General features: G+C 34.7%; 2 protein-coding genes, 1 long non-coding RNA gene and 1 other non-coding gene across 5 annotated transcripts; 1 reads left to right on the top strand and 3 right to left on the bottom strand.

Moving 5' to 3' along the window:
* Positions 1-480: 480 nt before the first annotated feature.
* Positions 481-636, bottom strand: LOC120070467 (5.8S ribosomal RNA). Its single transcript, XR_005479962.1, has one exon. It is a non-coding gene; the product is annotated as a 5.8S ribosomal RNA (ribosomal RNA).
* A 12,777-nt stretch (positions 637-13,413) lies between these two features.
* On the bottom strand, positions 13,414-13,966 carry LOC120077046 (uncharacterized). Its single transcript, XM_039030887.1, has 2 exons — positions 13,769-13,966; positions 13,414-13,689 (listed from the first exon to the last, which is right to left on the bottom strand). Exons 1-2 carry the CDS (start codon positions 13,964-13,966, stop codon positions 13,414-13,416), a joined length of 474 nt encoding a protein of 157 aa, XP_038886815.1.
* Positions 13,967-33,805: 19,839 nt separating this feature from the next.
* On the top strand, positions 33,806-34,255 carry LOC150038419 (nigrin b-like). The gene has a single exon (XM_090313096.1). It carries the CDS (start codon positions 33,806-33,808, stop codon positions 34,253-34,255), a length of 450 nt encoding a protein of 149 aa, XP_090169222.1.
* Positions 34,256-37,262: 3,007 nt separating this feature from the next.
* On the bottom strand, positions 37,263-42,842 carry LOC120090049 (uncharacterized). 2 transcript variants are annotated; one of them, XR_016525306.1, is made up of 3 exons: positions 42,397-42,745; positions 37,507-42,153; positions 37,263-37,403 (listed from the first exon to the last, which is right to left on the bottom strand). It is a non-coding gene; the product is annotated as an uncharacterized LOC120090049 (long non-coding RNA). The 2 variants fall into 2 exon arrangements; XR_005485387.2 differs by lacking the exon at positions 37,263-37,403 and having other exon boundaries at positions 41,339-42,153; positions 42,397-42,842.
* Positions 42,843-72,089: the final 29,247 nt, after the last annotated feature.

The following is a 72,089-nucleotide window of genomic DNA, read 5'->3' as shown; positions in this document are numbered from 1 at the left end:
CCCAAACAACCCGACTCGTTGACAACGTCTCGTGGTGCGACAGGGTCTGACCACAGTGGGGATCTCACGCTTTCTGGTGCTCCCTTCCAAGGGACTTGTGCCCAATCCGCTATTGAGGACGCTTCTCCAGAGTACAATTCGGATGTGGAAGACGCACGATTCTCAAGCTGGGCTCTTCCCATTTCGCTCGTCGTTACTATGGGAATCCTTGTAAGTTTCTTTTCCTCCGCTTACTAATATGCTTAAACTCACCGGGTTGTCCCACCTGACCTGGGGTCGTGTCAGAGTGCCATCCTTTAGGGAACAACGCTCGAAGGGTCGATGCAAGAGTCCGTTGAGGTGGGATCGAAGCCGCAACGTAGTACCAAGGATGGATCAACCACCGTAGTGTCGCGACGACGTGCCGAGGACTCGAATTTAAGCCATTCGCACGACGGTGCGCACAGGAGTCCAACGTGTGTGGAGGGGGTGAGCGATGCGTGATGCCCAGGCAGACGTGCCCTCGGCCAGAAGGCTCTAGGCACAACTTACGTTCAAAGACTCGATGGTTCGTGGGATCCTACAATTCACACCATGTATCACATTTTGCTACGTTCTTCATCGATGCGAGAGCCGAGATATCCATTGTTGAGAATCGTTATGAGTAATACGACAAGAATGCTCTACCCTCCACACACCGAGGCCGGGGCAGGAGGCAGGCAAATTCATTTCAAGTTCCTTGGCATGACCTGCGCTGGGGTTTAGTTTAGGTGTACCGAGGGGGGAGGGGCGGGCAAGCAAAATAACTGATCAAACTCTTTAACCTAGTTAATTAATATTCATTAACTAACAAGACTATCTACTATGGTCTGTAGTTGCACTCCCTTCACTGTAGATATATTATGTGTCCATTTGATATAACTGTCATCAATAAGTTGATCCTTCACAGGTTGTTCGTAACCTCAACTAGGTCAAATACCGAAATACTCCTGAGTTACATCTTTTCTACTTAAGTACCACTATCCCTCTAATGAACAATTGATTTAGGATCATAATCGCTAAATCCATTCCCTCTATGGCCAAGAGAGGATGGTCCCCTTGTTCAAGACCCGAGATCAGCCTTTAAGAGAACAACCTTTCTACTATCCCTAAAATGGGTAAGAGTTAATTCCATCTTGAAAATTCTATGTCCCCGGCCATCTACCCGGTTTTATCCCTGAAATGGGAGGCATATTGAGCAACGGTGCTGGGATTACCCTCACCTATGCAGATCAATGGACAATCGTGAATAAACAGGAGGTCATAGACAACTCAGGATTCAGATCAAGTTATCTAGGTCATCGAGAAGTGAAATTAATCAGTGTTACTAGTAAACGGTATTAATATGTAACAGTTATTATTTTGTGGTCTATCTTACACAATCTTACCGTGTAGAACACCCCCTCACATGTCTGTACGTGAACGAACTGATCACATCGTTTATGACACTTTACAACATTTGTAACAATCATAAAGTGGATCGTATTCAATAATATCTCCATAAATAGGTACCCAACCAAATCCAAGTATTATAAATAATTTAGGCTATTTTACTCGAACTTGATCAAGTTTATGTCTCCACATAAAGTCCAAGTATTCATGACAATAGCCAAGAGTTCGTAATTTATTGGATTTAGAGTTTTTAAACAATCAATAACACTTGTCTAAATAAATTTCATATATGTTTACTGTTTACAAAACTATGAGTTTTAGGACATACAACCCAACAAACTCCCATTTGGACTAAAACGCCTAGTGGGTTACAACAAAGTTGAGTGTTGTGAGAGAAAACTAAATACAATAAACTAGGGCATCCCATACATACAACTTCTCCCACTTGTCTTATTTATTCTACCCATAGTCCTAAACTCTACAGGTGACCCTCGAAAATCTTAGCCGGGAGGGCCTTAGTAAACGGATAAAAAATATTGTCCTCGGATGCTATTTGTTTCATAATAATGTCTCCTCTTAGCGCAATCTCTCTGATGAGATGATATTTGTGCTCAATATGTTTTCCGCGCTGATGGCTTCTAGGTTCTTTGGAGTTCGCTACTGTCCTACTGTTATCGCAATACAAAGTGATTAGCAGTCGCATGTCTGGAAATACTTCAAGATCATTTAGGAATTTCCTAAGCCATACTGCTTCCTTGGCTGCTTCACAAGCAGAAACATATTCTGCTTCCATTGTGGAGTCTGCAATGCAGCTCTGCTTAATACTTCTCCATTTAGAGTGAACACTGATCCCAAAGTAGATTTCCTAGAGTCTATATTGGTCTAAAAATCGGAGTCAATATATCTTGTCATGATCAAATCCTTATTTCCATATACGAGAAGGTAGTTCCTCGTTCTCTTAAGATACTTAAGGATATTCTTAACAGCAGTCCAATGTTCATAACCAGGATTGGACTGATACCTACTGACAATCCCTATTGAAAAGCATATGTCTGGGCGAGTACATAGCATTGCATACATCATACTTCTGACTACTGATGCATATGGAACCCATCTCATATCCTCAACTTCTTGAGGTATCTTGGGACATTATTCCTTTAACAAATGTATTCCATTCCTAATAGGTAAAAGACCTCTTTTGGAATCCTGCATCTTAAACCTAGACAACATCTTGTTTATATAAGATGTTTGAGACATGGTTAGCATTCTATTCTTTCGGTTTCGGACTATTTGCATCCCAAGAACATACTGCGCCTCTCTCAGATCTTTCATCTGAAATTGGTTTGCTAGTCAATTTTTATGCCAGTTAGGTATCCTATATTATTGCCAATAAGTAGGATATCATCTATATATAAAACTAGCAATGCTACAGTGGAGTTGATGATGTTTTTGTATACACATAGTTTATCAATATTTTGTTCAAAATCATAAGATTTGACCACAGTATCAAATCTTATATTCCAAGATCTGGATACTTGTTTAAATCCATAAATAGATCTTTTCAGTTTGCAAACCTTTTGCTCCTGACCTTATTCAATGAATCTTTATGGTTGGACCATATAAATACTCTCTTCAAGATCTCCATTTAGAAAGGCAGTCTTGACATTCATTTGCAAAATTTCATAATTATAAAAAGTGGCAATGGACAAGAGTATCTTGATTGATTTGATCATAGCAACAGGTGAGAAGATTTCTTCATAGTCCACCCCCTCAACTTGGGTATAACCCTTTGCTACTAATCAGGTTTTATAGGTCTGTATCTTCCCCGTATGGTTTATTTTACGCTTGTAGATGAAGGAACTCAATTTACAGAAAACCTTTGAGTAAAAGTGGATCATCCAAATTTCATTATGATTGAAAACAAAGATTTACAAAAAAACATTCAGATTATGCATTCTTGATGTAAATTACAACATGCTTATAAACAGTAAATAGAGTTCAAGTGATTATACCTTTGAAGAACTCTTCTTCACGTAAATCCCTCGAACTAACTCGAACTCTTCGAATAGCAACGAACTTTCCTCAAACAAACAGCAACCAGAACACTCGAACCAGAAGATCATCAACTTACTAATCATAGTTATATCGAGTTGTCACAATATATCTACAGTGAAAGAAATGCAACTCTGAACTTTAGTGGAATGACCCAGTAGTTAGCAAATGGGGGTTAATTTAGTGTAAAGAGTTTAGCTGATTAATCTCGGATCGTTGGAGCCCATGATCTGTAGGTCCTTTAGGTCCCTCTATTAACTCACAAACGGATTTGGCTTAGAGTAGATTGATAAGTTAATTTGAAATGTTCAAATTAGAATTAATGGAATTAATAATTATATGTGATATAATTGCACATTTAATTTTGGAATTAAATGAAACTTGAGAATCAATTAATATTTAAATATGATTTAAATATTAAATTCCTGAATAAGGATTCATGGTAATCAATTGGTGACAAATTAATTTAATATTTGATATAAAATTAATAAAATTAATAAGATTATTTAATTAATTCATTAATTTTATTAGAAAATTAATTTTAGAATTAATTTTGTAAAATTAATAAAATTTCAATTTTAAATTAAGGAATTAAAAATTGAAATGGATTTTGATTTTGGAAATAAAAATTCAAATAAAAGAAAATTTGAAAAAAAAGAAGTGGAAAATCCCAACTTTTGGGATTTTTCCACTTTCTTTGAAGTAGGTTAGTCGCATTCCATAAACATTTCCAACCCAATTTCTCAAGCATAAGCTGTAATTCATGTAGGAAGTCCATTTGCATGAAACTCATGCAATAAATAAACGAAATTGGCGTGGAAGTCGGGCATGCATTAGAGGTTTTTTAGCTGCAAATTTCAAGAGTTGAAAACTGGGTTTGAACTAAAAAATGAGAACCTCCTCTCTTTTATTCCCTAATTCAAGCTTATTTTGAGTCCCACAACTCAATCTAAGGCACCAAGAGGATAGTGGGGAAGACCATGTGGTTGTTCACATCCATAGGAAGGGAGAATTGCAGTTAGAATTTGTGATTCAAAGGTATCTTTAAGGGTTAGTGTTGAAACCCTCTTTTTAGTTTAGTATCTTCAAAGATTAGTGTTGAAACCCTTTTTGGTTTATGAGCATGCTAATTTTGGAGCCAAAATTAATGAATTAAAATGCCTATGATTCTGTATTCTTCCGCTGCATGCTTCCTTATTCCAACAGAAGGATCATTGGTAGTTTGTTGTATCTCACTTCTAGTAGACCAAACATTGCTTTTTGCAGTTGGGGTATGTGCTTGATGTCAATCTTACCCAAAATCTAATCATCTACTCAGTGCCAAGAGAATAATCAAGTATATCAATGGAACAAGTGACTATGGTTTATACTATACCTTTGACACAAGTAGCTCTCTTGTAGGCTATTGTGATGCTGATTGGGTCGGGAGTTCTGAGAACAGAAAGAGCACTTCGGGAGTTTATTTTTTAAAGAACCCTATGTTGGGGTTGATGCCGTAAATCTCGTATAGTTCTGTAGTTTGTAAACACATGTATGAACAAATAGTTTTGTGATTTATAATATGAGATATTTTATTCACTTTAGTTTATGAAATATGAGATATTTTAGTTGCATTAACCACAAACATATAAACTAAGATCCCTGGTTATCGTTGTAACTTAAGCATGTATGTGGAGACATAAAAATGAATCGTTCTTTAAGTGATAACCTACATGGTCTATACCTTATCCTTGTGACACTACGAGTATGGTCCGCTTTGTAGGCGTTACAAATATTGTAAAGTGCTACAACTGGTCTAATCCTGATCATTCGTGTATTAGACATGTGAGCGGGATATACTTTACAAAAGAGTTTGTATAAGACTGGACCACGAAATTTTTAGTCTCGTTATATAATATTCTTCATGACAGAGACTTTCATTTCACTAGGATGACCATAGGTAACATGACCTTAATCCTAAGTGAGTTATGAACTCCTGTCTATGAGGGTGGGCTTTTGATTTGTATAGGTGCAAGTGGCCAGATCGCCGACTCAAACCTACCACTTTGAGGATTCGTCTGATTGGGGAGCTGGGAACTCAGCTACACAAGATAGAATTCACTCCTTCCCCAAAGCAGGGACAAGTAGATAAATTTCTCTCTTAAGAGATGAATTCAGGGCTTGAACGATGTGGCACCACACCTTCTCTTGGCCCAAGAAAAGTTTAGTCATAGTGGGACTATGATGTATTGTTCATTAGAGGAATCAGTGGTACTTAAGGAGTTAGATGTAACTACATGGGCAAAACGAAAAATTGGCCCAACTCTACTTACGAGCGATTTGTGAAGGGTCATCGTATTGTTGATTGGTTATATTCGATGGACATGAAAATATATCTATAGTGCGAAGAGTACAGCTGTCGGTTTTTAGTGAAGTGCTCGACAGTTAACAGATGGTGGATATTATGATTAAATAGTTTAGTCAGTTATTCACGTACTGTTAGAACTTCAAGCTATAGGTCCATAAGGCCCCCTTGGTAGCTAAAAAGATTCGTGTTGGAAATCAGGTTTTGGGTTAGTTTGAAGTGTTCAAACTAACAAGAGGGAATCTAATTATTTATGAAATAATTAAATTAATTAAATTATATATAATATTATTGATTTGATGTATTTGATACATTATTTGATTAGAGAAATTAATATAAATATGATTCATATTAAATCCCATAAAGGAGAAAAAGAATTATGGTGCATATGGTGCATATGATGTGATATTAAAACTATAAGTTATGAGTATAATATGATATATCGCTTATTATATTTATTTATAATAAATTAATTATGGGATAATTGATTTTCGGTTTCTCTAATAACTGACTTAGTGGTTGGATATACACGGTTTATGGCAACTAATGGATAAAGATGAAATTTTTTTTCATTTTTCATTCCACGCGCAAAAAGGATCAAGTTATTAGATAGCTTGTCAAGAGAGTAAACGATCATATTGAGTTCACTATATGATAGTGCCATTTTACTACACGATTGAGGAACGAGTCTATGCGATAGACTGATAACTTCTACACGATTCCTTTGTGTATTACTCGATCGTCTATTCGATCATTCTTTCTCCTTCATTCTTCCTTCACTCTACAAAATCCATATAGAGCCCACACTTCCTGGATTCTCAGACGAAGAATACCAAGGCAGCCTCGTGGTAATGTCGAGTTTCGTTCGAGGGTCGAGGATCAGATTTTGCTCGATTATGATCGAGGATTTTCTGGTTCATGCTGTTTGCTGAATTTGCTCGTTATGTTCATGTTAATCAATGCGTTCGAGTTTGATCGAGGAAATACTAGAAGAAATGGTTCTTCAAAGATATGTTTACTTGATCATTTTATTTTAACTTAGAAGCATGCTGTAATTTTATCCTTGATGCATAACTGTTCTGTTTGATTGTAAATGTTCTTGTTCTTTCACAATGAGGTTTGGAATGATTTGCTTTCGCTCATTGGTTCTCTAGATTTAGAGTTCCTTCAATTGGTATCAGAGCCAGATTGTTCTGATATTCCAAATTCCATTGATATATTGAATTACATTCGTAGCCTTGGTGGGTTTTATGAATTCTGCAATGCATTTAAGTGTTAGATGTAGTTGTGGATGTTGAATTGATGTATGTTTATAGGATAATTGCTTTTGCTTAAGCTTTCTTTTACATTTCGAAGGTTAATTTGTAAGGGACCCTGCGTTTTTAGGCATAATTAACCTGCTATCGAGACTGTATTCAAGTTTTTATTTTTGGTTGAGTCGTTCGTGATGAAGCTTCAGATGCATGGAGATGTTGTTCATTTCGAGGAAAAAGACCAAAGGTTGGTTCCATCGTGTATTCTACGCCAAATGATTGTTTATATTTCACTATGCGATCGTGTAGAAAAGTTCTACTTGATCATGTAGTATTTGCTAAACGATTGCATGATTGATTCTACGTGATCGAGTAAAGAGTTTACTTGATCGTTTTGCGATAGATACTCGATTGCATCACGATAGCTACTCGATCGTGTCGATGCTCGAGGTTAAACGATCACTGAGTATGTGATACTCGACGCATGGTAGGCATACGCACTAAATGATCGAGTAGACCAGCATGCTTATAGCATAGTCATTGGCTACTCGATCAATGGGTATAAGATACTTGACACTTGCTCCTCGATCATTTAGACGATCATGCTTCATCGCATAGTTTTCGTCTACCCGATTGTTTAGGCATACGTTGCACGATGTGCGTGAAGGAACTCTTATTCAAGAGTACCTACGAGCGAAAGCGGATCTTTCCAATTCATTGTGACAGAATTACCGCATATACATTCAAAACATTCTAATATGCATTCATAATGCTAAAGAGATCAAGAGATCATACTAAATGAAGATTTCTTCTTCAAAACGAGTCTAAAACCCAAGCATCTACCTCGAACAATCAGCAATCAGACAGAAGGAAATAGAGAAGACAACACCACTCAGAGCCCTCAGTGTACTTAGAGTGAGAATCCAAAGTGTGGGTTTGTTCGGATTTTGTAGAGGGAAGGAGGAAGAGAGACCGTGCACAACGATCAAACAAGTGGGAGATGAAGTCATCTATCACATAGACAAGGTGCTTGATCGTTTAGGAGAAGTATACGATTGTGTAGAAAAAAGTAAGCAATCGTCTAAACGATCGTGTATGAAAGGGTAAGCGATCGTGTAGGAAAAGGGTGAGCAATCGTCCAAACGATTGCGTAGGAAAAAATAAGTGATCATTTATACGATTGTTTAGTAAATATCGAGAGCTAAACGATCGCTTAAGAAAAGGTAAACGGTCATTTAGTTAATAGCGCACGAAGATATAATCGATGAGCGATCGCTTAGCAATATCGTATATGTAAGCGATCATGCAGTCACTATCGTATAGGCAATGATTTTCTAAACAATAACACTCTCTTTAACACAATGTCCACACCTATGACTTTTGCACACCGTCAGCTATTTATAATACACTCATCCGTTATTTAGAATAGAAGAGACGTCATCTCATTTCCTTTATAACCGTCCAATGAATGTGATCTTATCATATTCATAACATATAAAGTAATATCATATATTAATTATAATATTTTTCTTTACTAGATATAAATCATATTTATATCCAATTTTCTCCAAATTAATGTATCTCATACATAAAGTTAATTATATCATATTTAATTAACTTATTCAATTATATCATATACAATCGAACAACCTCTTGTCAATTTGAATATTTCAAACTGACCCAAAAACTGATTCTCAACCTGTATTCAAGCTACCAAGGGGACCTTATGAACCTATGGCTTGAAACTCTAATGGTGCGTGAAAAGCTGACTAAACTCTTTAGTCACGATATCCACCATCCGTTAACTGCCAGACATTCTACTAAAGACCGACTGCTGAACTCTTGTTTCCATAGATATATTTCTATGTCCATTGGATATAACCAATCATCAGTACGATGACCATTCACAGATGCTCGTAATTACAGCAGACCAATTTATCATTTTGCCCCTGTAATTACATCTTCCTTTTTAAGTACCACTAATCCCTCTAATGAACAATATTATATAGTTCTACTATGTGTGAACACCTCTCAGGCCATGAGAAGGTACATGGCGCCACATCGTTCAAGCCCTGAGATCAGTTCTTAAGAGAACAATCTATCTACTTACCCCTACTTTGGGGAAAGAGTGAACTCCATCTTCTAAAGATGAGTTCCCAGCTCCCAAATCAGAGGAACCCCAAAATGGTAGGTTTGAGTCGGTGCTCTGGCCACTCGTACCATGCAAATCAAAGGACTACCCTCAATGGCAGGAGTTCCCAACTCACTCAAGATTGAGGTCATGTTACCTATGGTCATCTTAGTGAAGTGAAGTCTCAGTCATGAACGAAGTTATATGACAAGACATTAACACTTCGAGGTCGAGTCTTATTCAAACTCTTTGTTTAGGATGCCCCCGCTTACATGTCCACTAAATGAATGATCAGGATTAGACCATCTGTGACAAGTCACAACATTTGTAACAATTCCATAAAGCGGGCCGTGTCAGTAATGTTACCAGGATAAGGTTTTCCTGTTATATCCATATAATACAGACTATTTTTGTTGTCACTTAAGACATGATCCATTTGTATGTCACTACATACATGCTTAAGTTACATAAAGACAACTGGGGATATTAAGTTTATTGATTTGTGGTAAAATAAAAAAGATCTAAATGTGCAAAGTCAATTAGTGAAGTAAATATCATTTATATTATATATTATAAGTTGTTTGCTCGTGTCTGACGCTCGCACGTCGCTCGAGTATTTCGAGTAACGTCCTGAGGTGGAATAGGAGGACATACCTTCGTAAGGACAAACTTCAGATCCTCGATGATGAATATCATCGTGAACATATATTTCTAACTTAAATAGTTTTGGTCATTCAATTTTTCGCCACTAAGTAAATTGATAGTGGCTGATGCCATTAAATACCGTTGCTGAAAAAAAAACGAATAACCTTTTATAAGACATTGCAAAAACCACATTTTTTAATTAACCAATTAATTTTAGCAAAAAATATTCCAAGTACCCTAAGTGAAAAGACTTCTATTTTGCAATGATACCCCAGTGAGGCAGGACAAACGTCACCGGTGGGGTGAACGGATGTCCCTTCACTGAGATGAGACATTTTCAACCATTAGGCAGAACCAACTCTTGGAACTAAACCTAATAGCCACCATTTGTTCGGTCCATGATAATTAACCCTTAACAATCCTGCGTAAGTGTAACCCCTCGTTTTCGGCCTCAGAGTCCCTCCCTAATGCGCTCACCAAAGGAAAAAAAAAGCAGATTAGAAAAAGAGACTAAGTAACTTTATCCTCTTATAGGAGATCAAATAAAGAAACGTGCAAAACAACCATCCTATAGGGGGACACACCCAGGGTGCCACGAGGCGATGCACATAAACTTTATTCAATCCACGAGGGAGACTGAGGGATATGTTGTCGCAATTCCTACTCCCACTTACTATGAACACTCTCCCCATCCACCTTGATATTGACCTACCTAAACACCATCTGTTAGGCGGACACGCCAAAGGTGCCACAAGGCCGAGGGTAGATCTCATGGTGTAGACTATGAGAGAGAAACACGAGAGGTGAAAATGAAGCATCAAATCCCCCAAGAACTTCCCACAAATCCCCCGATCGTCTACAAATGCGATCATCAGCGATCGCCTACCCCATCGTCTGCACGATATGATCAACAACGATCGCTACCCCATCGTCTGCATGATGCGATCAACCCTTGATTGCCTCATTTCTCGAAGAACTGCAACGTTTGCTCTAATCTTCAACACGAAATATAGACTTGATAACGATTATTAATGCCCAAAAACGGAGGGACCTTTACAATCAACCGCAAATGTAAAAGAATTAAAACAAACCAAGGCTAACATCCACGAAAACATCCATAAATCCGCACATCCACAGCAATTTAACGATTAAACAATGTAGAAATGCACCCACCAAGAACGTATTTGCAATTCTTTTGCAATAATGAATTGGAATATCAGAAAACCGAGTGCTCTAATACCAATTGAAGGAACTCTTATTCAAAAGTACCTACGAGCGAAAGCTGATCTTTCCAATTCATTGTGACAGAATTACCGCATATACATTCAAAACATTCTAATATGCATTCATAATGCTAAAGAGATCAAGAGATCATACCAGATGAAGATTTCTTCTTCAAAGCGAGTGTAAAACCCAACCGTCTGTCTCGAACAATCAGTACTTGGACAGAAGGAAATAGAGAAGACAACATCACTCAGAGCCCTCAGTATACTTGGAGTGAGAATCCAAAGTGTGGGATTTGTTCGGATTTGGTAGAGGGAAGGAGAAAGAGAGACCGTACACAACGATCAAGCAAGTGAGAGATGAGGTCATCTATCGCATAGACAAAATGCTTGATCGTTTAGGTGAATTATATGATCGTGTAGGTAAAAGTAAGGGATCATCTAAACGATCGTGTAAGGAAAGGTAAGCAATCGTATAGGAAAAGGGTGAGCGATTGTCCAAATGATCGCGTAGGAAAAACTAAGCGATCGTTTAATAAATATCAGGAGCTAAACGATCGTTAAGAAAAGGTAAATGATCGTTTAGTTAATAGCGTGCGAAGCTGTAATTGATAAGCGATCGCTTAGCAATATCGTCTTTTTTAGGGTCAATATCAGCAATGCAGTTCATCCAACGATAAACTATATGTAAGCGATCGTGCAGTCACTATCGTATAGGCACTGATTTTCTAAACGATAACACTCTTTTTAACACAATGTCCACACCTATGACTCCTGCACACCGTCAGCTATTTATAATGTACTCATCTGTTATTTAGAACAGAAGAGACACTGTCCCATTTCCTTTATAACCGTCTAATGAATGTGATCTTATCATATTCATAACATTTGTAACAATTTGTATAGGACGCCCCCGCTCGCATATCCACTATACGAATGATCAGCGTCAGAGCATCTGTGACAAGTCACAACATTTGTAACAATTCCACAAAGGGGGCCGCATCCGTAGTGTTACCAGGATAAGGTTTCCCTCCTATATTCATATACTACAGACTATTTTTATTGTCACTTAAGACATGATCCACTTGTATGTCATTACATACATACTTAAGTTACATAAAGACAATCAGGGATATTAAGTTTATTGGTTTGTGGTAAAATAAAAAAAAACATCTAAATGTGCAAAGTTAAGTAGTGAAGTAAATATCATTTATATTATACATCATAAGTGTTTGTACAAAGTTATTTACAAACTACAGGACACGAGACTTTACAGCACAAACCCCAACAGTGTGTTGCACGATTGTGTGGCCTTCATGCTTCATGCATAGTTAAAAGGCACTCGATCCATGGTACACAATTGTTTATACTCGAAGATCACAAGGAGCTGCTACACGCTCAAGGAACAAGGCTTCGCATAGGTGGTTCAAGACCCGGTTCACCTATTTGAACCGGTTTACTCGATGGTTTACGTAGTAGATAACTTTTCTTTTTCGATTTTTTAGGCTAATTGTCCTAACCCATCAATTTTTTATTGAATGTATATGTTATGTATGTTTAATTATATGCCATAAAATATGTCATATAGTTTTAAAAAACCATCATAGGTTATGCATTTTTTTTATACATCATCTTTATATTATAAGTGTTATAATATAGTAGTTTGCATGAATAAATTATCTTAAAGTATGCTCATGCATCATATAATATAAGAGTTATAATATATGCATGTATTTAAGCATATTCATGCATCATCTTTATATTATAAGTGTTATAGTATAAGGGTGTATATGTATGTTTAGTTCAGTACAAGTTATATAAAAGTTATATATAGTAATAAGTGAAATAATAAAGTAAATTTTTTATTCTTCTATTTCTTCAAACAATAACAAGGACTACATGAGACAAAAAAAAAAAAAAAAAAAAAAAAAAAAAAAAAAAAGAAAAGAAAAGAAAAGAAAAGAAAAGAAACCTTGAATCTCAATAGTTCTTTCTACAAATAAAACACAAAAATGGAAGATCCTTCTTGACACAAAATAAAATGTCTTTCACATATCTTTCTACTAGTTAACTTTATTCTGCCAATGATTGTAATATAAATTCCCTCCTATAAGAAGGGCATCTGTTCGAACTCTTTGACCATTTGTTAACCCATCAACATCTACTAGCTCAGTATCGATGAGATCTCCTTTTAGAAACAACAGTTTGAGTTTCAAAATATTTAGTTATCTTACCAATGTTTTCAGTTGTTTTCTCATACATTGCACCGATGTTATCCAAAAACTTAATCACAATTTCAATTAGTTTATCTTCATTCTTTAGCTTTTCCTTTGATAATTTACGAGTAGTTTCAAACTAGGTTGGAATACACGAACCAAGTTCATCCATGGTCATAGAATCTACCTCATCAACTCCTGTTTGAGGCCTATTTACCTCTTCAGGTGGGTGTGACACATAACAGTCACTAAAGTCATCCCACATCCCATTGTTTGTTTCCATATCTATTTTCTCGGCCATATCGTCTGGTCCTTCAGCTCTTAGGCCATTAGCTCGATCTTTGCCAAATATCATTGCCATTTCATCTAAGTATGGGAATGACTTGTTACGCAACCCTTTTGCACTTGGGTGACTCTACAACATAATTTATATAATATTATATTAACAACAAAAGTTATAATAATGAATGTAATGAAAATTATAATTTTCAAACCTTAACCCAATCATCAAAGACATCTTTCGAACAATGAAAACATTTCTGTCTTTCGTTCCAACCAAAACCACTAAAATTTGGTCCCAGCATTTCTGCAATTGCATCATATTGCTTCTTCAAAAGTTTCACTCTTGATTCTATGTGAGGTTGAGCCTTCACTTCACATCCAGACAACTTTAACTCCATCATTTGCTCCATTTTTTGTAGGTAGTTTGATGTAAATGTTCCATTATCACAACGTCATTGGCTTAGAGTTGCTAACTCCATTAGACACTCAATCAACTTGTCATCCTCTTCTTTAGTCCAAACATGTTTATTTTGTTTGAATTCCATCTATATGGATCATTTTCTTCCATATTCTATCACATGTTTTGAATTCAAATTTAACAACTAAACAAAGTATCAACACTATTAAAAAAGTACATATTGATTACAAGACGTAAAATAGAACATAATGATATGATCAAGTTTGTATAAAATAAATCATAGAACAAAAAAAAGTAGAAAAATAACAATATTTTAATACATTTGATTATAAAAATTAGAATTAACAATCGAAAAAGGTAATTAAATAATCCAAAACAATGAATTATAGAAATACCTTATACATTCTTAAACACGTAAATAGTAGGTCGTCTATTATATTATAAAAGATTTATTAATTCATTCTATATCTCCGTTCATCATACATCTGTTGTGCTAAGTTATCTCGCCAAGCATTCCACTCATTCGATGTTTCCACATAAGTGATGGGTCTAATTTAAGTTCACTCAAAGTGTTATGAACCAACTCATCTTCTATTAGATCATCAATAGGCATTTCCCGACTAATTAAGTTGTGGAGCATACAATAGACTATTATTATTCTACATTGAACTTTGACAAGATAATATGACTTTGATCTATGAATAGCCCATCTTCTTTTAAGAAGGCCAAATGTCCTCTCAATTACATTCATTGCAGAAGAATGTTTCATGTTGAAAAACTCCTCTGGTGAAGTTGGTGTATGACCTTGTTGCCATTCATTTAGATGATAATGTTGTCTTCTATATGGTGTTAAAAACCCATCCCCATTTGTATACCCAGCATCACACAGATAATAAAATTCTACAAATTGATGGGGTCAATTAGAAAACAATTTAACATATAAAGGTATTATGAGAACATTTGAACCATTCATGTAGTTATTACCTTTTGGGACTTTCAACTCGTTCCTCCTCGATATAGCATCTCTGAATATTCTAGGATCTGAAGTTGATCCTTCTCATCCAGCTAAGACATAAATAAATTCCATATTTTGGTTACAAACACCCAACACAATTATGGCTATTTCATTCTTTCGTGTTCTATATCTGGGTCTATCAATGATATTGACATTAACCTTAATATGAGTTCCATCTAATGCTCCCAAACAATTCTAGAAACAATATATATAAAACAAAAAAACAAAAAAAAAATTGATTGTTTTACCTCATTCAAACAAATATCACTAATGACAAATATTAAGCTCACTACTTGAAGTCATACCTCAAACCATCTCCACTTTCCATTAAATGAATTTGTAGGTGTAGGGTCTGATTTCTTTTATATGCATTCATGAAAGTGCAATATCGAATTAAGAACTTCATTAAAGCAACTACTAACTGTTTCATCCGACCGCACAAAATATCTATGCATCACTCTTTACATCATGTGAAATGATGTGTAAAAATATTGCCACCATTTCTTCTATCTCTATATGTTTACTTTTATTTAACTTGAGCATATAACAAAATATACTAAATGTTCTTCTATTCATATAAATATTCTCAAAACAAGCTAAATCACTGTTATATATCAATCTTTGGATCTTAAATTGTCGAACCTATAATTTAAAGCATGCACTTTAACCTCTTAGATATTTATGATTATGCTTCTTGAATGCAATAATTAATAATAATAACAAACTCAAAAAAAAAATATTTGATTTAACATGTCTATATTACAAATTAACATTGACACAATATTACCCATCAATTCCAAAGTACAATGATCCATATTTGCAAAAGTATAAATACATATTTTTCATAAATAAACTTCAAAACATTAACAATAATGTCTCAAAGAATAAGAAAAACTTTAGTTAAAAAATAGAACAAAAAACTAATTTTTAAGTTAAAATTGAAAATAAGATTTGAAGAACATGAAAATACACAATCTAATTTGAAGAAATAAAAATACCTAATCTAATTTGAATCAAACTTGACCCAACAGCAAAATGACATAGCCTTGTTTGCTTATATGACTGGCACTTATGTATCTTAGGTGGACTGCCAAATAAGCTTGTCAATTACAGAAATCTAGGGTTTCATTTAATAAAAAGATAGAACGCGAAGTAGATCAAACACCACACACTTTTAGAACAAAGTCAAGAGGCACACCTTTGAGACCTGCATTATTTTCTTTCCTCGTGCCCAAGTTGAAAACCCAAGCAAAGTTTAATTTCAGGTTTTTTTTTTTATTTATTGTAAATCAACTGATTTAAGCAACAATTGAGGGCTAAAGCTTTAAACGATGTTTGAGGGCTAAAACCGAATAAATTGGGGTATTATGTAAAAAAGAACCAATTTATATTGGATGAATTTCAGTGGTAAAGAGCAATTTTCATTGTAGAACTTAATATATACAATTAACCAAAAAAAAAAAACCAAAGGAAAAAGCAGAACAATTGGTCAATAGCTAACAACGAATGAGAATTTATACGCAAGGAATGAAAAGGGGAGAGAAATAAGGTAAACTTTTGCCCAGACTTGCACTAGTGGATTAAGCGAAGTGAGAAAGGGAATGTGGAAATACCTTGTAGAGAAATACAATAAAGTGAGTTATGTGTGAGAGCCTTTGTATAGATGAAACCTAATTAAAAAGTAAAGAGTGATGAGAGAAAGAAAATTAATGCGGTGGCTAATTATATTCTAATAAAGGCTAAGGGTAAGAATTGTAAATATATATATCTATGCCTAATAGTAGGGAGCCTTGCAAACCCATCGACTCAACGAGAATGGAGATGCCTAAAAATGAGAGATTTTAAGATATCGGCTATCTTTGGATGTCTGGCTATTTTTAAATTCTCGTAATCCAAAAAAAGTCATCCAGATGTCAATGAGGTGGTAATGTGCGACTACCATGAAACAAACTACCCTTGACGGTCATCTCATTGTAGCTCAAGATATATGGAGTGAAATTAATCGAGAAAACTGGCATAATGACATTTACCCTTTGGTATGCATTGAGAGTGAAGTTGTTCAAAGGAAAATATCTAAAAAAAATTAAGGAAAATTATTCCAAATAGTAAAATTGTTGAACATATGTACAAGATAGAGCAAAATTTTAGAACTATCAGTGATACACGCTGATAGACACTGATAGAAGTCTATCAGCGTCTATCACTGATAGTTCTAAAATTTTGCTATATTTTGTAGATATTTTAATTTATTTTTCTATATTTGAAAACAACCATAAATTTAATGTGTGTTAGATTAAAATATATAAATTTTCTGAATCAATATTCGTCAAGCATCAAAGAGGTACATAAATCCATCAAGAAATATATATCAAAACTTTGTGAATTTTTTCTTACCTCATAATAATTTAGTATATATGACTATTTTGTTGGTGTTTCACTCATTAACATGATTTGAGTTGGATTTGTAAAAATTACTAACTTAATGTTTGGTCCACCAACTTTAAATGTTGTCAGAATTGAGTTGGTTAACTCACCTCAACTCTCACTCCAACTCAACTCAACTCTCTATTTGTCCAATGTGAGTTTACCTACTATTCATTGCTACTGACTAGCGTTAAATATTTGATGATGAAATGTGTATGAATTAGAAGTAATTGAGAATTTTTAGGTTCTTTTGCAAAGATCAACTATTAACAAGTAGTAATATGGAAGTACTCCAAGTATTTCTATAACTAATTAGGTCTTAGATAGTTTAATGCCCTCTTTTGGTTTTATGGTATATCTTATGTCTAAGGACAAATGACAACCTATGTATAGATTTTTAATCTAGTATTATTTTGTGAATGGTGCAATACGATTGCATAAGTTAATAGAGCTTCGTTAACACACTTAGCTTCCTCCCAATTCTTGTCATTTTGAAGCTATCTTTCTCCTCTTCCTTCCTCATTTATTAATTTGTTTTTAATTAATTGTAATCTTTGAATGATAATAACTATTTTTAAAACATATTATTTTAATTTTTGGGAAATAATATAAACTATATAATTTAATATGATTTTATCTGGAATAGTTTATAATTTAAGGAATTTCTTCGTGATTATGTTGGATAATAATGCATGTAGCTTCTGTAACAACTTATACTTAATATATTTCATCTTTATGAACAAATAAAGAAAGCTCGTTTGTATATATATATATATATATATATATATATATTACTTAGTTTTATAAAATAATCTAGAATCTCCAATTAAATATTAGACACCTTCGTAAATCAACCTCACTTGTGAACATACAAGTTAATAATAAAATAAAATCGAATTAAATTTAGTTCAATAGTAAGTAGCATGTGCACTTCATTAGTTACCACAAAATTTTGGGTTTCTTTCTTTTATTAATATCTCCCGTCCTTTGAATGTGGATAGCCTCTATAAATAAAATAATAAAAAAAATTTTGCAATGTGAGGAGCAACGGTAACTATCTATTTTATCAAAATTGTGAGATCACTTCATTTTTTCTAATCTACATTGATACACTAGGATCCTAACATGTCTATGATATCTCTTTGAGTTTATCATTCTTTAAACGAATCCTTTTTTTATCAAATGTTAGTTTGAATTTGATTTCATAGACTCTGATATTATATTAGATAAACCTAGAATTTCTTCCCGAAATCAATTACAATTGAGTAATCATGCATATATCTATATCTTATAAAATTATGAAATCCTTGGTTTATCAATGTGAGATCCTCGAAAAAAAACAACATAAAAAGGGTATGTTGAATAGCTTTTGTTTTGATGTGCGAGTACTCAACCATATTAATAAACACACGTGTATGACTTTCGGTTCATTCTAATGAATTTCTTTTATTTTCGTTTACGATAATGTTTCTTATCATTGCATTTTGTTTATGGTAAAAGTTAGGCATGTTGCTGCATTTTGTACACTGTGAACCTATACCCCACTGATTTTATTGCATTACATATGTACAAAGGATATGAACTTATTCTAGTGCTAATTTCTAATATAATATATATAAGTCTATTATATATATATATATATATATATTAAGGTAATTCACTACACGATTTATATTCCTATTCCATAGCCTAATTAAAATTATCAATGTGCCTTGGCTAGTAGCACGTTACCAAGTTCTTGAAAATGGTTGGCTTTCACCTTGGTAAAGATTTGAAATTTCGCAAATATATACGCTTTACGCATCATCCAATAAGTTTATAAATGAAAATAGCGTGGAAGTACCTAGGGCACATCAACCGTTGTTATGAATAATGTTACAGCATTCCACAGAATATTCGACAAACATAAATAACAAATAAAGATAATCCCAGAGATTGGTAACCTTGTTCAGTACAATCACCCGCGTCCAAGGGGCAGTGTGTCCCGGAAAGATAACTTTACTAATATAAATGATAAACAATTACAACACACTACTTATCTCCAATAACAACACTATTACATTGACTTCTGTAGAGTTTAATCAATGAACCGTTCATGTAGGCTCTCCCAGATGTGAGACTCCCTCTTGGATGCTCAGGCTCCCATAAGCAACGATATTAGTGAATAATATCTTAGGCTTCCCTTAAGATTAAGACTTCTTCTCTTCTAGGTCAAATACAGGGACTATCCAAACAACACCGGCTTGCTTTAAACAAATATTGTCAACACAGAAAGTATACACAAACTATCCATTTGGCAATATTTTTTAAGGTATGACAAATATAAACTATTCAATGCATAGAAAAAATAGAAGTATACAGAAATTAGTCCATCAACGGCAACCAAAAAAAAAAAAAAAAAAAAAAACAACAACAACAAACCGAACAAACCACAACCTCTCCTCTCTTGACAATCTTAGAAAAATGATGGAAGAACAAGCACAAATACCAAACCTCATCATTCATTAGTAGAATCAAAATTATGTGCACAAGAGTTACCCCTTGATTAGGATCAACAACAAAACCACGAAGAAGATTCAAGATATCATCAACTTCAGCTTTTCTGGTAGCAATTCATTGAAGTGCCCTAGCTCCCTAGACTCATTAGTCAACACATTTCTTGTCTTTTTGTCACAAGGAGCTTAAAGAAACTCTCAAGCTGGACAATTCGGTATGGTAGGAAATGGTTGAAGGCACTGATCCAAGAACATCTAAATCAGTTAAAATGTCAGGTTTTTTAGCCAAAAGAATTACACAAATGAGGCGAAGAAAATACATAGGAACTTATATTGCATAAGAACCAATATGTCTCTTAATATGGTTAATCACAAACGCTCCATAGTTAGACTGGGCACCAGTCTTTATCTGATAAAGCAGGCTGGCAAGACTAGTAGAAAGACCAGACTTGTGAGTGGAAGGACACCAGTTTTCAATGCCAATTTTGTGCAGCAGAACATACTTCACATTTAAATCAACACAAGGTAACTGACCTTTTGAAGGCCAAGATCTTTTAACTCCTCCAATTAATTTAAAACCAAATCAGACATAGATGGCCTCTATTCAGTAACATTTTTAAGGATACGTCAATCAAGATACTTGTTTATCGAGGCAGCAGAGAAAATAAAGTAGTGACCTCTCACATGAACCTTGCAAAAATCAAGACTATCAGCCTTCCCAAATTGATTAGGCATATTTACATAGCACTCATGAAACAAGCAAGGATAATGAGTACAAAGATTTAGAATTGTTCTCACCAAATCAACCTTCACCAATATTTCCATAACCTCAAAACAATCTTGAACTTGCTCAGATAAATATCTTTCCACATAAATTCTTCTCTATTCATTACAAATTTCCACATCTTAGCATTGTCCTTGGTATGAAACGAGATTCCATCTAGAGGAACTGTGAAAACAAAACTTGAAGATGGCTTCTTCTTTATCTGTTTTGCTGGCTATTTTTCTTTAGCTTTAGGAGGACTGTTGGGAGAACTTTCAGATTCAGGATGATCACTTTGTTCATCAACCCACTCAGAGCCATCACCACTTAGTTTAAAAGAGCTTGGATCAGCATCACTCCTTTTCATCTTTCCTTTCTGTCTAAACAGGTTTACAATGATGTTGTTTTTTGATGTGTTAACAACAATATCCAACACATCACCACTCTCATGCTCTTCATCTAAATCTTCAGAGCTACTATCCACAATTTCATTAAAGCAGAATCAACATGAATAGGACTCTCATTCTCAGGATCAACATTCTTAGAGGGCAACACAATCTCCCATGGGATAGACTCATTTTGAGCAATACCTTCCCGTTCAAGACTCCAGATGTAAGAACATTGAATAAGACATCAAATGTATGAACAACCACTCTAGTAGTGATAACAATAATAGTCTTCTGATCTCTAGGGTTAGGAATATCATCTTATGAGTTAAGGACACTATCAACAAAATCGGTACTAATGGCATAAAAACTCATAGGATCCTTTATTTCGGAAACCTTAGTTTCTTCCCCAGCATTATTCACTTTAAGAACTTTAGACACATTTACAGACATATTTTTAGCATTGTTTGCAACACGAGTTTCCTCATGCACATGAGACATAATTTCAGACCCAATATGTAACGTTTTAGTAGATTCAACAACATTTTCCATAACAGAGATAATTTGTTCATAATCAGAAGGATTCAAAGACTGGCCTTCATGTTGAGTGGAAGTTATAACAACCCCTAGGCCAACAAGGTCTTTCATGGTTAGTTTAAGAGAAGTCTCACCACGTTTCTTTTTTACTTTTCATTCGGTAACACGAGAGGGCCTTTTTCTCTTGACGGTAAGAAAAGAAGAAACAATTACAAATGAGGTCTTAGCATTCTCTTCCCTAGCCACGACAGGATCAACCTCTTCCAGAATCTTCAAAAAAAATTTACAATTAACTTTAGGCTTGTATCTTACCATCTTTGGTTCCTCAGTATTAGTTCCTTTGCGAGTGCTTATCATTTTGAGTAGTAGGTGTTCAACCAAGACACGATCACAAAGGAAGTTGAAGAAATCATGGGTGAACGAACTTGAAAATTCAAAAACTAGCTTCCTGCCAAAGCATAACTGACAAAGGTTTAAGTTAATCATCCTATGGTAATAAATTTTCACCTTATTGAGACATGGACAAAGCCAAGCCACAAATGAGAACCATATCACCCAGGCACAAAGACCCACAACCCTTCCATGAGTAATTGCTATGAATCAATCGTGCATAAGCCTAAAGAGGCTTTGAGGGCTTCAAATTAGCTCACATCCAAAGCCTTTTAGCTATCTACTTCTTAATGCAAGCATGCTCCTCTGATAAGGTGATGTCTAATGTCAATGTATTTGGTTCTACTATGTTAAACTGGAATTGTTTATATATTGATTACGCTCAAATTATCACAATATAATATCATAGCATGTTGAGAGACATCATATTCTCTCAGCATTTGTTTCATCCACAACAATTGTGTACAACTACCACCCGCTACTACATACTCAACTTCGACAGTGGACAGAGAAACAAAATTTTACTTTCTGCTAAACCAGGATACTAGGTTGTTTCCAAGAAAAAAACAATCTTTAGAAGTGCTTTTGCGATCTTCATAACTTCCAACCCAATCTGCATCACAATATCCAGGAAGAGAACTACCAGTATCAAATGTTTATAGGATTCCATATTCACTAACGAAATTAATGTACTTGATGATCCATTTTGCACTCAACAAATGATTGTTTTTAGGTAGACTTTGGTGTCTAGCACAAACTCCCACAACAAAGGCAATGTTAGGTCTGCTTGCTATAAGATTCAGAAGGCTTTGTATCATACTTTGATATACACTCTCATCAATATCAGTACTATCAGTATCTTTGGATAATTTATCATGATTAAAGGCTGGAATTCATTTGACACTAGCATTCTCCCACCCAAATTTCTTCACAATGGTTTTGACATATTTGCTTTGAGAAATGAAAATCCAATTCTTCAGTTGTTGGATTTGAAATCCAAAGAAAAATGTAAGCTCCCCCAACCATACTCATCTCGAACTCAACTTGCATTTGTTTTACCAAGAAATCCATTAATTCCTGTGACATTCCTTGAAAAAAGATATCATCTATATACACTCGAGCAATCACCAAGCTACCTTTTTGTTTTTTTAACAAACAAAGTTTTACCTACTCCTCCCCTCAAATGGCCATTGTTGACTAAGAATTCAGTCAACATGTCATACAAAGCTCGAATAAAGCCATTAGATTGTTTTAGACTATACAAGGCCTTTCTGAATTTGTACACTTGGTCAGGGAAGATAGAATCAATAAAGCCCTTAGATTGTTCCACATACACCTATTCATTCAAGTGTCCATTCAAGAAGGCACTGTTAACATCCATCTGATAGAGCTTGGATTGCAAGAGACATGCAATACTAAACAGTACCTGATAGCCTCCAATCGAGCAATTGAAGCAAAGGTTTCATCAAAGTCAATACCTTCAATTTAAGAAACTTTGAGCTACTAGCCGAGCCTTGTTTCTGGTGACAACACCCTCTGCATATGATTTATTTTTAAAAATCCATTTTGTTCCAATTACATTTATTGACATCGAACGAGAAACCAACTCCAAAACCTGATTTCTCTCAAATTGGCACAAATTTTCGTGCATAGCATTAACCCAACACTCATCTTTTAATACATCCATTAAGTTTTTAGCTTCCACAAGAGATGTAAAACAAATGTTGCCAATCGTTCGTAAATATTCCATTTCGTATTTCTTTCTAGTGGACACTCCAATCTCAATATCACCAATAATATTGCTTGAGGGGTGATTCTTCAGAATACACCTAGCTGGTTGCTCATGACAGATCCAATCATCTCCATTGTTTTAGGAAGCACACTATCCACTGTCAGAGGAAGCACACTAATCAGGATATATAGGATTTTTAGGAGAAATCTAAATGCCATTCGAAGAGACACTGGTATCTGATTTACAAGATTCTTGTACAACGGTCTTATTCTCATTGTCATCCATTGAAGTAGTAACCTTTCCACTATTTGAATAATCTATAACAAAATTGATTGATTCTACGACACTCTTGGTGCACTTGTTATAAACTCTATATGCTCGACTATTTGCTGAATACCCAAGAAAAGATCCTTCATCATTTTTGGAGTCCCATTTTTTTTTCTTAGATCAAGATTAGTTAGAATGAAACAGGAATTGCCAAATATATGAAAGTATTTGACACTCAACCTTCTCCCTCTCTAAATTTCATAATTTATGCAATTTGTGCCAGGACGAAGGGCAATCCTATTGTGTATGTGACAAGCTGTATGATAACCTTAAAAAAGAGCTATAATTACTAGCTTAATTTAGACTCGTTAATGGATTTTACATGTTGAGTATGCTATTTAGTAGGTATTAAGCACCAAAAAGGTAGAATCGAGCTTATGATGTCAAATAGGGTCAATTTGAAGCAATTTGGAGATAATTTGAGCATATGGGCTTCAAAGAAGGAGAAATGACCAAAATACCCCTGACTTGAGCGTTAACCCTCACACAACACCCACGTGGGCTGAAAGGCAGAATATGTGGATGTAGAACAGTGATGCAATGCTATATGTTATGTTGCAACGTTATGAATTTTGATGGAAAAGTGCTGAAATTTGCGCGCATCTCAAATTTGCACCAGAGTTACAACTCTACTTCAACCCTATCCCAACGCTCGAGGGCTGGATTGATAAGACCGTTGCAACACTGCGGCTGTAATATAAATTTTGAATGTAATATGAATTGTTTCTTTCCGAATTAGATAAAGGAGGGAGGAGAGTTAAGTTGTCGTAGAAAGCATGTTGCTCGGTCTTGCCCATTCGAGGCCAAAACTCATGAGATTCCTTTTACTTTTGAGTTGTAATTGTAAATCTGGCATCGTGAGTTGGATTTAATAAACGATGCAAAGCCACAACATCGGTGTTTGAGGTTTGTAGGGATTTTCTTTAATTTTATTAGATTTGTTATGGATTTTTTACTGGATCTTTCTGTTTCTTTATGATTTCCATTCTTTGATTCAATTCTAGCACAAGCATATAGGATTGATGAATTGATGACTCAATTTTTTTTCTATGTTTGTCTTTGTTGTGTGTGTTTTTTATGTTCGTAATTGCATTGAAAGCATGCTTAATTCAATGGCAATGGATTTTAGTATGAATTATGGCATGATTTCTAGGCTATCTAGGATCACCTAGTTGATAACAAAACCTAAAAATTGGGAATGCAGTAAGATAGAATTGGTCATTCTTGCTAAATGTCTTAATCAATCGAAGAACGTAATGTAATAAACTAAGTAAATTGCCTTTGTAACAAGATTAGTTAATTTAGGGATTCACGGCATGTTGATTCTCATTAGGGAGTTTGTATGGGTTGTCCTTACATTCGATTAGGCTTAAGAAATAGTTAATTCATGATTGCTCTTATAATTATTCGATGATTAAATTTATAGACAACCCTACGGTCTCTAAATCGATGAAGGTAATCTTGTGTTCAATCTCTCTCTTTCTCAATCTATCTTACTTTTCCCCACTTTAATTTCCATATTTAGTTTTCCTATCAATCAAACCAAAACCCTTATTTTTACAGCTTTCCACAGTCAAATTTCGCTTAGGAGATCTTAAATTCTTGGCCTCTCTGTGGTTCGACCCTGTACTTGCCACTTGTGCTACCAAGTAATATAAGTAGTAGTTTGGTGATTTATAAATATTTTTTGTTTGCTTATAGGTCATGGGCGATGAAGATTCTCTCGGGCCGAACAAAATGTTGTTGTTGCTGAGGAGGCAAAGCCAATTGTTTTATCATGGAAGATGACTTGAACATCTATTATGCGCTTCTTGCGAGGCGAGCGACTCAGTGAAGAGAAGAAGAGGTAAGAGAATTTAGTGAGCTAAGAAATCAAATATCGGAACTAACCTCTCTTGTGCAAGTTTTGGCGACTAAACAATTACAAGAACTAGAAGCATGGGGAGTTTGTTGACTCCAAGGACATTTATCCAAAGCATGTTCCCAGCTTTCGCGTGGTCTTGTGCACATTACCTATTTCCACTGGGAGATGCCTAGCACGAACTTGATGTCGATGCATTATCCTTCTGTCAGTTCAAGTAAGTCAATAGAAGAATTGGTTATGGAAAATTTTAACAACTCTTACGAGTTTTCTCAAGAAATCTATAGGCAACAAGAATCCTCGTTGCAACCATCCTCTAATCATTCCGAGCTGAGTAGTGAGTTAACCGACATCAACTATCATATTGAGCAGTTGATTCCTCAAGCTTCCAACCAATGTAAGACGTTGGATTCTATAATGTGTGAACTTGCTAATGGTTCTTCTAAGTGTGATCGAGTCTATTTAGTCTCACATGGAGACTCAAGTCCCCATGCTAGTGGAAGTCGATCCTATCCTTCGGCTTGCATTTCTGTTGACATTGGAGAGTCATCTAGAGCTACCCATGGTTTGTGACACCGAGGCCAACCTTATTCAGGAATTCTCCTACACCGATGACGATGAAGATGTTTATCCACCGCCATCCCAAGAACAAGTCTGTGAGGTAAATGTTGGGATTAATGTCCTAATTCTCCCGGAGTCTCGTTGTTTGTAATGATACACTTTTTTTTTATGAATAAAATAACTGTTATCTCATTCTGGTATTTACTCATATCCAATAAGCAAAGCTCCATGGTTATCTAATGTAAACTTAAGCATAGATATGTGATATAAAAGTGGATCATGCCTTAAGTGCTAACCTAAATAGATCTATAGTATAAGAATTAAGGTGGGATACCTGATCTTGGTGATACTATGGATACGACCCGCTTTATAGAGGTTTTCAAGTGTTGTAAACCACTACAGATGGTAGATCCTGACCATTCATGTGGAGATGTGTGAGCGAGAGTGTCCTATACAAAGAGTTTGTATAAGACCAGACCACGAGATGACTAGACTCTGTATATAACACCGTTGATACTAGAGACTTACATCTCACCTAAACGACCACAGGTGAGAATGGCCAGATTTCCAACTTAACATGCCTATCATTTTAGGGACTTATCTGATCTGGGAGTTGAGAACTCATTACACAAGATGGAATTCACTCCTTCTCCGAAGTAGGGGTAAGTAGAGAGATTGCTCCCTTAAGGGCTGATTCCAGGGCTTGAACATAGTGTCCACAACATCTCTTTGGAAAATAGAACTCGGTCATAGTAGGACTATGACTTATGTTCATTAGAGGGATCAGTGGTACTTAAGAAGTTAGATGTAACTATAGGGGCATAACGGTTATTGGCCAAGCTGTACTTACGAGCGATCTGTGAATGGTTGTCGTACTGTTGACTGGTTAAGATGGACACATAATATATTTGTAGTAAGAAGAGTTCAGTTGTCGGTCTTTAGTGAAGTGCCTAGAAGTTAACGGAGGTTGGATCCCGTGATCAAAGAGTTTAGTCAGTTATTCACGTACCGTTGGAGCTTCAAGCTACAGGTCCAAAAAGTCCCCTTGGTAGAAGATCTAAAAGAAGTAAGCACTACGTTACATTGACTTCAGGTTCTCTTTACTATCCACATTTACTTGAATTTAGAAGGGTTATTTCTCAAATTAAAGTTCTTAATAGGAAACCTTGATCCAGAAACATGGGCTTTATAGCCATATAGCTTGAAACGGTGAAGTTTCATATGATCCTTCTTTTCATAGTAATTAAATATCCACTGCTTTCTGGTTATGTTATTATTACTCTGGTGAGACTTTTAATTTGGGTAAAAAGATTGACTGGTATATTATGGTTCCTTTTCTTTAATAAATAAAATTTTTTTTGCTTTCTTTTATCAGACCCCTACCTTTCCTGAGTGTCTCTGGATCCAAAGCATTCAATGCCTTGAACATCTCTTGACTTTTAACTAGTAGAAAGAATTTGTTCAAGATTATCTGTCCCAGAATTTAACATTCTAACAGATTTGTACAATGAAGCTTTTTTAGCCTTAACTTTGTTCAGTTCACGTTTAAGATCAGATATGACTTTCATGATTATGACATTTTCAGCAATCAGGGACTTTATTATGGACTTTTGTATATCCAAAAATTTACTATTTTCACACCATTGTTTGTAAATACCATGATATGCAGTTGCAACAGATGGATCAAGTGCTTCATCTTGGCCACTGAGACCTGGAAACTCATGTTTCTGAGGTTTTTCTTCTGAACAGTCAATAGAAATGTGACTGACGAGCTCTCACATCCATATCAGATTCACAACCTTCATCTGACTCTTTATCTGATAGAGTCAAAACACACCCTTTGTTCTACCATTTTAAGGTCGAACATTCAACTTGAATGTGACCAAAACCTTCACATTCTCTGCATCTAAGATTTTTCTTTATTTAAGAAGCCAAATTTCTAAACATCTTTATTTGTCTTCTGAGAGTTTTGTGAAGGAGAACCTGTATTACTTCCTGTCTTAGCATTTCTACAGAGAAAAGTGTTCGATCTTCTTTCAATATTTTTTAACACGTGAGAGAACTGCTTGAACAGAAGAGAAATAACATCAATTAAATTTTCCTCAGAATCTTCAGTAGGCTCAAAATTTTTATCATCAACAGTAGATTGTAGGCAATTACCTTGCTCTTCCTTTTAGATATGTCATTTAGAGACATTTCAAAGGTAATTAGTGACCTAAACAAGTCATCTACCTTCATAGTCGATACAACCTGAGCTTCTTCAATAAAGTTACTTTCATATCAAACTTCTTGGGGAGGGATTTGAGAATATTTCTTACTAATTTTTCTTTAGAAAATTTCTCTCCTAGAGTGAAGGATTCATTAGCAAATTCTAGCAATCTCACATTAAACTTAGAAATAGTCTCATCTTCCTGCATCTTCAAATTTTTTAACTTTGTAGTTGACAACTAAAGTCTTGAAATTTTTAAATTTGAGGTTCCTTCGTGAGCCACGACAAGAACATTTCAAACTTATTTTGCAGAAACACAAGTATTGATTACATGGAACAAATTTTTTTCAACACCATTAAATATGGCATTTAAGGCACAAGAGTTTCTAAGAGCAACTTTATCCTCAGTCTCAGAGCAATCTACCTCAGGTTTGAGTTCTTTCTCACCTTTTGTATTTGTAAATTGAGGGTGACACCAACCAATAATAACAGAGTTCCAAGATTTGTTGTCAAAGGACTTTAGAAAGGTTGTCATCATTGCCTTCCAATCAGCATAATTTATACCATCCAAAACAGGTGGGTGTGTTGTAGAGCCACCTTTTTTTAGTTCTTCCATAACAATACAATAGGATCATAGCAATAGAGATAATGGTGACCTGTTCTAATACCAATTAAAAATAATATGGAAGTACTTAACACACATCAATCATTGTTACAAACAATTTTACAACATTCCATAGAACATTCGATAAACATAAATAACAGATAAAGATAACACTAGAGATTGGTAATATACTTTGGTGCAATCACCTACGTTTGAGGAGTAATGTGACCAAGAAAGATAACTTCACTAATATAAATAATAACCAATTACAACACATTATTTATCTAAAATAACAACACTATTAAAGTGACTTCGGTAGAGTTTAATCACTCAACCGTTTACTTAGGCTTCCTTTAGATGTGAGGTTCCTACTCTTGGATGCTCTGGCTTCTTCTAAGCAACAATATTAGTGAATAATACCTTAGCCCCCTCCCTAAGAATGAAACTCCTTCTCTGCTAGACTTAAGCTTCGCTTATTGTATAAGATTTCCTCTCACTTTAGCTGTATCTTTCCCATTTGGGAAAGACCACTTCACTCGTCTAGCTTAGGCTCCCACTGAGCTTGAGAACCCCTTCTCAAGAAGTAAACTAATGAAGCACATAAATGGCTTGGAGTATGTCTCCAATACCTCACAGCAATACACTCTTCAATGGCTTCAAAGAATAACACTTGTGATAGAAGTATTTTACAAAATAACGACTCTTGAAACCTTTCGTTAAACGATTAGCCCTAAACCAACAACTAAAGAGTTTTAAATAAGAACAATGGATACACAAACTAGCGACCCTAACTTCTAAAATTAGTTGCACATGGAAAAGAATTAAAATATCTGCAAAATACTGCAGATAAGATATTTCACATATGAAAAGTACTTTACAGAATCAACATTTCTAGAAAACATCCCTTAATTAGATAGGCCAAATGTAGAGACTGTTGGATTTTATGTCTTAAAACTCGTAGTTTGTAAATCATATTCTTGTTCAATAAAGCTGTTATTAAAAATATTTAGTAAATTTAAATTCTATATTCATGAATCCAATAAACTAAAGATCCAATGCTATTAAGTTTAAGTTTGAACTTTATGTAGTGACATAAATGTGGATCAAGTTAAAATATATAGCCAAAATGGTCTATAGTATATGAATAAGGTTAGGCGCCTTATTCTGGGGACACTATGGATGCGGCCCATTTTGCAGTTAGTACAAACGATGTGATCCTCAACCGTTCATGTGGAGACATGAAAACGGGGCATCCTATGTAAAGAGTTTACATAAAACTGAACCATGAAATAGTCACTTTTTACGTTCTAAATGTCGTTTAATGTATAAAACTGACTATTTCATTAATTGATGACCTAGGTAACTTAATCTTAATCCTGAGCTAACTATGAACTCCTGTTCACTCGGAATTATCCTTAGATCTGCATAGGTGAGGGCAGCTCATTATCGCTGGCCCAATAAGCCTCCCATTTCAAGGGTAAGATCAGGTGGATAGCTGGGAACATAGGGTGCAAGACAGAATTCACTCCTACCCGTTATAGGGATAGTAGATAGGTTGTTCCCTTTAATATTGAATCTAGGTCTTGAACAAGGGACCCCACCCTCTCCTTGGCTCGAGAGGGGTTCGGTTTATAGGTTGACCTTAAATCAATTGTTCATTAGAGGATCAGTGGAACTTAAGAAATAAGAAGTAATCTTAGGGGTAAAACGATTTTTATGATCCAGTCGAGATTACGAACAACCTGTGAAGGATTAGCTTACTAATCATGGTTATATCATATGGACACAAATATATCTATAGTGAGGGGAGTGCAACTACGGGACTATAATGGAATGACCCGTGAGTTAACAAACGTTGATTAGCTCCATCTAAATAGTTTAGCCAGCTAATCTCAGATCGTTAGAGCCCATGATCTATAGGTTCATTAGGTTCCCCTACTAGCTCATATGGAATAAACTTATAATAGTATGATAGAATAATTCGAATTGTTCGAATTAGGTGAAGAGAGAGAAACCGACAAGTATATGTGATATAGTGATCGGTTTTTCAGTTTAGAGATACAACTTTAATGTTTAAATGTAATTTAAATATCAAGAATATGAATACGTTCATATTCGGAAGCTCGGAAATAATGTAAATGGTCAAAGATGTAAAAAGTCAAAGAGTTGATTTTTTACTTTGAAAAGTCAAACTCTCTTGACCGACCTTATATTCAAATGTGATTTGAATTTCGAGAAAACGAATGCGGATTCATGCTTGGGAGGTCAAAATTAGTCAACACAGGAAAAATCATAAAAAGTCAAAATGTTGTCTGTTCGGTTAAAGTTTGACTTTGACAAAATGACTATTTTGCCCTTTGACTAAGGTTAGTGGGAAAATCCAAACTTTTGTTGGATAATTCCACTAACAAAATAGTGGGCTGGGTGTTGGCTTATAGTGGAGACATTAAGCCCACTAAGATAGTTGATTCTAATATGGGTTTTTCAATTTGGATTAAAAACTTTTAACAGTTTACAAAAATTAGTTTTTTAAAATTGGGTTGCAAAAAACCAAAACCCAACCCAAAATTCATTCTTCTATTTTCATCTCTTTCTCTCTCTCGGGTTCTTCATTCATTGGGTCCCACAACTCGGTTCTGAGTCCAGAAGATAGTAGGTCAGCTCTAGTGGTTGTCCGGTTCGTGTACGAGTGGAGATTGAAGAAGTTTCGGGAGCTTCAAATGTAAGATTTCAAAAAGCCCTAATTAATTGATTTAGGGTTGTATGTTTAATTTATGCAATTAGAGTAAAATTGTTCCTCTTTTCCACTGTGCATGCCTACTTTTCCATCAGAGACAACCTAAACAACATCTGCCTGCCTTAAACAAATATTATCGACACACAAAGTGTAACAATAAATTATGATATAATAAACTCTGCTATCTTTTTAATGTAAGGGAGTATTTTTTTTCATTCAAGTATAATAAGGGTTGGGGTTTCAAATTACAAATCTTTTTATTTACTAACATATGTTCATATGTTTATATCGGTTGAATTATATATACTTACTTTTTAGCAAACCAAACATGGGTTTTTAAGGAAAAAAAAAAGTCTAAAATTTTATTGGAGTAGTTTTTCAAATATGATATAAAACAAATTGAGATCATCTCAACGTTGCAATGTCTAACATGAGGTTTCATCTAGCTCAAAACTCTCATTTGATGATGGAAGTATCTCGTCTATCTTATTAAGATTGTGAAATCAACATTCCCCCTCAATATGGTGTCTTCTTTGGACTCACCATTCTCAATCGAATTTTAGTTTTTGTTTTTGGACTAAATGCCTATTTGGGTATCACGAGCTCTAACATTATATTAAAATAACATGGGGTTCAATCTCAAAACTAATTGACTATGAGAGGAGCAACACTCGCATCTTATAAATATTGTGAGATCCCTTGATTTTTTTTAAATGTGAAATCCTCAACATGCCGCTCTAGATGGTGCCTCTTCGGGTTCACAATTAGATAATATAGGGTTCAATCTCGAAAACTAATTGGAAATGAGATTGAATCTCATGTAATCTAGTATGGCATGAGAGCCCATTAAGCCTAAATTGAAAATTTAATTTGGTCCAAAACATAAAAATTGAGATCCGATCCAAGAATATTGAACCCAAAGTGGCAAACATCATCTTGAGAAAGCATTTTAAAGATTTCAGGTTAGAAAAATCAAAGGACCTTATAATGTTTATAAGATGCAAGAACTATTCTTCCCATATCCACATGGTTTTGAGCTAAAAAGATGTGTGCGCGAGCGGGAGATGTTAGAAATTCAAAGCATGGACACGTCGTTAGCAGCATCATCTCAACGCTCCCTCTAGAGATGTATTGCGTTTGAGTTGAAAGAAATCAGAGAGCTTCGAGGATTGTATTGAAGAGTTTTATGAACTTTTATACAGTGATTTGTGAGCTTTTTCTTAAAGAGAAAAAATGAGAAAAACAAAATCATCTTGAGCAGTTGTAAAACTCTCATTTTCTTTTCACTTTGATATTTCGATGGAACCTGTATAGGTAATAGAAAATTAGACATATCCCATATGGGATTAACTAATATAAATCTGGTGTCAGTCTCTTCTCCTTTTAGTTTCATTATAATATCATTTTAATTGCTTAGAAATTTTAAGTGTGTTTTATCAAATTATTCTTTGAAGTAATGAGTTCCAAATGTTTATTTCACCACTATTGTATTGTCTGAATTAAGTTTATTGAATTTAATTAAATTCATATATTATTATCTCCTGACAAGTATAATGGCTTGTGAATCATTCCACTAGGTGTGATTTTTTATATTATAGTTATGCACTAATGCATGGCCCCATTGCTAGAGTTTTGCATTGTGTGTTTGTGTGTGTATATATATGTATCATCTTGCCCCAACTTTGTCAAGCTCTCTACTCCAAATTCTAAAGTAAAACAGCATTCAAAGGATGAAAATATTTGTGGTATACATTTTCATTGGGGTTATATCCCTGGCTGCCTACAGCACCATGGCCGCGGACAACGACGATCATTTCCCGATGTGTCAAGCAGTACAAATTGCCAACGGAGGATCAAAACTTAGGCAATGTTTGGATTTCAACCCTCCTTTCTACAAGGGGTCAAACTCCGACGACGAAGTTCCAGCCGAACTCGTCCCGTGCTCAAAGCAAAGACTGAACCAGCTATGGATTTTGTCTCTAGAAGGCTATATTAGATCCTTGGGGAATTTGTGCTTGGTTTATGATCCCTTTGCCAACAACAAAAAATATGTCAATGTAAAGGATTGTGATAAATCACCCCAAGAAGCCAAGAAATGGAAGGTATTGATTGATGGCACCATCAAACACATCTATAGCAATCAGGTTCTCACAGCCTCTTTTGCAATCCCACACCCTCTTGTGGACATAGAGACAAACACTTATGCTCCATCCCAGCGCTGGGAAATCACTCCTAAGTGAATTAAATAAGGGAAATGGGCATATAAATCCACACATGATATTAGGTTATGATAATGCCATGCATATCTTTCTTATGCTTTGGAAGTACTTTGTTTGTAATGTTTGACACTAAGAAAAAACAATAAATAAGTGTGGATGTGTGTTATTATGGCTTTTCTATTATATACATGGTGTGTAGTCGCAACTATTAGCAATCATGTTTAAAGTATTAGCAAATATAGCACAATGGAAAAATTTGTAAATATAGCTAAATTTGGATAACCCAGTTCTGAAGTTTATTAGTGATAAGTCTAATAGTTATAGGAGTCTAGCAATAAATCTATCACTGGTCGGTTTTGCTATCAATAGTAATAGACTTTTATCACGGGAAGATTCATAATTATTGTGCTAAAAACATAATGATAAACACCGTTAAAATAATAAGAGAGAGGGGGGAAACAAGAGAAAATTCAACGAAAACCAAATATAGTTAGAAGAGAATATTGTATGAAATTGGGCAATAAAAGAAAAAATGAAAAAATTCAGAAGAAAATTAAAATTTCAATGTTAATTAAAAATTAGGAAGATATCATTTAAAAAAAATTCTAAATCAAGAGGTCAAAGAATCAAATCTCTCAATTTATGATAGGATAAAAAAAATAAATAAAGAGAATTAGAGAAATGTTATATTTGCAATCCTTTCAAAATGTTGTTATATACTTAATTATTAACCCTAAAAGTATTGTCCGTTGCAATTACTCATTACCTGTCTACTTTCTCAGTATAGGTTTCCATGAGAAAATTAAAGAAAAAAAGAAACATGTCATTCATTAATAAAAACAGCAACAACAAACTTATCCATAATGTATGTCATAGTAAACTTCCTAATTTCAGTAAAAATTCCCTCACTTTTTAAGTCTTGGGTTGGGAAGGCTTAACATTAGGTATTATGCTAAGCTTAAGAAAGCTCATCAAAAGCCTATTTGACATTTTCTAGTTCTCCCACAGTCCTTGTCTACCTCCGAACTAGTATCAGTCGGTTTAGTGGGCTCATCCATAACTGGAGCTGAATCAAATCCCAAAAGAACAATATTTAGCTTGACATATTTGATCCAGTGATCATAGTTTTGCCCATTAAACTTAATACCACTAGTAATCATATTTGACATAGTAGAGACCACCGCAAACATTTACATCTCACATATTAATTGCTTTTGAATTTAAACCACAATTCAAATTATAATTGATGGAATCGAATTCTTTGTACGAAAGTGTGTGACCGTTGTTTGCCTTAATTGTGTTATATGAATTTTAAACAGAACAATAACAAAGCTACAAAATTAATCATGCTATTAAGAAATTCAAACGAAAAGGATGTTACATTTGAAGATTGATCTTCAATCTCTTCACCCACTTGAAGTTTTCTTTCACAGTACTGCACCAAGAGCTTCTAAAAGTAGGACACCACCATGAGCCTTATCTACTATCCTCCTTAGACAAAGAGGTTTGTAGGAACCTTGTGGAAGGAAAGGAAAAATACATAACTCTTTCTCTGAGAGTGTGAGTTTTTTTTTTTTTTTTCCTCAAGAGAGATTGAGAGATAGGAAGAGTAAAAACAACGTAATGCTTCACCAACCCCTTTCAACTATAGACTCTCTGCAAATTTAAGGACAGAAAGATAAAAGGTTGTTGGGTCCTAAAAACTCGTAGTTTGTAAATTGATAAATATTTTCTATAATCTATATACTTGTTATTGATCTCATAAATTGTATGAAAGTCTAAATCCAATAAACTAAGGCCCATGACTATTGTATGAGTACTTGAACTTTATGTGGAGACATAAGAGTGGATCAAGTTCGAGTAAATAGTTAAAATGATCTATGGTACATGAAAGAGGTTAGGTACCTTATTCTAGTAACACCATTGGATGCGGTCTAATCTGTAGTTGTTACAAAAAGTTGTAAAGTGCTATATACAATGTGATCCTAATTCGTACATGTTATGACATGAGGAGTGGGGGTGTCCTATGCAATGAGTTTGCATAAGATCAGGACCAAGAAATAAGTCACTCTTGCTTTATAATATTGTTTATTGTTTAAGATTGACTATTTCACCTAGATGACCTAGGTAACTCGATCTTAATCCTGAGCTAACTATGAACTCCTGTTTATTCGATATTGCCCTTAGATTTGCATAGTTGAGGGTTGGCTCAACAGCGTCGGTTCAATAAGACTCCTATTTCAGGGGTAAGATCAGATAAATAGTTGGGGACATAAGGTGCAAGAAGGAGTTCACACCTACCCGATTTAGGGATAGAAGAAAGATTGTTCTCCCAAGTACTGAATCCATGTCTTAAACAAGGGGGCCTCATCCTCTCACTTGGCTAGGAAAGTTTGGTTTAGTGATTGGATCACAAACCAATTGTTCATTAAAGAATCGGTAGGGACTTGAGAAATAAGACGTAATCTCGAGGGTAAAACAGATATTTGACCCATCCGTTATAACGAACAACCTATGAAGGGTCGATTTGCTGATTATGATTAAATCATATGGACATAATATATCTACAGTGAGGGTAGTGCAACTATGGGCTTTAGTAGAGAGACCCATTAATTTACGAATGGGGATTTAATTTGGTCTAATGAGTTTAGCCAATTAATCTCGGATCATTAAAGCCTATGATCTGTAAGTCCATGAAGTCTTCCTACTAGCTCGTAACGGACTAGCTCTAGAATAGCGCGATAAGTTAATTTGAAACGTTCAAATTAGAATTAAGAGAATTAGTAATTATATGAGATATAATTATATGTTTAATTTTAGAATTAAATGGAATAGGAGAATTTATATATTTAAATTTGATTTAAATATATAAATATGGATATGTGTTAAAATTAATTTAATATTTGATATTAAATTAATTAAGTTTTGTTTTATACTTAATTTATGAAATTAATTAAATTTTCATTTTTAAAATCAAAATAGATTTACAAAATCAAAATTTGATTTTGAGATATAATTGAAAAAGAAGAAACAAACAAACACCTAAATGGAAAAAAAGGATTTTCCATTATCCATCTTTTGAAGTAGCTCACACCTATTGCATCTTCTTGCCTTTGTCTTCTCCAAGCATGAGCTGCAACTCATGCAACTCTTCTCTTTGCGTGTTGATCTGCGATATAATAAAGAGATTTGAGTGAAAATCGGGCATGCAATCTATAGTGAATTTTAGAAAAAATTCGGTTTGAAGAATGGTTCTTCAAGAAGGTTGTTACAGTGAGCTTTTCTTCTTTATCCCTTGATTCAAGCTTGTTTTGAGTCCCACAACTAAATCTAGAACACCAAGAGAATAGTGGGGAAGATCTTGAAGTGGTCTACAACAGGATATGGAGAAGATTGCAGCTAGAGGAGGAGCTTTGAAGAAGTTCTACAAGAGGTATGTCTTGAAACCCATTTTTCTGCAAAAGCATGCTTTATATTATGTCAAAATTAGTGAATTTGAATGCTTAGATGATCCTTGTACTTCCGCTGCTGTTGATATAATCCTACAAAGGTAACTTCCCTCCTCCACTCTCCAACTCCCCTGCAATGCAGAGGAGTTTAATTTAATTTAATTTAATTTAAAAGATATTAATTTAATTAAAAATTAAAATTAAACAATTAAGTTAACCAATTAAATATGTAATATTTAATTTAACTAATTTGAATTATATTCAAATGTTCATCTCTCATATAACTTATAGTTTTAATATGAATTGTATTCACATTAATCACAACCTATAGTTTTAATATAAATATAATTTATATTAACTTACTATTTGAATCTTATTGAAATATTAATACTCTCATATTATATAGTTTAAATTTTAAATATAATTCAAAATTATCTTTATAATGTACATTAATTGTATCATATATAATTATATTATACAATTAATTTCCTTAATTAATCTGAACTCTTCAAATTCTTTCCACTTTAAAATCTTTGTTGAATTCATTTGTGAGCTAGCAGAGGGACATAATGGACTTACAGTCATAAGCTCCAATGATTCATGATTAATTAACTAAATTATTTAATTAAGCTAATCACCATTCATTAACTTTGAGGCACTCCACTAAAGATCGCTGCACTCTTATGACCTGCAGTATATTTATATATCCATTGAATTAACCATATTTTGTAAGTCAACCTTTCACAAATTGTTTATAGTTACAACTGGGTAAAAATACTGTTTTGCCTTTGTGATTATTTCTTGTACCTTAAGTACCACAGATCCTTTAATGAACAATTCTGTTTACAAACCAACTATAAACAAAGTCCCTCTCAGGTCAGTGAGACGATGAGGCTTCATTGTTCAAGTCTTGGAGTCGGCACTTAAGGGAACAATCTGTCTATCTTCCCTAAAGTCGAGATGGAGTAAATTCCATCTTGTGAAGCTATGTTCCCAGCTTCTCACTCAGTATCATCCCCAAAATGGTAGGCATTTTGGGTCAGCAGCTAAGGCCACTCTCACATATACAAATCGAAGAACGACCCTTATGAGCAAGAGTTCATCATTTAGGATTGAGATCGAGTTACATGGTTATCATTTGAAATATAAAACTCTTCAATTAATTATGTTACAAGGAGAGATTATATTGCGATGTCCTATCTTATACAAATTCATTATATAAGATACCTCCACTTCCATATTATCACATGAACAATTTTGATCAAATCGTTTGTAACACTTGCAACTGTTCCAACATTTACAAAGTGGGTCGTATCCATATTGCTACCAGGATAAGACATCCAATATTATCCATATACTATAGACCTTTCAGGTTATTTCTCGAACATGATCCATTTGTATGTCCACTACATACTGTTCAAGGTACATTAAATAACCTCGGATCTTTGTTTATTAGATTTTGAATTATGCAAATCATAGAATACTTTATTAATCAAATATACACTTTATTTATGTATTAAGAAATATTTTTTTTTACAAATTTATACATACTATGAGATTTAAGACATAAATCCTAATAATAACATATACCAAAACCTTGCATTTAAATTCACCTTTGGGCTAAATCTAAAAACAACTAACAATCAACATTCATGCATCATTCATATAATATATATAAGGTCAATCACTAAGTTTACTTTAATATACAAGTCATCATTGGAGGAACATTATATATTAATTAAAAAAAAGTTCATAACCATACTTAAATTGTTATTAACTAAGTAAGATCTACCTTTGGGTAACTGTATAACTACATGATAATAACTATAAATGTTTATCATTTTTAGATGTCATTTATGATGCTATATCAATAAAAATTTATAAAATAATTTAAATCATTTGATGATGAACTCCGAGTGTGCTAATGCGGTGACTAACACATTCATTAAAATATTAAAGATTTAAATCATGACTACAGTCGAATACTTCTTTGGTTCATCATTAAAAGAACCTCCACAAAATTCCACAACCATTGGAATAATTATTATTATAATAATTATTCTATATGAGATCATGTTCATCGTTGGAATACAACATAATTTCACAATCACTAATGTCATGCCCACTAACACACAATTGGGCCGATGACCCCATTTTGGAAGAATTTCATTTTGTGGGTTGAATTTGAGCCATGGTTGTGACGAATTTATTGGTCAAGTTGTCATGAGCCATAAATAATTAATTAAAAACATCAATTATAAATAATTAAATTCAATCGAAAATACTCAAATCTTCATAAACCTAGATTGGTGATATAATTCCTATTCAAAACCTGACTCTAATACCAAATATTAACATCAATTGGACTTAAATGTGGAAGCGATTATCATCCATAGATTCTAATAAGATAATTAAATTAATCAAGATACATATGGTAAAGGAATGAATAGTTATCTAATGATTCCATGATGAATGTCCGAAATTCTTTAAATCAATGTTCTCCAATTCTTTTTGATATGATATAAGGACTTGTTTAATTCAATGAAATAAACCTTGACTCACAGAGATTGTGTTTTTTTTTTTAAAAACAAAAACCACACAGAGATTGAGAGAGTCCACCAAAGAAGAACTATCTATCACACACACATATATATATAGATATAGATATATAGGCAATTGTCAACTACCCACTCACCACTAACTTAGCTAACTACCCACATTCTAGGTAACTACCAACATGTCCACTACATGGATAACTGCCCATGAACTTAGATAACTATCTAGGATTAGAGGACGGAGGGATTTAAACCCAATAATTGTCTCTTCAATACTACACTAATCATCACCGTGTGTACAACCATAACAATTATCAACTTAAATTATATGAATCAATATTATAAATCAAAATTTCTAACATCAATCATTCAATCAATCATTCATAAAATTGATCATTGATTGTTGCATCCAACCCATTCTCGTGATAATAATATTAGGTTCATTTGATAATATTTAATTTTATTTATTTATTATTTTTTAAAATTTATGTTTGTTTTCTCTCAGTATTTTCTATAATATATGGTTGTCTGCATCTTAACAAAACGTTTAATTCCTATCAAGTTCAATTTTTCTTTTATATATAAACTCATAAAACTTGGCTTGAATTTTGAAAACATGGGTAAAAACTTTGATAAGAAATTAACATTAAATTTTATGAGTAGAAGTAATGTTTATAAACTTAATTTTAAATACTAAAACTAAACAATGCAATGATTTTTAAATGTGACTTTTTTTTTTTTTTTTTGTTATTTGTTGTCAATTTTCTTATTAATTTGCCTAATTATTAATGCAAGTTGTTTGATTCAAGAGCTTTATATAACATGATGAATCATCTCAAAATCAATTCTAGTAGTAAATTATCTATTTAACTTAACTATCTTAGAAAATAATGATAGTTAAAATTCTCAAGTTTCACTTGAGACTTTGAAAACGAAACTAAAAACCTCCTAAAAAGTGTCTAAATGACACTTGACTCTTAAAATATCCTAAATAGTGTTTTAAGAGTCACTTTAATTCTCAACATAAATCACATAAGAATGGAACAACTAGCACAAAAGTGTAAGGAAAAACAACAAATGAAGAGAACAAAAGTTAGAAATGAGAGATAAATATTGCACAAACGATCGAGTGCTTCGATTGAGTTTAATATTCATTGAGGTGGAAAAATTAAAACGATTTATCGGCAAATAAGAAACTGACCACTAATCCACTAACCTTAAAATTCTACCACTAAACTTAAAATTTTTCTCCCCAATCCCACTAATCCACTAACCTTAAAATTCTACCACTAAACTTAAAATTTTTCTCCACCAATCCTACTAAACCATTAGACCACTATCCATCTATTTAGAAAGTATTATGTCAAGGAGAACTTGTTGAAATTAAACTTTACAAGTATGTTATAACTACTTTGTAAAGCACTGTGAAAATAAAAAGTTCTTCCTGCCAACTTATCTGTAATTCCAAAAAATCTCTCCAAGACTGAATAACAAATCAGCTCCTTCGTGGATGTAGGCTTTGTTGTTCCCGAACTACGTTAAAAGATTGGTATTCTTCTTCTTCTTCTTTTGCACTTCTTGCTTACTGAATCATCATCTTTTTCCCAGTTTTTTTCCTCGAGCTAAACAAGCAGCATTTTCCCTCTTTTCTCTTTTCTCTCTTGAGCTCTCTGATCTGAAAGAAAGAAAAATGAAAGATATTCAAAGCAATCTTATTGTGTGAGTGCCTAGATCTAATCCTAGCCATTAACATGTAAAATCAGATCAAGCCTTCACACGGATTGTGCTTTCAGCGCACGGTATTCAGAGAGAAGTTTTCCTTCAGCTGGTTTGAGTTGAACAAGATTTCTAGTTTGGGCCTCGGTATAATCTTCATGAGCCCACCAAATACTTCAACACAGCCCAACGTATTACCCTAAAAAACTCATTAACTTCAATTAAAGAAAAAGACTAAATTTGCATTAATTCTTAATAAAGAAGAAAAAATACTTCGAATCTGATACAAATGTCATAAAAAAGAGAATATAAACAACACTCCACCAACTTCATAAAAAGAAACTATTTATTTGATTTATCATCACTAAATCAACTCGCAAAGTAGATGTAAGGAATAAGGTTTAAAAAAAAAATTAGAAAAAAACACCGTTGAAACACTTACCCGCGGTCGTAACTGGCGCTGGCGACCAAGGAGGAGGAGAAGAGAAGTGGATTTTTTTTAAAAAAAAATAAACATTTTGGTAGACACATTATTACGTCAGCATAGATCTGCAGAAAGAAACTCCATGGGTTGCTCCACTTTGGCTGACGAATGAATTTTTTGTAGCGGAAAACAAACCTATGCCGATGAAATTATGTATATATTGGAAAAAAAAATTGGAACACGTTAAAATTTTTATAGTAATTTTTTTAATGTGAAAATTTCAATGCTCTTCAAGATGGTGTTTCTTTAGATTCATCATTATTAGATCGAACTCCAAATTTTGTGGTTTTATTTCAAAACCAATTCACGATCAGAGAAATATCTTGTTTATCTTATAAATATTAGTAAGGTTCCTTTTCTTTTTTACTCGAATGTCCATTTGAAGCTTTATTGAAAAAAATATAAGGTTCTATCTCTAAACCAAATGACATTAGTATCTTAAAAATGATAGTATTGCAAATTGAAACCTTTTTTTCTTTTCTGTTTTTTTTTTCCTTTGAAATAATACAAATAGAAATATTTTTAGATAATTTAGACTAAAAAGTAAAGAAAATAGTACTAATCTCCACCTCTAAATGTTTGTTAGAACTCAAAAGGATTGGTTACAATAACAATAAATACACAAGATAGATAGAGACTTTAGTTTTTTTCCGATAATTTCGTAGTGGAGAACGAACCATCAATATTATTTACATGATAATTAGTATCTTAACTATTAAATTATATGTATTTAAAAAAAAATGAAAATATATATTCTTTTAGTTAAATAATTGTATGAGTGAAAAAATTGAAACATCGACATTAAAAAATATCGACCATATCCTCAAGATTATTACATTTCGACCATATCCTCAAGATTATTATATTTGAAAATGATAGTATTGCAAATTTGCAACACATTTTTTATTCTTTTAAGTATATGGATAGAAATAGTAGAATACAACTAGTGATCTCCAAATTTAATTATTAGATTTTTCATGGACCACAAGATGGGTTTACATTCTCCTCATTTTTTTCGATACACTCATCTAATGATGTCCTTTTCCTTTTTCACCACTTTTTTTTTCCCAACTCTTCCCATTTTTTTAATTTCAATAATTTCCAAAATTATGTTGGTTGATTAATAATTTTCCTTGCTTTGTGAACTTTTCTTTCTCCACCTATATATATAATCTATAATCTAATAACAAAAAAAAAAAAAAAAAAAAAAAAAAAAAAAAAAGAAAAGGTTAGAAAAACTTTTTTAGATAATTTTTCCCTTCTTAAATTTACTAATTTACAAAACATGTCATTAAAGATTAATTATAAATAGCTAATAAATAATTAATTGTTAGTTACAAATAAAATTTCTTACACTTGAAATATTTTTCCTTTAATTTAATTCAAAAACAAAATTTTAATAGTTTTAAAAATTCAAAATAAGTTTTGTTAATTACCATTTTTCATCCCCTAAAAGGTGTGCTGGGTTTGGGCTTGATGGAGGTGGATCGTAAGTGGGATTTTGTAGGGGAGGTAATGGGCGGGCGGACAGGTGAGGTGAGGCTGAGACCGCCGATGAAGGATTATTTTGGCCGGTTGAAGATGAGGATGGTGATGCCTGCTCCCGAGGTGGGCTGGGCAGCGTGCTGGACCCAAAGCCTAACAATTCTTCCATTTTGATTCAAACATTTATGCCATTTGTGAGCCGTGCTAGGCCCCGAATAGACACATCTCTCCTACCGAAATTGAAACTTGATGGAATTGTATGGCCTCGAACACAGGTAGCAAAAACACCCAAATATTCCCAAGCCTCCAACATTAAATGTTCGTTTGATCAATACTTCCATAGGAGAATTTCCCTTAAGAACAGCCCATTTATAAGAAACGTGGAGGTACAAGAAGTATAACGACATTGATGCCTACAATAAGTTTGTGCTTTCGTTCATTTATGCTGTTTTGTGTTGATGTATACGGGCAAGAAAGTCGATACTGAATTTTCAACTGGCACAACTTACAAACTTTAACGTACTCTCCTGTATTAGCGGGTTGTAAGACCTTAATGTGCACTCCAAATTGTTTTTAACTAAGGTATTGATATGACTAAAGGCAGACACCATATCACTTTTTAACTTGAGTGGATAAGCATGTAGACACTATATAAGTATGGTACCATAGATCAAGATGAATTAATTCGAAAGGAGAGCGAGCATGGAATAATGATAAAGAAAAGGGAAGAGCATGAGACTTTCCGAACTTACAAGCTTCACAAAAATTAACCTCTTCATTTGTTTTCACTGGTAGATTAAGCAGTCTTATTAAATCATTCAAAATTTTTAAAGAAGAATGCCCAAGCCTTCGATGCAAAACATATTTGCATTAACATTACCTTTTTAATTACTGTACAGCATGCCATTATTTTCCCGTCCGACTTCAAACTGGTATTCTCCAAGTCTGAAGCACTACCAATGGCTCTAGTTGGTTCAACTTTGTACAAACCATCATCAAGTTCCCCCTTCAGCACTACTTGGCCCATGCTGATATCCTTAACAAGACAACAACCAGAGTGAAATTCAAATAATACTTTGTTATCTTGCACAAGTTTAGACACATTGATGAGATTCTTGGCAATAGCAGAAACGCACAACACATTTGAAGATTTAATAAACCAACACCGGTAGTAATATGACATGAACCAATATAAGATATAAATAGCGTACTGCCATTACCAACATACCCTTTCATTACCTCCACACTCAAACGAGTTAGACATGGTGTTGTGATCAAAGGCAATGTGATTCGAAGCCCTACTGTCAATATACCATATGTTGGGATTTGTACCCAAAAGCCTCATGATTAATTAATTTATTAGTTTATCCATTAATCAGAAAAATTCAAGGTTATTACATGTAGTTTGAACAATATGTAGTTAACATACGGGTGGATCATGTTCAGAAATAACGTAAAGGTCTATAGTATATTGATGAGGTTGAGTGTCTTATCCACGTGACACTATGGATACAACCCACTAAATAGTTACAAATGATTTGATCCAAACCGTTCATCTGGAGATATGTGAGTGGAGGTATCCTATACAAAGAATTTGTATAAGATTGGACCGCGAGATATTAAATCTCTCTTGGTAAATCTGTTAATTGATGGGGTTAATATTGAAAGGAGTAGGTAACTACCTGCAATGGAAGGATCGAGTCCTAAATTTATTTTACAAAACATTTATCATAAACAGAGGACAGAAACTAGGATTCACAAATCTAATTAAGCATGCAATTCTCAGAAATTTAGAGAGGAAGGGATTACGAGTACTTACCCTTCAAGACCAAGAATCTTCACGTTCCCCTCCAAGTCACGAACAACTCGAACTCTTTCGAACTCATGAGCACAACAACGAAAAACTCAAAATCTAAATACTACCACGAGGAGTGCTCGTTATTCATCAAGAAAAAAATGGATTGAGAGATGTGTGGGCTTAAGTATGTTAATTTTTTAAAGGGAGAGTTTTTCTCAAGAGCAAAAGACAAAGAGAGTTAATCTTGTGTTTTCTTCTTGAGAGAAACTATAGGAAGAAGAAGATCTTTTATCCTCTATCTCAACCCACGTTAAACAAGAGAGAGGGGAGAAGTATCAAATAACTCCCTCCTAATAACTGATTTAATTAAAATATATATATATATTTTTAATTATATATATATATATATATTAACTAATTTAATATATATATCATATGTTAAACCATATGTTATATCTAACATAACACATAAGCTATAGCTTATATTATATCACATATAATATAACCTATAGTTTATTATTTTCTCATTTAACCTATAGTATTTAATATGAATCAAATTCATATTAATATTAACCTATAATATTTATATGAGTCTCATTCATATAAGTAATATTTGAATCATATTCAAATATTTATTTCTCTCAAATAAAACATTATATTATAATGCATCAGATACATTATATTAATTATATCTCATATAATTAATTTTATATTATAATGCATCACGTACATTATATTAATTATATCTTATATAATTAATTCCCTTCAATTAATTTTAACAAATCAAATTAATTTTATTCTCATTAATCCCAATTGAGCTAACGAGGGGACCTTATGGACCTATAGATTGAAGCTCCAATGGTACGTGATAAATTAAATAAACTCTTTAATTAAATTAATCAACTTCTATTAACTATTGGTCACTCTACTTAAAGACCCATAGCTGCACTCTTCGCATTATAGATATATTTCTGTGTGCATTTGATATAACCAATCAATAATGTTTGACCGTTCACAAATTGCTCGTGAGTATAATTAGGCCAAAATTATCGTTTTGCCCCTATAGTTACATCTAACTTCTTAAGTACTACCGATCCGTCTAATGAATAATTAGTTATAGTCCAATTATAACCGAACTCCTCTCAGGCAAGAAGAGGGTGCGGTGCCAAATGGTTCAAGCCCCGAAATTGCCCTTAAGGGAACAATTTATCTACTTGCCCTAACAGTAGGGAAGGAGTGAATTTCTTCTTGTGTAGCTGGGTTCCCATCTCCCTAATCAGACGAATCCCAAAAATGGTAGACATAATGAGTCGACGAAATTGGTCCCTCTTACCCATGCAGATTAAAGGACCTTCTTCATAGGATTCAAGTCAAGTCACCTATGATCATCCTAGTGAAATGTAAGTCTCTTCTAGTAACAGTGTTATATAGAGAGACTATTCATTTCTTGGTCTGGTCTTATACAAACTCTTTGTATAGAATAACCCTGGTCATGTGCACTAATCAAGTATAGTGATAGCGAAAGGATGATCTGGATCAGATCATTTGTAGCACTTTACAACAATTTGTAACAACTATAAAGCAGGTCGTATTCGTAGTGTCACCAGGATAAGGTAACCAACCTTATCCATCTACTACATACTGTTTAAGTTATCACTTAAACATGATCCACTTGTATATCTCCACATACATGTTTAAGTTACAGAAGATAACCTTGGATCCTAGTTTATTGGTTTTTGGATTAATGGAACTAAATGTCAAATAAAATATCTCTTATTTTATTAGATAAATAAATTGTTTGTATAAATACAATTACAAACTACAAGACCGCAAGATTTAGAGCATCAATCCCAACAATCTCTCACTTGTCCTAAAGCTATTAATAAAGGTCAAACTAGTACAATAGTACACAAAAACAAGAAACTAGGACATAAGGGCATTTGAAACGGATTAGCAACGTTGTTCTCCAAAATGATATTCATGACGATCACGCCCCCTCGATGCATAATCTCTCGAATTAGGTGATATTTGTGCTCAATATGCTTTCCACGCTTGTTGCTCCTAGGCTCCTTGGAATTAGCCACAACACCACTATTATCACAATAAAGAGTGACAGGCTTTGACATGTCTGGAACAACTTCCGGATTAGTCAAGAATTTCCTGAGCCATATAGTCTCCTTGGCAGCTTCACAAGTCGTTACATATTTTGCCTCCATGGTTGGAGTCAACGATTGACAATCCGTTAGTGTAGGATCAAATCCTTGACCCATACACAAACATGTAGTTCATCGTTCTCCTAAGATACTTGAGGATCATTTTAACGGTTGTTCAGTGATCTAATCTTGGATTAAACTGATATCTACTGACTATCCACATCGCGAAGCAAATGTCAGTTTAGTACATAACATTGCATACATCAGGCTGCCAATAGCCGATGCATAAGGGATCCATCTCATCTCTTCAACTTCTTGAGGTGTCTTAAGACACTGTTCCTTAGACAAGATAACTTCGTGCCTGAAAGGTAGCAAGCCTCTCTTGGAGTTCGGCATTGAATACTTGATAAATATCTTATCAATATACGAAGCCTTAGACAAGGCTAGCAATTTGTTCTTATGATCCCTAAAGATTTGAATGCTCAAAACAAACTGAGCCTGTCCCAAATATTTCATTTGGAATTGGGCTTCTAGCCATGGTTTTATATCAATCAAAAGACCTACAACATTCCCAATGGGTAGAATATTGTCTACATATAACACTAAGAAAGCTACTGAATTGTTGATGATTTTCTTGTAAACACAAGACTCATCAACGTTTGGATCAAAGCCATAATATTTGACCGTAGTATCAAACCTTATATTCCAAGATTGAGAAGCTTGTTTCAATCGATAAATGTACCGATTAGGATGGCAAATCTTTTGCTCTTGCACTTGGGTTATGAGTCCCTCTAGCTATTGCATAAACATGATCTCCTCAAGATTTCCATTCAGAAAGACAGTCTTGACGTCCATTTACCAAATTTCATAATCGTAATATTCGACAATGTACAGGAGTATCCAAATAGACTTTAACATGGTAACAGGTGAGAAAGTCTCCCCATAGTCAACTCCCTCGACTTGGGTATAACCCTTTACCACCAGTCTAGCTTTCAAGATTTATACCTTACCATCTGCACCCATTTTTCTCTTGTAGATCCATTTGCAACCTATAGGTTTTACCCCATCAAGTTGATCTACAAAATCCCAAACTGAATTGAATTACATAGACTCCATTTCGAGATCCATAGCTTTGATCCATTCATCTCTGTCTTCATCCTCCATTACCTGTTTATAGGATAATGTATCCTCAACGTTGCCATCAAATATGACAGTTAGGGTTTCGGTTAAACCCATATAATGAATAAGCAGGTTCGCAACCCTCCCACTACATCGAGGTTCCTTCAACGATTGAGGTGGATGTTACCTACTAGTTGAACTGACATCAACAACTCTTGTTGATGTACTTGGCTTGTTGAAGGTTCAGTAGTTTCGTTGGAAAGCTCATTTAATACTATCTTACAATGTAGTTTTTGCTCCCCGATGTGATCCTTTTCTAAAAATCTAGCGTTTGTCGGCATAAACACTTTTTTATCTTTAGGATTGTAGAAGTAACCACCTTTAGTTCTCTTGATGTAGCCTACAAATAAGCACAGTTTTAAACGAGGTTCCAATTTCTTAGGATTAGCCTCAATCACATGTGTTGGACAACCCTAGATCTTGAAATGTCATAAACTACCTTTACGACCATTCCATAATTCAAAAGGTGTTTCAGAAACACTTTTGGATGGAACACAGTTCAAAATATAGGTTGTAGTCTGTATTACATAAACTCTAATGAATTAGGTAAATGAACGTAACTCATCATAGACCGAACCATGTCCAACAAGATTCGATTTCTCCTCTCTACACACCATTCTACGAGGTGAACCAGGTGCTAAGAGTTGGAATACAATTCCATGTTCTATCATCCTAGAATTTCAAATCCATATACTCTCTACCTCGGTCAGATCGAAGTGTCTTTATTGTTTTACCTGATGAATTCTCAACTTCAACCTTATACTCCTTGAACTTTTCAAGGGCTTCAGACTTATGTTGAATTAGGTAAACATACTCGTACCTTGAATAATCATATGTAAAGGTAATGAAATATTCAAGCCCTCCTCTTGCCTTAACATCCATAGGACCACAGAGGTCCGAATGTATAAGTTCTAAGGTTTCTTTGGCTCTGTGACATTCTTTAGTAAAAGGTATCTTAGTTATTTTGCCACTAAGACATGACTCATATATTGGTAAAGAATTTTTTTCTAACTCACTAAGAAGTCTGTTCTTAACCAATCAATCAATCCTATTAAGATTAATGTGCTCTAAACTTAGGTTCCAAAGACGAGCGTTTTCTTTAGGAGAAACTTTTTTTCTTTTATCTTGAGTTACAATAGTTATGAACATTTCAATATTAAAGAGAGCCTTAGATGCTAAGGCCTCAGCACATAAAGGATGTTACGAGATTAGCTGAACAAATAAAAGCACCATTCTTGTAAATAATCACTTTATTTACATTAAAATTTAAAGAATAGTTTTTTTTTTCCAAGTATTTTACAGAAATCAAGTTCCTTTTCAGATCGGGAACTATATACACATTATCTAATAACAAGTAAGATTTCTGTAAAATTAAACAAAGTTCTCCCACTGGCATAGTTGAGACAACGTGCCCTATTTAACCCGCATCATCATCTTCTCAGTCTCCAACTACCACCAGGAACTAATTCTCTGAAAGGAAGAACAAACATTATTAGTGGCACCTGAATCTATTATCTAGGTTGAATCATCATTCTACACTAAGAAACTTTCCAATACGAGTAAATCATATTTACCTTGTTTGGCCTTCTTCTTTTCTCCCAAATAATTGGGACAATTCCTTTTCCAGTATCCCTCCTGGTTGCAATGGAAATAGACTGCCTTTGAAACGTTGGCCTTCTTGCCCTTTTGGGCAACAATGGGATAAGCTTTCCTCTGACCTCCCTTCTTCTTCTTCCATTTTTTGATGCCGAAGGAAGAAGGTGCAGACTTTACCCCAAAGGTCAAACCGTTATAGAACATCTTGGAGGACAAGAAAACATTTGCCTCACCCTTTTATTTATTGACTTTCATTAATGACTAGTATGTCTGCAGCTCATTGAGAAAAATGGTCAGATTATAGTCAAGCTTGTTCATGACAGCATTACTATGAAACTAGAGGTAACTTTCAGGCAAAATTTCCAAGATGAAGCTAACCTAACTGGCCTCGTCAGACCCATTCATCTCCACCACATTAAAGTGGACCATCATGTTCAGAACATGCTCACGAACAAATGCTCCCTCTTTCATACAGGCATTGAAGATGTATTTAAGAGCGTCATGCCTGAGCTGTGTGGATGGTTGTCCAAACATTCCCCTCATGGACTCCATGATCTTCTGGGCTGTAAGCATGGGTTTATGCTTCTTGGCCAAAACTTCAGATAAACTGGCCAAGATATATGCTCGAGCCTTTTCATTCACTTTGACCCATCGCCCATATGCCTTCCGAACATTTTGGGTTTCATTTGTAGTTGGGACTTAAGGACACTCCTCAACTAGGATGAATCTTAGGTCATCGATAATAAGCACAGTATTGATAGTATTTTTCAAACTAGTGTAGTTATCGCTATTAAGCTTATCAGCGGAAAGCAAGTTAAGTGTAACGCTCGTCATAATGAAATTGTGGAAGCCATAAAATTTATTTATATTAGTTATACATGCATTACCCAATTAAACAACAAACCATTTTAGCAAAACTCTAATCTACCCTATGTGACATCGATTTTGCAATGATTCTTTTGTGAGTCAAAATAAAACCATCATAGGGTAATCAATTACCCCTTCACTGAATTAAGATAATCTCAACTAATAATTACACCAGAATAACTTTGATTCCTATAATTATTAGTTACCATTGTTTGGTCCATAAATTATTAACTTGCTTAACATTTTCTTGCAAGTATAACATTCATTTTCGATTCTAGAGTTCCGCCCAATGAGCCAACCGTAGGAAAAAAATCGATTCGGGCAAAACTAAACCAATTCTATCCATTTCTCGAGTTTGAGTGAAAATTCATGCAAACACCATCTATATGGGGACACAAGTAAAGGTGTCAGATTCATGAAAACACCATCTATACGGGGACACAAGCAAAGGTGTCTCGAGGCCAAGTATAAACATTAACTGCAAACTAATGAAGGAGACTGTCGGATGTGTTGACACACATCCCTCTCTCACTTACTATAAACTTTCTCTCCATTCATCTTGTCATTGACATGTGCAAAGAACACTCGTTGAGGGACACAACCAAAGGTATTTCGAGGTCGAGCATGGATCTCATGGTTTGAACTATATAGAAGAAATGTGAGAAGAAATTGAAGTATCATATACAACATTTTTCTCCCACTAAGTATTTTACCTAAGTTTATTACTTAAGAAAAATTCGGCTAGTAATTTTTACTAAGTGTTTGTTCACTTTTCCCAATGTAACATTTACGTTGATAGTTTTGTTGAGATTGGTGTCCTAATTCTCTCGGAGTCCTGTTGTTTGTATTTATACACATTGTTATGAATAAAATAAGAGTTATTTCATTCTGGCATTTACTAATATCCAATAAGCAAAGCTCTATGATTATCGTATGTAAACTTAAGCATGTATATGAGATATACAAGTGGATCATGCCATAAGTGATAACCTAAATAAGTCTGTAGTATAAGGATTAAGGAGGGATTCCTGATCCTGGTGACACTACAGATACGACCCGCTTTGTAAAGGTTTGCAAGTGTTGTGAATTACTATAGATGGTAGATCCTGACCATTCATTTGGAAACATGCGAGCGAGGGTATCCTATACAAAGAGTTTGCATAAGATCTGACCACGAGATGACTAGACTCTATAAATAACATCGTTGATACTAGAGACGCACATCTCACCTAAACGACCATAGGTGACATGACCTCAATCTTGAGTGTTTTAGAAACTCCTGCCTTTGAGGGCAGTCCTTTGATTAGTATGGGTGAGAGTGGCTGGATTGCCAACTCAACATGTCTACCTTTTTGGGGACTTGTCTGATTTGGGAGCTGGGAACTCAGTTACACAAGATGGAATTCACTCCTTCCCCAAAGCAGGGGTAAGTATATAGATTGCTCTTTTAAGAGCTGATTTTGGGCTTGAACATAGTAGCCACAACTTCTCTTTAGAAAAGAAGACTTAGTCATAGTAAGACTATGACTTATGTTCATTAAAGGGATCAATGGTACTTAAGGAGTTAAATGTAGCTACAGGGGCGTAACGGTTTTTGGCCGAGCATTACTTACGAGCGATCTGTGAAAGGTTATTGCACTGTTGATAGGTTAAGATGGACATATAATATATCTGTAGTAAGAAAAGTTCAGTTATCGGTCTTTAGTATAGTGCCTGACAGTTAACAGGTGGTGGATCCCGTGATTAAAGAGTTTAGTCAATTATTCACGTACCATTGGAGCTTCGATTTACAGGTCCATAAGGTCCCTTTAGTAGCTCAATGGATTCAAGTTTAGAATCAGTTCTTGGTGTTGATTTGAAATGTTTAAATTGACAAGAGGTAATTCAATTATATATGATATGATTGGTGTGATGTGTGAGATACATCAAGTGCAGGGCTAATGTAAATGAGATTTACATTAAGAACCATGAAATAGAAAAAGAGTTATGGTTTACATGTTTCATGAGATGAAATATTAAAACTATAGGTTATAAATATGATATGGTAAGTTAGTTATCATATATATTTATAATAATATTAATTATTGGATAATTATCTATTTTTCTCTAATAACCAATTGAGTGGGAGGTTATTGGTGGTTTTATGGTAACCGTGAGATAAAAGGAAAAATGTTTTCCTAAATTTAGTAGTAGGTGTTGAAAGAGATTTCCATTCTAGGAAATTATTTATGGAAAGGTTGTCAAGTAAATACGATTTACTAAACGACTGATTGGAAAGACTAGATGATCGTGGAGTATTTTTATACGATAGACACTCAGCTGGCCGCTGAGTTAAACGATCATGCAGTTTTAGCTAAACGATCACATAGCTTTTGTTAAACGATTGGGCATCGTCCTATACGATAGGCTATGACATCTCCCATTTGCTCAATCATTTACACGATTGTTCTCCTCTGGTCTCATCCTCTAACCAAGTCCACGCAGAGCCCACACTTCTGAATTCTCACACCGAGAATACCAAGGTAGCCATTGTGGTGGTGTCATACTCAACTCGACACTGTCGAGGTTTATTTGGAGGCCGTTTGTGGTGTTCGTGTGGAGTACGTTGTGTTCGTGATCTTGGAGATCGTGGTATTCGAATTGGAGTCGTGGTATTCGAGTTCTTTGTTGATCGTGTTGTGTTACGGTCATGGTGTACGAGCGTTCAAGTGTTGTAGTGTTGTTGATTGTTCGAGCGTTCGTGATCAAGAGTGTTGAAGATGAGTCTTCAAAGGTATATGCATTCTATCCCTTGATCTTTAGAAAAGCATGCTGTAATTTTATTGTATGCATAGCCTATAGTTTCTGTTTCTTGATTGTAATTGTTAATGTTCAAATATGATTGAAATTTGGAACGATCCTTCCGCTGCTCATGGAAATCCTCATGTTTGATTTCCTTCAATTCGTATCAGAGATAGGTTGTTCTGATATTCCAAATTTCACTTCTGTTTTGAACTTCTTTTATAGTCATGGTGGGTTTTCTTTATTGTGTTTAATTGTTTAATGCGTTTGTGGATGGCATCGATGAAAGTTTACGAGTTTAATTTCCTCTCTTTAAAGATTTCTTTAAATTACAAAGTGTTAATTTGTAAGGGCCCTGTGTTTTTGGGCATAATTAACATGCTATCGAGTCTGTAATTCAAAGTGTTTGAGTTAGTCGAGTCGTTCGTGATGAAGTTTCGAAGCATGGAGATGCGGTTCTCAACAAAGAAGAAGACCAAGAGTTGGTTGTGTCATGTAGCCTCAGGTAAACGATCGTTGGGTTTGACTAAATGATCGTGTAGATTTTTCTATACGATCGTGTAGTATTTACTAAACGATCGTTTAGCAGGTAAATCGTTTACTCTATCGCGTAGCGTTGGTTTCCCGATTGCATAGACGATTGAGGTAGACGATCGTAGTGGGAGCATATGATGCTCATCGTTTAGAAGAAGGAGGCGTGTGTTGCACGATCGTGTACCTTGTGCTTCATTGCATGGTAGAAGGTACATGATCATTGCTAAACGATCGTTTAGCTCTGGAAGCGTAAGTAAATGATTGAGCAAAGCATTTGTTCTTTCGTGTAGACAATCGCGGGGTGTTTGGTACACGATCAGTGGAGACGCATTGCTTCGCCTGGACGGTTCAAGACCCGGTCACCTATTTGAACTGAAGACTCCTTGTTTTTGTAATAGTTAGCTTTAGTTTGTGAGAATTATAGGCAATTTTTCCCAGTTCATCAACTTTTGTTTATTATACATATGATGTATGGGGTTTATATGGAAAAGTGTTTGACATATAGATTTAAAACGTACCTTAGGTTGTGCAATTACTCATGCATCATGTATTATAAGTGTTATAATATTGCATGAAGAGATTACATGAAAGTATGCGCATGCATCATGAAAATATAAAAGTTATATTTGTGCATGTAGTGAGCATATTCATGCATCATCTTTATATTATAAGCGTTATAGTATAAGGGTGTATGGAAGCATGTTTTGCTTGATTCGTTGCTTGTTTTTATGTGTTATATAAAAAGGTAGTAATGAATGAATAATGCATGGAGCATGACACTTAGGTTATTTATAAGCGTTATGAATGCCTTTCATGTGTCTACTTTACTTTGTGGTTGATTTTGTTTGTTTCCGTTATAAGTGTTATAAAGGAAATTAGAACTAAAATCGATAAGAAAGAGGTGCATGCAGACTTAGGGTGAACTCATGTTTTAAAAGGGTTTTAAAAGCGGATTGAGATAGACCTAAGTTCAAAGTTTCTAATGGGATTAGTAACCTAGTTTTAATCTTTTTAAATCGGTTTAATAGGATTAAATTGATTGGCATAAAAAATTAAAATTATATTAAATCTATCTATAAGGGACCTTTTGTCTAAGGCGGTTCTGTCTAGGTCGGGGTACTTAAGCTGATGAAAACAGGACACCCCTAGTTGGGAACCTACCTGGAAAGGTGAATTAGATAGATTTTCTGCAAGCATGCAACAGTTGGTCAAAGACTCTGTTAAAGAGTTTAATGGATGATGATCAAAAGTAGTTAAACTATCAAAGGTAAAAGTTACTCTTGGGCAAACCTAAAAAGTCACTTAGTTAAAATTCTTAGCCAACCTTGGGTTATAAAATACTCAGTGGGAGGAAGAGATGTATATGATATGTCAATGATTCCACTCATGTTTCTACCTGAATGTTCACATCGTGAGATTCATGCTTGGCCTTGTGGTGCCCTAGGAGCATCCCCCTTCGTATGGTGTTTGCATGAGTCAAGATCAAGGTGAACTCCATAAATGGATAGGGTCGCTTTAGGTTTTGCCCCAATCGGATTTTTTTCCCTTCGGATTGGCTGCTTGGGGCGCATCTCTAGGGCCTAAAATGGCGGGTCACACTTATGGGATGTTATTAAATAAGTTAATAATCTCTTGACCAAATCAATGATGGCTAGTCGTTATAGAAGCAAGAGTTGTTCTGGAGTTAATGACTGATTGAGAATTTCTCCATTCAGAGAAGGGATAATTGACCTCCCTTTGGCAGCTTTTGTCCTAAACCTTTGAAGCGTCCTTGCGAAACTAGATGTCACACGGGGTTCATGTTAGTTTTGCTAAACCATATTGGATGTTGTATGTTTTTTCAACGGGTATTTGCTTCAAACCTAACGTAGGTCAACGTGTTTTTGTTTTCAATAACTTGTTTGTATTTCCGTATAATGCCTTTAATATGACTGATTACATACAGTGGAAAGAGTCTTGTAAAATGTATTTCATTGTAAACGACGTCAAATTTGTTATGGTTGAGGAATGTCCTCAAGTCCCGACCCTTGATGCACTGCGAAGTGTTCGTAATGCATATGAGGTGTGGATGAAGGCTAATTCATTGGCCCGACTTCACATTTTGGCTAGCATACCTGATGCTTTGGCCAAAAGGGTTGAGAACATGGTCATTGCATGCGAGATCATGGACTCATTGCAAGATTTGTTTGAACGTCAGTTCTTACTTTTCGAGCACAGAGGGATGGATGACAAAACCAGTAGTGTCAATTCCCATGTTAAACTCCAAGAAGAGGAAGCAATAGTTGCTGACTCTATTTAGGTTCATAGAAGAGAAGTGTTCTCTGAAATTGAACATGGAGCTTATTTAGGTTCTAATACAGATCCCATTACTCTCCAAAAGAGAGGGAAAGACAGTAAATGTGATTTATTGGTCTTGGAAATGTGTTTGGTAGAGAATTATGATTCTTCCTGGATCCTAAATTTAGGTGTTACTATTCATGTCAGTTCCTCTTACCAAGGATTCAGTTCCTGGCTTCCTCTTACCAAGGATTCAGTTCCTGGCAAACGTTGCCACAGAGAGAGATCACTTCGAGTCGATACTGGTGAGGTTGTTTTGGTTGTTACTATAGGCAAGCTGAAGTTATTTTTCGACAAGAAACGTTATATGTTACTGGATAATGTTTTCGTAGTTCCTCATATCAAAAGGAACTTAATCTCGGTTTCTTATCTCATTAAACATGGGTATACCGTCTCCTTTTTTTAGAATAAAGTGTTTATTTTCAAGAATGGAATGGAGAGTGTTTTTGGTTCGATTGAAAGTAACTTATATGTACTAAGGTCGTTAGTCATAAAAGCCTTGTTTAATACTGAAATATTCAATATGGCAACAGCAGGTAAAAGACCAAAAGTTTTTCCTAAGGAAAACGCCCATCTTTGGCATCTAAGATTAGGTCACATCAACCTAAATAGGACTGAGCAGTTGATGAAAAGTGGACTTCTAAAGAGTTTAGAAGAAAACTCCTTGCTGGTGTATGAATCATGCCTCGAAGGCAAGATGACCAAATGACCTTTTACTGGAAAAGGTTACAGAGACAAGGAAGCCTTGGAGCTTGTACATTCTGACCTCTGTGGTCCGATGAGTGTTAAGGCTCGAAATGGGCTTGAATATTTCATCTCTTTCATAGTTTATTATTCAGTGTATTGGTATCTCTACCTAATGCAACGTAAGTCTGAAGCCATTGACAAGTTCAAGGAGTATAAGGCTGAAGTTGAAAACTTGTTAGGTAAGAATATAAAAACACTACGATTAGATCGTGGTGGAGAGTATATGGACCTCCAATTCTAGAACTATATGATAGAACATGGGTTTGCATCCCAACTCTTAGCTCGGGGTACACCTCAAGAAAATGGTGTATCAAAAAAGGAGAAACAGAACCTTGTTGGACATGGTTTGGTCTATGATGAGTTACGCTCATCTTCCAGAATTGTTTTGGGGTTTTGCAGTGGAGACTGCATGCTATATTTTGAACAACACTCCCTTAAAAAGTGTTTCTGAAACACCTTTTTTTGGGTTGAGGAGAGGCCGTAAAGGTAGTTTACGTCACTTTAGAATTTGGAGGTGTCCGACACATGTGCTTCTGAATAACCCGAAGAAGTTGGAACCGAGTTCGAAAGTTTGCCTCTTTATAAACTACCCCAGGGAAACGAGAGGTGGATACTTCTATGATCCGAGTGAGAACAAAGTATTTGTTTCTACAATTGCTATCTTCTTGGAAGAAGACCACATGAAGGATCATAAGCCACGAAGTAAGCTAGTTTTATATGATATTTCTTGTGAGCCTGAGAATACTAAGGATTCAACAAGAGTTGTTGAACAGACTGATAGGTCAACAAGAGTTGTTGAGGTTGGTGCATCTAGTCAACCAGCTAAAGAGTTAATATTGCCTCGATGTAGTGGGAGGGTTATGAACCCACTGGATCGCTACATGGGCTTGACTGAAGCCTATAACGTCATTTCTAATGATGGGGTCATTGATCCATTGTCTTTTAAGAAATCATTCAGCACCACTCTGGTCGTGTACCACGAACGGCTTCGCAGGAACAGCAAGAAATGGGGACGACACCATCACTCGGAGCCCTCAGTATTCTTGGAGTTAGAATCCAAAGTGTGGGCTTTGTTCGGATTTGGTAGAGGTGAGGAGGAAAGGTTGTCGTGTACAAAGATCAAGCAAGTGGGAGAATCTAAGGACTATCGTAGTCGAGGTGCTTGATCGTTTAGGCGAGGTACACAATCATGTAGAAAAAGCTAAGCGATCGTTTATACAATCTTTTAGTAAGGCTTGGGCACTAAAGAAATGGTAAGCGATCGTTTAGAAAATGCGCGTGTGGGTGTGTGATCGTTTAATAAATGCGATGCGCTATCGTATAGGCTCTCAAGTACTATACGATCCATTGTAAATCACATCGTGAGCCAATTATGCGTATCACTTGCAAAATGAAAAACATTTCCATTTTATTCTTTAGTTATGAAAACTCAATTGAACTTCACACTAGCACATGGTTAAGGAGAAAATGGTGGCCAATTATCCTATAATTGCCAATTAATAAAATAATAAATATAATCATATTATATTCATAATCTATAGTTTGATATCATATCAACCGTAGTGTTTTCTCCTCTACTTGATATAAATCATATTTATATTCAATTTCCTCCAAATTAATGTACTCATATATTTAGTCAATCATATATATATAATTAACCAGTTCAATTATATCATATATAATCGACTCACTCTTGTCAATTTGAACATTTCAAACTGACCCAAAAACTCATTTTCGACTTCTATCCAAGCAACCAAGGGGACTTTATGGACCTATGGCTCGATGCTCCAACAGTACGTGAATAACTGACTAAACTCTTTAGCCACGAGATCCACCATCCGTTAACTGCCAAGCATTCCACTAAAGACCGACAACTGGACTCTTTTTACCATAGATATATTTTTGTGTCCATCGGATATAACCAATCATCAGTACGATAACCCTTCACAGATGTTCGTAAGTACAGCTAGGCCGATTTACCATTTTCCCCTTTAGTTACATCTTACTCCTTAAATATCACGGATCCCTCTAATGAACAATACAACATAGTCCTACTATTTGTGAACACTTCTCGGGCTGTGAGAAGGTATGTGGCGCCACATCATTCAAGCCCTAGGATCAGCTCTTAAAAGAGCTATCTATCTACTCATCCCTGCTTCGGGGAAGAAGTGAATTCCATCTTGCGTAGCTGAGTTCCTAGCTCCCAAATCAGACGATTCCTAAAGTGGTAGGTTTGAGTCAACGAACTCGCACTCATGCAAATCAAAGGACCGTGCTCAATGGCAGGAGTTCCCAACTCAATGATTGAGGTCATGTTACCTATGGTCATTCTAGTGAAGTGAAGTCTTTGTTATAAACGGTGTTATATAACGAGATGTTAACACTTCGTGGTCAGGTTTTATACAAACTATTTGTATAGTGCGCCCCCGCTCGCATGTCCCCTACACGAATGATCATGATCAGACCATCTATGGCAAGTCACAAAACTTGTAAATATTCTACAAAGTGGGTCACATCCGTACGTTACAAGGATAAGGTTTCCCTCCTATATGCATATGCTACAGACCATTTTGGTTATCACTTCAGACATGATCCATTTATATGTCACCACATACATGCTTAAGTTACATAAAGACAACAAGGGATTTTAGTTTATTGGTTTGTGGTAAAGCAAATAAAACATTCAATATGCAAAGTCAAGAAGTTTAGTAAATATCGTATAATATACATCACAAGCGTTCGTACAAACTGTTTACAAACTACAAGACACAAGACTTTAGGGCATCATCCCCAACAACCTTTACAAAGGCTCTCACGGCTAAAGTGTTCGAGGGTCACCTAGAGAGTCTGGGTCTGTGGGACATGCGACATCTTGTTTAGGGCAAGTGGGAGATGATACTAGGGTATGCTCTAGTTTATTGTATATTATACATGTATTTATATTTTTATTGTACAATAGTCTTCCGAGGCATTAGGACAAGTAAGAGATTGTTCGGATTGGTGTCCCAATTCTCTTAGAGTCTCGTTGTTTGTATTTATACATATTGGTATGAATAAAATAAGAGTTATTTCATTCTGGCATTTACTCATATCCAATAAACAAAGCTCCATAGTTAGTGTACGTAAACTTAAGCATGTATATGAGATATACAAGTGGATCATGCCTTAAGTGATAATCTAATAGGTCTATAGTATAGAGATTAAGGAGGGATTTCTAATCCTGGTGACACTATGGATACGACCCACTATGTAGAGGTTTACAAGTGTTATAAACTATTATAGATGGTAGATCCTGACCATTTATGGGGAGAAATGCGAGCGGGGGTGTTCTATACAAAGAGTTTGTATAAGACCGGACCACGAGATGACTAGACTCTGTATATAACGCTGTTGATACTGGAGACTTACATCTCACCTAAACAACCATGGGTGACATGACCTCAATCCTGAGTGTTTTGGGAACTCCTGCCTTTGAGGGCAGTCCTTTGATTAGTATGGGTGAGAGTGGCCAGATTTCCAACTCAATTTGTCTACCTTTTTGGGGACTTGTCTAATTTGGGAGCTGGGAACTCAGTTACACAAGATGAAATTCATTTCTTCCCCGAAAAAGGGGTAAGTAGATAGATTGCTCCCTTAAAGGCTAATTCTGGGGCTTGAACATAGTGGCCACAACTTTTCTTTGGAAGAGAAGACTCAATCATAGTAGGACTATGACTTATGTTCATTAGAAGGATCAGTGGTAATTAAAGAGTTAGATGTAAGTACAGGGGCATAACATTTATTGGCCAAGTTGTACTTACGAGCGATCTGTGAAGAGTTATCGCACTATTGATTGGTTAAGATGGACACATAATATATCTGTAGTAAAGAGAGTTTAGCTGTCGATCTTTAGTGGAGTGTCTGGTAGTTAACGGATGGTGGATCCCATGACTAAAGAGTTTAGTCAGTTATTCACGTACCATTGGAGCTTCGAGCTATAGGTCCATAAGGTCCCTTAGGTAGCTCAATGGATTCAAGTTGAGAATCAGTTCTTGGTGTTGATTTGAAATGTTCAAATTGACAATAGGTAATTGGATTATATATGATATAATCGGTGTGATGTATGAGACACATCAAGTGGAGGGTTAATGTAAATGAGATTTACATTAAGGACCATGAAATAGAAAAAGAGTTATGGTTTACATGTTTCATGAGATGAAATATTAAAACTATAGGTTATAAATATAATATGGTAAGTTAGTATCATATATATTTATAATAATATTAATTATTGGATAATTATCTATTTTTCTCTAATAAGCAATTGAGTGAGAGGTTATTGGTAGTTTCATGGTAACCGTGAGATAAAAGAAAAAATGTTTTCCTAAATTTAGTAGTAGATGTTGAAATAGATTTCCATTCTAGGAAATTACTTACGGAAAGGTTGTCAAGTAAATACGATTTACTAAACGACTGATTAGAGAGACTAGACGATCGTGGAGTGTTTCTATACGATAGACACTCAGCTGGCCGATGAGTTATACGATCGTGCAGCTTTAGCTAAATGATCGCTTAGTTTTTGTTAAACGATTTGGCATCGTCCTATACGATAGGTTGTTACATCTCCCACTTGCTCAATCGTTTACACGATTGTTCTCCTCCGGTCTCGACCTCTAACCAAGTCCACAAAAAGCCCACACTTCTGAATTCTCACACTGAGAATATCAAGGTAGCCATTGTGGTGGTGTCATACTCAACTCGACACTATCAAGGTTTATTTGGAGGTTGTTTGTGATGTTCGTGTGGAGTCTACTACTTTCGTGATCTTGGAGATAGCGGTGTTCAAGTTCTTTATTGATCGTGTTGTGATGCAGTCGTGGTGTATGAGCATTCGAGTGTTGCAGTGTTGCAGTGTTGCTGATTGTTCGAGTGTTCATGATCAAGGGTGTTAAAGACTAGTCTTCAAAGGTATGTGTATTCTATCCCTTGATATTTAGAAAAGCATGTTGTAATTTTGTTATATGCATAGCCTGTAGTTTCCATTTCTTGATTGTAATTGTTACTGTTCAAATACGATTAAATTTGGAACGATCATTCCACTGCTCATGGAAATCCTCATGTCCGATTTCCTTCAAGTTTAACAATGTTGATTTATGTTCATTAAACACTTTAATAAACATTAATCACTCATTGAATGCTTATAACAAATTTTCTAATTCACCTTCGAGGTCAATTCCTAGGTAGGGTGTTCTATTTCTGTCAGTTTAAATACCCCAGCCTAGATAGAACTGTCCTAAACCAAAGGTCGATTATAGTTAAATTTGTTATACATTCAATCTTTTATTTAAATCCAATGTATTCCTATTAAACGGAATTAAAATATTAAACCTATTTTTTATCATATTAGAAACTTTATGAACATACGTTTAGTGTGAAACCAATTTTAAACTATTTAAAATTGCTTTAACTCATGTTTGCATGCAACTCTTTATTATAGATTTCAATTTTAGTTTCTTTAACTTATAACAATTATAAATACTAAATGAAACAATTAAAACCTAACCATGTATCTAATGACATACTTTAAAATTATAACAATTATAATTTACTAAAGTGGTGTCATGCATCGTGCATTTCCTTTTTCATTAGGTTACATACATAACAATTATATAATAAGGTAATGAAAAATAAACATACACCCATACATCTAAACTATATATTTTAACATTTATAATTAAATGATGCATGAAAATCTTATTTGTGCATGCAATCATACTGTTTAACATTTATACAATATGATGCATGAACATGCTTAATGAATCATGCAACTTTATAGTATAACAATTATATTAAGATGATACATGAATAAATGTTTGTCCTTGGTGGGATTTTTCCATCAGCTCGATCATGCAACGTGTCCGTCGACCTCAGCTATAGATGGGTTTCTCTCCTCATCGATCCTTTCATCACTGTCATTCATGCTCGAGTCTCAGTCGCTTGATTTCTTTCGTTTCTCATCGTCTGCATCTGACACACAGTGTCGTCAATTATGAGTGCTGACATCGTTTTCGCTGTAGGTTTGATGGTTCGTCATCTGGGTGTTGTTATCGTGAGGTTTATCACTGGGTTTTGCCATGTTTCATAGGAATCTTGGAGTTGGGTAAAGATTGGTTTTTTTGGGTATATTTTATGGATTTTCTTGAAAATTTTAAATATCCACTGATGGTGGCATTGATTTATCGACACCCATTGCGTTTGGCCTTTCGATTCGAGACTTGAAGGGCATTAGTATGTTGTTCATCAAGTGTTACGAATTGTTTTTGGGTGATTTTTAGTAAGTATCAAAACCTGGAACCCTTTCTGGACTAAATTGTGATGTTGTAAGTTTGGGTTTTAATTCTCAAATTTTGATGTTTGACATAGAGTTATGTTGTGGGAAAGTTTAGAAGTGGATTTGGCTTCAAGCCTCAAGTTGGGTAAGTCCATTGGACACGTTTGAGATAAATTATGATTTGAAATTTAATCCTAAAATTTTAACTTGATTTTTTGACTCATGGCTTAGGATTTAACTCAAAGGTTATGGGAGGTTGATTACTTGCAGTGTTGTTATTTGAGCTTATGAGGACGTATGGCATGATGAAATTTTATAAGATATGTTATAAGAATGTATGAGTATGATATTATGTTACCATGTTGTGGGACTATGATGTATGTTGCATGAATAAATATCATAGTGATAATTGCCTCCTACCTTAGTCATGTACTCATCAGATGTTTGTGTTTTCTTTGGGATTTAATGGAAGTTTGTGATTCATTCGAGATTCACCAGAGGTTTGTGATCCTTCGAGATTCACCAGAGATTGTGTTTCCTTCGAGATTTGCTAGAGAATTATATTTCCTTTTGAATTTACCAGAGGTTTGTGTTTCTTTTGAAATTTACCCCAAGTTTGTGGGTACATCTCACGTACAGTAGGGCAAATACAATTAGTCACTAAATGACTATCCTTGATTACTTGAGGTTTTTGATTTTTCACTAGTATGTTGTATTTATTAGACATAAATGCTTAGCCTGACCCTAGTAATGGGGTTACTTACTGAGTATTTTATACTCACCCTTTCCTATGTTATGTTTTTCAGGTAAAGGCATGGATAGATCGACGAATGAGAAAAAGAATCTGAATTCGTTTTTAGTGTGCATGAGTTCTCTTTTGTGTATAACCCGTTCCATTGGAAGTCCTAGGCTTCATTATTTCGTAGATATAGAAAGGGAGAAGTTGTGACTCATAAGAGAAAGAAGAGAAAGACTACAAAAGGAAGACCACTCAATTGGACTGAGAATAAGAAGAGAACGTTCAAGAGCATAGAAAGGAGGAGACCAAGAACTTAGAGTCTAAGGCAGACATGGAGGAAGCCCCAGAGCGCACGTTAAGGCAATTGGTTGTGCCTGACATGACACAGTAGTCATTGTGTATTGTTTATTTGGAGACCACGTTGCATTTGAGCTCAAGCCAGGGCTAATTCATTTGCTGCCTCAATTCAACGATAATCCAGAAGAGGACCCAAACAAATGCTTGAAGGACTTTAAGTGGATGGATTCTTCCGTCTGCATTTTGAGTTGAAAATTATTGTCACACTTTTTGATTCACGATTTGATGTTATGGATTCCTTGTAGATTATTCTTCTCGTTCCTTTTATCTTAGGCATCTCACTTGGAATGCTATGCATTCTTTTCGAGTTTGTATTGACAATACATGGAATACCAACCCAATCTCGATGAAAAAAAGCGAACTTGTTACAACTACTCACGGTTTTTTAGGCCCAACGGAGTTATTGAAGAACAGATGAACTTTAGAGCCTTTTCTTTTTCTTTAAAGGAGGTCGCAAAAGATTGTTTGTATTACCAACCTCCAGGATCAATCAGAACATGGGTTGAGCTGAAGAAAATATTTTTAGAAGAGTTATTTCCTGCCTTCAGAGCCATTAGTAATAGGAAATTGATTAACTAAATCACTCAGGGTGCTGGAGAGACACTTCGTGAATATTGGGAACATTACAAGCAGTTGTGTGCGAGTCCCCCCCCAATTAAATTTCAAATCAGCTCCTGATCTAGTATTTCTATGAGGGATTACTCCACCATGATCGAAGCACGATTAATGTTGCAGCCAGTGGAGCATTAGCTGATAAAACTCCCACCAAGGCCAGAGCATTAATTTCCACGATGGCTGAGAATTTTCAACAACTCGGGACGCGAGCTCCTGCTATCATGGCCATTACTTATGAGGTAAGTGAACTTAAATCCCAAATATATAATCTTACTTTTCTTGTGCAACACCTGGCCTGTATTCGAATGCAACCTCAAACTCCTATAGAGGAAGTGAATTATGTTGGCAACCAAGGAGGAAGAAGATATGAACCTCACAGCAGCTCATATAATCAATGATGGCAAGACCGTCAAAACTCCCATTGGGGAGGAGGACCAGCTGAACAGTCAAGCAGCTCTAATTCCAGTACAGCGCTGTAGGATATAGTCAAGCCATTGGTAGAGACCTTTAAACAATTTCAGTAGGAGACGATGATGAAGGGATTTGAATTCCCCGAAGTGGAAGCAATTAAATGTGTCATGTCTGTAAGGATGTATCAACATGCAGCGGAAATAACAAGGATCAATAAGCATTCAAATTCACTAATTTTGATAGAAACTAATGCATGCTCATCTAATAAAAGAGGGTTTGTAGTCATACCTTTGTAGAACTCTTCAAGATCTTGATCAACAATAATTGTCTTCTCCAAAACGCACCATGAACCGCCTCAAGATCTTCCCCACTATCCTCTTGGAGCTTTAGAACAAGTTGTGAGACTCAAGAACAGCTTGATTCGATGGATAAATAAGGAGAAGTTCACTGCACCACACTGCTTGAACAATTCTTCTTCAACTCGAAATTTTCTCTAAAATTTCTTTAGAATGCATGCCTCAAATTCACTTCAATCTTCTTTATTTATTGCAGATGAACATGCAAAGAAGAACACTGCATGAGTTGCAACTCATGCTTGAAGTAAATGTGAAGAATGGAAGTGATGCTTGTGTGAACTAGTAGAAGATGGATAATGGAAAAACCATTTTTTCCATTTTGTGCATGTTTCCAACTTTTTAATTTTTCCCAAAATCAAATGATTTTCAAAAACTGAAAATTTTATTAAGTTTATAAAATTAATTTCATAAATTAAATTTTAAATAATTCTAATTAATTTAATATCAAATATTAAATTAATTTTTACACAAATCCATCTTCATATATTTAAATCATATTTAAATATAAATTATCCTATCCCGTTTAATTCTAATTTGAACATTTCAAATTAACTTCTCAAGCTACTAGAAAACTTATCCATTTACAAGCTAGTAGAGGGATCTTGCGGACCTACAGATCATGGACTCCAACGATCCGAGATGAATCGGCTAAACTAATTAGACCGAATTAACCCCCATTCGTTAACTAATGAGTCATTCCATTATAGCCCATAGTTGAACTTCCTTCATTGTAGATATATTATGTCCACTTTATATAACCATAATCAGTAAGTCGATTCTTCATAGGTTGTTCGTAATCATAGCTAGGTCAAGATAACCGTTTTACCCCTGTGAATACATCTTGTTCCTTAAGTTTCCACTGACCCTCTAATGAACAATTTTGATTCATAATCCCTATGAATCAAATCCTTTCTCTATCATGAGAAGGCAGGGCCCTGATTGTTCAAGGTAGGAGTGAATTCCATCTTGCAGAACTATGTCCCCAGCTATTCATCTGGTCTTATCCCCAAAATGGGAGACTTATTGAGCAATACTATTGGACTACTCTCACCTGCAGATCAAAGGATAATCCCGAACAAACAAGAGTTCATAGCTAGCTCAGGATTAAGATCGAGTTAATCTAGGTTACTTAATAAATGAAATAGTCAGTTTAACAGTAAACAGTCGTTATAAAGAAAAATGACTATTTTCGTGGTCTAGTCTATATGCAAACTCATTTTATAGGATGCCTCCACTCACATGTCTCAACATGAACGATCTATGGATCACATCGTTTGTAGCATTTTACAACTTCTTGTAATAACTACAAAGTGGATCGCATCCAATAGTGTTACTAGGATGAGATACCCAATTTCATCCATATACTTATTAGATCATTTATGCTATATACTGTTAACTTGATCCTGTTTATGTCACTACATAAAGTTACAGTATTCAGACTATAACCATGGATATGTTTATTGGATTTTCAAAATAGAATGCAAAATCAACAATTTATTATTATTGATAAATAGAATGTTTAACACGAACTGCGAGTTCAAGGACATCCCCAACAGTGTCTTGATTTTATTTTATTGAACTTAAAATACAGAGTGATGGAAACATGGATAAAAAAATTGAATCCTACACATACTCCTACTGTGAAATTAAAGGGGGAAATAGTGAAATGATAACATACCCTTGAATAACGTTTCTTCATTCTTTCTCTTCACAGCCAAGATCACAAACCGATCTCCTTCTCACGTACATGAACGGAACTTCACAGCAGCAACACCAATGGGGACACCACTACAAAATCTTCCTTGTTATTCTCGAGAACAAGAATCAATAGAAAGGTGTGGGCTTCTATGAATTAACTTTGGTAAAAAGGAAAAGAGATTTGGTTGAGAGAATATTTCCACAGAGAGGAAGAGAGAGATCAAGTTATATTGCTTCTCTTTGTATTTTTGCACGTATATAAGAGAGTTAGTTGAGGGGTTGAGGAGTTATCAAAATAACTCCTTCCCTTTTTAATTTCAACATTCAAATCAATGATTTTTTTATTATATATATATATATATATATATAAAAACTAATTTAATATATATCATTTTAAACTATATATAATATCACATATAACATATAACATATGGTTTATATTATATCATATATAATATAACTCATAGTTTATTATTCTCTCATATAACCTATAGTATTAATATGAATCATATTCATATTAATTTTAACCTATAGATTTTATACGAATCATATTCGTATAATTACTATTTGAATCATGTTCAAATATTTATTTCTCTCATTCAAACTTTATATTATAATGTATCATATACATTATATTAATTTTACCCTACACAATTAATTCCCTTTAATTAATTTGGACAATTCAAATTAATCCAAAATCAATTTGATTCTCATTTATCCTTATTGAGCTAACAATGGAACCTTATGAACCTATAGATTGAAGCTCTAATGATATTTGATCAATTCATTAAAATCATTAATTAAATTAATCAACCTTCATTAACTGCCGGTCAGTCCACTAAAGACCGATAACTACACTCTTCGCACTATAGATATATTTATGTGCACATTGGATATAACCAATCAACAGTGCATTGACCCTTCACAAATGGCTCGTAAGTATAGCTGTGTCAAAATTATCGTTTTACCCCTATAGTTACATCTAACTTCTTATATTCCACCGATCCCTTTAATGAAAAATTAATCATAGTTCAGCTATAACTTAACCCCTCTCAGGCCAAGAGAGGGTGTCGCATAACATTATTCAAAACCCAGAATCAGCCATTAAGGGAGTAATTTATCTACTTACCTTAACAATGGGAATGAGTGAATTTCTTCTTATGTAGCTGTGTTCCCAGTTTCCCAATCAGACAAATCCCCAAAATGATAGGCATATTGAATCGATGAATCTTTCCACTCTTACCCATGAAGATCGAAGGACCACCCTCATAGGTAGAAGTTTAAAATTCACTCAGGATTAAGGTCAGGTCACCTATGGTCATACTGGTGAAATATAAGTCTCTTTTAGCAACGATGTTTGAAAGTGAAACTATTTATTTTGCGATCTGTTCTTATATTAACTCTTTGTATAGGGTACCCCCACTCACATATCTCCACATGAATGATTAGGAACATATCACCTGTAGCACTTTACAACAATTGTAACAACTACCTAGCAGGTTATATCCGTAATGTCACCAAGATAAGGTACCTAGCCTTATCCATCTACTACAGACTGTTCAGGTTATTACTTAAACATGATCCACCTGTATGTCTCCATATACATGTTTAAGTTACATCCAATAACCTTGAATCTTAGTTATTGTTTTTAGGTTAATGCAACTAAAAGTCAAATAAAATAACACTTATTTTATTAAATAAATAATATGCTTGTACAAATACAATTTACAAACTACAAGATTACAAGATTTAGGGCATCAACCCCAATAGATGAAACATCAAAAAGAGAACTTACTATTCCAAAAGGAGACAAGAGCGAGAATGAAAAAATTGGAGAATCAAGTTTAGCTGCCACAGTGAGCAGGCTTGACAATCAAACTGATAAGCACCCTACTTAGCCTAAACACCAGGTAAGAAATGTAAGTGTCATAACAACTTTGGGTATATTTGAATATCTTTATATGATGACTGAAAAAGAATTGGAAGAAGTGTTTGGTCTGGACAACGAGTATGGGGAAGAAGAATTAGCGTCTATGCCACTCGGGAGCCTTGAACGTGCAAGAACTATTCACCATGATCGATCTAATAAGCATATTAACACCCTTGCTGCTCCCTTTCTAGGTAGACTTCTCAGTCCTAAGAGAAGTGAGGACAAGAAAGATGAGAATTACGAAACTCTTGGATAAGTGGTTGCATGCTATCCTGAGATGAGCAATGTTCAATGGGTCAAAAAGAAGAAAGAGCCTAAGCTTGAAAAAGCTATGACAGTTCTACCAGGTAACATTCCAGAGAAGTGTGATGACCTCGGTATGTGCATTTTGATGGCTTTCTCTTCTTTCCTTCTTTATATGAGCTCAAACTTAGGAATTTGCAAAGTCCTAGAATTTTAATTGATTGATAGACCATTCTTTGACTAAACCATTGGGAGTAGTTAGAGATGTCACTGTGAATGTTGATGGCTTTCTCTTCTTTACTGACTTCTATGTTTTAAATGTTAATGCAAATGTTTATTCTTCTTAAAAATCCATTTTATTAGGAATACCTTTCCTAAAGACTGCCAAAGCCCAAATAGATGTTAGAGAAGGCTTAATTTCTATTGAGTGGTGTGAGAAATACAAGAAACTCTCCATGTTTGATGTTGATGCTTTCACTAATCCTTTTTTGTACAATGAGATTTTACCTTTGCAAAATAGTGGGCAATTCAATGCTTCAAAGATAAATGATGGAGAGGTCCAAATCAACTTTGATCCAAGATGATCAGCAAAATATGATCGAGCAACTGTCTTAAAAATTTGCGCTTCTTAGAGGCAGTCATGTTACAAATTTATTGTTTTCCTTTATTTTTCAGTTTTTAGTGTAGCTTATTTGTTTTTCTCTTTTTATCTTATATGGGAAACTTTTGTTTGCAGAGCATCCATTTGAGGCTAAATCTTGAAACAAATTCAACTCTTTTTTCAGCATGCTCCAAATTTAATAGAGTTTCTTCATTCCACTTTAATTTGTCCCCTGCTTTTTGCTTTTACTTTGATACATTGAGGACAATGTATGTTCTGAAAGTTGGGGGTAGTTTGGGTATCACTTGTTTTATGTTGATGCATATCTGACAGTTCTTGAGCATTTGAGCTCGAGCTTATACCCGTTATTATTTTATTGCTTGGTTGCTCGGTTGCTTGTACCCGTTATTATGATTGTTGATGGTACACTCATTTAGGTTCTTGCATGTTTGAGGAAGAAAATAAGCATGACTTTTTGGCCTTTTTAAAAATTTTCTTCTATTTTTCATGCAAACTTGAGTTCTTTGACTACCTATTCTATGTCTTGCATGCTTACAGTAACCTTATGAGGCTTATATTTTTGTTGTCACCCTAAAAGGCCCTAGGAATAGGATTAGACTCTCTCAAACTTCAACTTAGTAATGCATGCATGAGGAACAAACCAACCAATTTTCCTACTTATCTAAAGAAAAAAAAAAAAGAAGGAAAAGTAGAAGAAAAATGAGAGCAATAAAAGTAATAGAAAAAAAAAAGAAGAGAGTTAATAAAGAGAGGTTTTCTCCATTTTCTTAGGAGCGTAATTAACCTGAGGTGGCTATGACACCCGTAGTTTCCCTCTGAGCTAAATTGTTCCCGCCTTCCCAGGAAATGAATACCTTAGGCACCTTTAAAGGAACTCTGCCCGTAGTTGGATG

This window comes from Benincasa hispida, chromosome 1, assembly GCF_027475165.1.
Source record: "Benincasa hispida cultivar pf3 chromosome 1, pf3_genome.v1.1, whole genome shotgun sequence".
Taxonomy (NCBI): domain Eukaryota; kingdom Viridiplantae; phylum Streptophyta; class Magnoliopsida; order Cucurbitales; family Cucurbitaceae; genus Benincasa; species Benincasa hispida.
The sequence above is the reverse complement of the archived record's forward strand: the minus strand, read 5'-3'. Positions and strand labels throughout refer to the sequence as shown.

Excerpts from the sequence above, each read along its gene's own strand:
- LOC120077046 (XM_039030887.1), bottom strand. The coding sequence starts at position 13,966 with ATGGAGCAAATGATGGAGTTAAAGTTGTCTGGATGTGAAGTGAAGGCT. Across the intron at positions 13,690-13,768 it reads TCTTTGATGATTGGGTTAAG|AGTCACCCAAGTGCAAAAGG; the intron begins GTTTGAAAATTA and ends ATTATGTTGTAG.
- LOC150038419 (XM_090313096.1), top strand. The coding sequence starts at position 33,806 with ATGGCCGCGGACAACGACGATCATTTCCCGATGTGTCAAGCAGTACAA.